Here is a 72,089-nt window from a genome sequence, read left to right as displayed (position 1 = left end):
TAGTAATAATCATATAACTTCTTGTGTACAGATTCGTTTCAAGTGATTTAATATGTTTTGGAAAGGTATTTCGTGGTGCTATAACTCTCATTCAGACTCCAAAATCCAGTTCCACTTGTATCAGCTTGAAAAGTGGTGATGAAGTGTAGAGGAGGTACTGCTCAAATTTGGTTTTGGAAATCCTACACGGACAGCTGTGAGTATTTTAGTCATATCTTTTTGTACAAAATTGATGTAGGGATGATTCGAAATTGTTTGCGACCCTAATACACGTGTCTATAACTTTTATGAAGGACGTAAATCCTGTTTCCCTCCATTACCCCTTCGAAACGAAGCGACAAGGTAAAACAGTAAGCTGTCCAGATTTCACATTTTGGATAGTTTTGGCGAGTTTGACAAGTTTAACGTAAGGTAAGATTTCTTCTTTTAATTTGAGCTTTATGTGTTCTGATGGAGCATGTTACACTCCCTATTGGTGGATGGAAATATGAAAATGGCTTAGAAATACTTGGCGTTCGGAATAAACTAATTTGTAGTCGTTATGGTTGAATTGTTGTCGAAACAAAGTGTTGTTCTTGTGAGTTGCTCTGCAGGGGTGTGACTTGTTGTTGCAGGGCCTAAATATGTCCTAATGTGGGTTAGGGTGCTGCTGGTAGAAGCCACATGACCCCTTGTTATGTATAATTAAAGGCGTCACAAAATAAAGGCTAGACGCCCTATTGAGATATCGTATTTTTGGAATAAGTTGTTTGGAGTGTATGTTGTATATTGTTGGTATGAATTGCTGCAGGTTGTTGTTGTTGGTTGGTTGTAGGTCTTAGGGACCTGATTGGAAATTTGGATAGGGCACATTATAGGGGAGGTGCTGCCCAATTTTCGTTAACGCCTTAACAAACTAAAGGACTAGTCGAGGAAACAACTAAGGCAATAGATTCCATTAACATTAAGGCGTAATCCAAGATGCTGGAAAGTTAAGAGTAGTTGATATTCGTATTACTTTCATATTGAATAGGTTCGGAAGACGACGAGACGAGCAGGATAAAGGGTAACTCCCAAAAGGTATGTAAAGCTTTCTTGTGGCATGTTTTGGTATAAGCACGTACAATTATCTTTCTTTCCTTTTGGTAAGTTTTAGCCTTAAGTGAAGTGTGTGTGGAATGTGGGGATAATTCCATTCCCAAAACTCCAAGTATGCCTCATAACCCATATCCACTGCTTAGTATTGGAATTTCTGCAAGAATTGAGTATTGCCTAGTAAGGCTTCTATGTATTAAACACTAGTATTTGGAAAGCTATCTCTCATTTCCTTTGATACGTGTTTGGTATGAAAGTGAGATTATGATGCCATAATGATTCACCGAGCCCCATGATGGGCCGGGTATGAAATATGTGTATGCAGATCCCATAAAGAAAAGTACAGACCATATATAGTTTATTCTCTTTCTTCTTTTGGCGTGTCTTAGTTGTAGGTTAAACATGATATGAGTTCCAGCGTAACTCCATTCTTAGCATCTCTTATTTACGTCTGAATATCGAACTTTTATAATAATCGAACTATTTCCCTGGAAACTTTTATATGTTAAAAAGGTAACAAATGTACAGGCTCCAAGTCTTACAGACTATATGTTAACAAATGTTTCTGGTTCCATAAGCGATTTGGCTTTACTTTAGTACATGTCTAGGAGCCCCGAGATTATAATTGAGACAGCCCATAATGGCATTTAGAGGACACTCGAGATGACTACACCGCTACTCGGGTTCTCAAATAAAAGCTTAACTTTCTTATTCTATCGAGTCTCTGATAATGATTTAAATTGCATATAGTTACTCACTACTCTACTCGTGTATATTGTAACACTTCTTTCCCTGAGTCCCGGGCCAGGATATGTTCTCGTGCACAGTTCACTGCATTATTCACTGAGTCCCTCAATAGAGGGCCAGGATACGTGTATAAATATATGATGATGTGTTGTAATAAGGTGGTGATGGCACTGGGGCCATGATGGTTTTACAGAGATGATTTTACAGAGATGATTCACCGGACCCCCGAAAGGGCCGGCTATATGATATGACTCGAACATGCATGTTTTTGTAATTCATAAAGTACAGGTACAAGTTTCTGAATTGATATCTTATCCCCTGATTCTCTATCTCAGATATGTTTCCAGTTGTTTTATATTATGTTTTACATACTCAGTACACATATCGTACTGACCCCCTTTCTCGGGGGGCTGCGTTCATGCCCGCAGGTACGGGTACAGATTTTGGGAGTCCGTCAGCTTAGGATTCCATGCAGCTCAGCTGGAAGAGGCTTCATTGTATCGGAGCCTAGTTTTTGATACTGTCCACGGATGTATAGAAATTGTTTTATCCATTCAGGGGTACGGCGGGGGCCCTGTCCCGCCATATGTTGTCATTTATATGTTTAGAGGTCTGCAGACATGTATATGTGGGTTGTGTATGTCAGTTTGATTAAGCTGGGTCTACATGATATATGATATATATTATTATGTTATGGCAGCCTTGTCGGCTTGCGTGCCCTGTCATGTTGTGATACAAACGAAAAGGGCTACAGTTTATGAAAATGTTATCGCCAGTGGGGCTCTGTTACATGATATTGTCTTATTTACGATTCAATGTGACCTCATCTAATAGATATATGTACGGGGGGTCCAGGTCGGACCCCAGTCGCGGCCTACGGGGTTGGGTCGTGACAGAAGTGGTATCAGAGCAGTTCGTCCTCGGAGTGTCTGCAGACCGTGTCTAATAGAGTCTTGATTATCGATGTGTTGCGCGCCACATCTATAAACAGGAAGCTATAGGACATTTAGGATGTTACCTTTCTTCTACATCTGAGATCGTGCTTTAGATCTGAGTCATAGGAAAAAAATTCCTTATACTAACCTTGGATCTTAACAGAAGGATGACACCAACAGAAGAGAGTAATTGATGACATAGAAAGTTACAAAGCACGCAGGTAAGTAAAGTGAAGGCACGGAAGATATCCGTTTGGTAAGGTAGTGAAGTATTATTTAAAATGTAAAGCTGAAACCTGAAGGGAAAGCAGTCAGGAAGTGCAATAGTTGCAGTTTGAAGTTGGACATATGAGGTAAGTCTAATATTTTTATATTATTGTTGACGTTGAAAGCACTGTGTGGCTGCGATAAAAAAATGACATTGAAAGCCCTGTGCGGCTGTGATATGACATGTAAATATATATGCTAGCCCTGTGAGGCATTGTTGGTATTTTCTGCATGCAGGTTTTGGGATAAGTAAGAAATGTAGAGGAAACTCTGCCGAAATTTTCCCAGAACAAGAAAAAGGAAGTAAAGCATAGATTTTTGAGATGCCCGAGAAATTGATACCAAATACCCCTACTGTGTTTAACTAAAACTGTAAGAGGTATCTTTCAGGTCGCCGACAAGGGGCACTTTTTTTTTTACTTGAAGAATTTTATTTCGGAGTAACAAAAGCTTAATTAAGTAGTAAAGTTCAGACTACGGTATCTCCAGCCGTATTTGTACTGTAGAAATATAAATAGAGGGCTCAGGGTGAAGGATAAGATGTCCCGCGAATGAGTTTCACTCTTTTTGAAAAAAAAAATCCAAGCCCTCAACTCCTAATTATAAATTAGATGAGTTGTTCATAACTCGAGGATAAACTCAGAAGGAGACCAGGTAGGTCAAGTATTAGAAGAAGTACTGTGATATTTAAGAGGTTCTGATTTCTTCCAACAATGGTTGGAAAATGATGTACGATAATAGTTTATAATTTGCCACCGACTAATTGGGGAAATAACTTCTAATAGAAGCACCTCAAAGAGATGTTAGGAACCAAATATATATACGAGTTAAAAGGGGGATATGTAAGTATGAACTGAACAGTGTGATATGAGTATACAGGGATAAAGTGGAACCACTAGTCAGACGCACATAGTATGCGTTGACTAAGTTAAAGGCCTGCGTTGAGAACGCAGTAAGAGCATGGGGCTTACGATACAAAGAAATGACGCGTATACACAACGTCGCCCCAAAAATAGTGGAATCCTTAAGGGACGAGGATGGAAAACTTAAGGAACAAATGACGTAACTTTTATTCGTCCCAAGAAACAAAGGATATAGGTTGGGACAAAACCACTACTTCAAGAAAACCTAGAATAGTTATCGTCAGAATACTAGCACTACCTAATAGGGATTGGAACAACTACAGGTGCTAAGTAATTCTTGGAAAAAGAAAAAGTAGAAGGTGGCCTTGGACGAGTTGTTCCCTAGGTCACATTGTTCAAGTATTGATTAGTAGATAAGACATTATGTTAGATATGGAAAGGTTCTATCGCTTCGTAATTTAATCAAGGCTCCGTACACGGATAGTCAGATTATAAACATGCAGATAAATAAAGACATGATGCGGTACCAAATAGATTGGTGAAAGGAATTGGACAAAAATTTAGACTGGACATAGAGACTTAGAACAAAGTACAAATAGAGGAAAGTGCGGGTACCCCCTAAAGGGGGGAAGTTAATGAGAAAATGGCAAAGGTAGGAGGAGGCAGTTGATATAGCAATAAATGTGAGATAGACGTCTAAACTTTGATAAGATATCTTGCTAAACCAAGTTGGAAAGCTCCGGAAGTTACCAATAATTGGATGGAAGCCGGAATGCTACATAAGGTAGCGTTAAGAAGTTTGTGACGAGACCCTGAACAACATAACACTAGAAGGTGGTTGCGGATAAAAACACAAAAAAAATGTAACCATGGAAGGATATCGGATAACTCAAGAGACACTACGAGGGATAATGACAACATGCTAGACCAAAAAGCCAAAATGTTGCCTATAGAGTTTGTCGCAAATGATGTTGTGATAAATGTATAACCAAGGACAAAGGAATAGAAAGCCTCCTGTGGTAGAAAATGAGAAGAACACAAAATGAATAAAGGATAGGGGAGCTCATATGTGAAATTCCATTAAAGATATGCCAGCTAATAATAGCCAAAACTCAAAATGGCTCCAAAGGTTACTATATAAAAGAACTTTAGCGCTACTCAGTAGCCCACCCTAATGAATGGGTGCGTACAGAAAGGGGGGGGATACAATAGGGGAAGTTAAACCAAACTAACCAAAAAGGGACATGGTCATAGCGGAACTAAAGGTCTATGCCGATACTGGTCGTAAGATAACAAAGGAAGGACAGGGAAAAACATAAAGACTCGCGAGACAACGCTGAGGTAAATTGGGAGCTAAGTTGAGTGCCCCACCCATTAGGGTAAGGATTACAATAAAACACAACACGAAGACTTCCCAGGAAGGTCACCCATCCCAATATTACTCTCGCCCCAGCACGCTTAACTTCAAAATTCTGATGGAACTTAATGCGTTAGTGCTGGTGGGATCCCGCGAGATGGAGGAATCTAAACTAGTGATGGAGAAACGATATGAGATTATGCACCCAGAGTATTATAAGATACGTTAAGGCAATTGTAACAAGGGTTTAAGCAAAATAAGAAGGATTAGCTAATTGCTAATTGACGACGCACTTGAATGCCACAGTTCTTCAACATAGAACCAGTTAACGACTGGAAAACCACAGAATAACTATATAGGCCAGTTAAAGTTCTAAAGAAAGTCGAGAAAAACTATACGAAGCTAAGGATTCCCAAATTATCAACGTCACCATGCACCTATTCTAAACTTTTCAAGAGTAGGGTGCTATGCGGGTTATTGCGAGAAGGCTAACGAATCAACCCCTTTGCTTCCAAGCAAGACCACCTATGCAACTGGAACTAGGTGAAGCTATATGACAAGGAAGTAGTAAGATTCTGTGAAGTTCCCCAACTAATATCTCAGATAGAGGAACTTCAAATATGGTGAACGTTTGGACCTCGGTCCAAGAAGAGGTCGAGAGCACAGACAAACCTTCATACCGCATTTACCTCGGGCTTCTGAATAGACTGAGCATACTATCAACTGCTAAAAAATATATTGCGAGCTTATGAGGTTGGCTTAAGTGTAGCTAGGACTATCGTCCATCAATTATTAGGTTTGCCTACGAGAAGGGCTACCATTACACTATCCAAATTACCCCCTACAAGATGTTGTAAGGAAGCGCCTATAGGTCCCCCTGATGGGAAAAAGATTAAGCTGGTAGGCCAAACAGGATTAAGCAAACTATTGACTAAAAGCCCAGAGTCGGCAGGAATGATATACAGATAATCGACATCGACATTCAAAGTTCAAATGGATGATTGGATGTTCATAACGGAGTCACCCAGAAAAGGGGACTTAACCCAAAATATGTTAGAAGGTATCAAGTTACTCATAAGGTGGGCAATGTGACTGGTAATTTAAGCTTACCACCTGATTTGGAAACCATACGCCCAGTCTATTAAATATAAATATTTCGCAACTGTACTGGCGATCCACCCATAGTATGTCTCATAAATGAAGTCCATGAGATGGAAGAGTTATCCTATGAGGAGAAACTTATTGCCATCTTGGATTGGCAAATTAGAAGGTTGCGAACTGAGGACGTGCCTTCCGTCAAGATACTGTGACAAAACCAAAACCAGAAAAGGGATGACCTGGGAAATTGAAGAGGATATAAAACACAAGTATTTGCACCTATTCCCAATATTTACAGGTAACCCCGATTCCTGAAACACGTATATGAAATATTGGTATGGAAGTACGTGTTAAGAAAATAGCAATGAATCTCCCTACGATTTGTATAAGGTGCTAAGAGAAGTTTTAGCTAACATTCGGGGACGAATGTTCTAAAGGGGGGAAGGATGTTACACCCCACCCTTTTTAAACTCGGAATGTCCCTTAAGTTACTTAGAAGTTAGCATGTGAGCCACTTAAGTTACGACACTATCAAACGGCTCTAAGGAAGGGAGAATGTGATACCCCATACTAGAGAAGGTTGGAGATGAAATCATAAGAGTCCGGAAGGAATTGGAGGCCAAGTAATGAGTCGTAGGACTCGATTTACCTATGTAAGCTACTAAGTTAAAAGTCATATGCACTTGAGCTACTTAAGCATATATCAAACTTACGTAGCACGGATTACATAGGTACATAAAATAAGACGAGATTACGAGCCCACGAGGAAGGGAAAAAAGACGATACGTGGTAGCCAATGAAGAAGCGACACGTGGCAGAACCTCAAGCAAGCAGGTGACCCACCTGCTTGGGGGGGGGTGGACCCCACTGCCACGTGGCAGCCCATAGTTGGCAGCATGATACGGTGGCCCAATAGGGGCTGGACACGTGTAACCTCTTGGGGGTTGACACGTGTCACACCCTAAAGCCACATATATATGTGGATATATATCATATACTTCAGTTATCCATCAAAACATCAGCCAACTTAGAGAGAAAAAAACGTGAGGGAGAGAAATAGAGAAGCAGCCATGGTTCTTGAAGTTTAAAGGTTTGTTTTCCAATTTTCTTCCGTGAATTAATTATATACGGTGTACCTTAAGTACTTGGATATGTATATATGTATTTTAAGACCTTCATGGAAGTAAAACTCCAGCTTTGCAATTGGAATTTGGAAGAGAAAATAAGAGAAAACGTTAATTAATAAACCCGTTTTTGGAAGGGACAGTGGTTAGTAATAATCATATAACTTCTTGTGTACAGATTCGTTTCAAGTGATTTAATATGTTTTGGAAAGGTATTTCGTGGTGCTATAACTCTCATTCAGACTCCAAAATCCAGTTCCACTTGTATCAGCTTGAAAAGTGGTGATGAAGTGTAGAGGAGGTACTGCTCAAATTTGGTTTTGGAAATCCTACACGGACAGCTGTGAGTATTTTAGTCATATCTTTTTGTACAAAATTGATGTAGGGATGATTCGAAATTGTTTGCGACCCTAATACACGTGTCTATAACTTTTATGAAGGACGTAAATCCTGTTTCCCTCCATTACCCCTTCGAAACGAAGCGACAAGGTAAAACAGTAAGCTGTCCAGATTTCACATTTTGGATAGTTTTGGCGAGTTTGACAAGTTTAACGTAAGGTAAGATTTCTTCTTTTAATTTGAGCTTTATGTGTTCTGATGGAGCATGTTACACTCCCTATTGGTGGATGGAAATATGAAAATGGCTTAGAAATACTTGGCGTTCGGAATAAACTAATTTGTAGTCGTTATGGTTGAATTGTTGTCGAAACAAAGTGTTGTTCTTGTGAGTTGCTCTGCAGGGGTGTGACTTGTTGTTGCAGGGCCTAAATATGTCCTAATGTGGGTTAGGGTGCTGCTGGTAGAAGCCACATGACCCCTTGTTATGTATAATTAAAGGCGTCACAAAATAAAGGCTAGACGCCCTATTGAGATATCGTATTTTTGGAATAAGTTGTTTGGAGTGTATGTTGTATATTGTTGGTATGAATTGCTGCAGGTTGTTGTTGTTGGTTGGTTGTAGGTCTTAGGGACCTGATTGGAAATTTGGATAGGGCACATTATAGGGGAGGTGCTGCCCAATTTTCGTTAACGCCTTAACAAACTAAAGGACTAGTCGAGGAAACAACTAAGGCAATAGATTCCATTAACATTAAGGCGTAATCCAAGATGCTGGAAAGTTAAGAGTAGTTGATATTCGTATTACTTTCATATTGAATAGGTTCGGAAGACGACGAGACGAGCAGGATAAAGGGTAACTCCCAAAAGGTATGTAAAGCTTTCTTGTGGCATGTTTTGGTATAAGCACGTACAATTATCTTTCTTTCCTTTTGGTAAGTTTTAGCCTTAAGTGAAGTGTGTGTGGAATGTGGGGATAATTCCATTCCCAAAACTCCAAGTATGCCTCATAACCCATATCCACTGCTTAGTATTGGAATTTCTGCAAGAATTGAGTATTGCCTAGTAAGGCTTCTATGTATTAAACACTAGTATTTGGAAAGCTATCTCTCATTTCCTTTGATACGTGTTTGGTATGAAAGTGAGATTATGATGCCATAATGATTCACCGAGCCCCATGATGGGCCGGGTATGAAATATGTGTATGCAGATCCCATAAAGAAAAGTACAGACCATATATAGTTTATTCTCTTTCTTCTTTTGGCGTGTCTTAGTTGTAGGTTAAACATGATATGAGTTCCAGCGTAACTCCATTCTTAGCATCTCTTATTTACGTCTGAATATCGAACTTTTATAATAATCGAACTATTTCCCTGGAAACTTTTATATGTTAAAAAGGTAACAAATGTACAGGCTCCAAGTCTTACAGACTATATGTTAACAAATGTTTCTGGTTCCATAAGCGATTTGGCTTTACTTTAGTACATGTCTAGGAGCCCCGAGATTATAATTGAGACAGCCCATAATGGCATTTAGAGGACACTCGAGATGACTACACCGCTACTCGGGTTCTCAAATAAAAGCTTAACTTTCTTATTCTATCGAGTCTCTGATAATGATTTAAATTGCATATAGTTACTCACTACTCTACTCGTGTATATTGTAACACTTCTTTCCCTGAGTCCCGGGCCAGGATATGTTCTCGTGCACAGTTCACTGCATTATTCACTGAGTCCCTCAATAGAGGGCCAGGATACGTGTATAAATATATGATGATGTGTTGTAATAAGGTGGTGATGGCACTGGGGCCATGATGGTTTTACAGAGATGATTTTACAGAGATGATTCACCGGACCCCCGAAAGGGCCGGCTATATGATATGACTCGAACATGCATGTTTTTGTAATTCATAAAGTACAGGTACAAGTTTCTGAATTGATATCTTATCCCCTGATTCTCTATCTCAGATATGTTTCCAGTTGTTTTATATTATGTTTTACATACTCAGTACACATATCGTACTGACCCCCTTTCTCGGGGGGGCTGCGTTCATGCCCGCAGGTACGGGTACAGATTTTGGGAGTCCGTCAGCTTAGGATTCCATGCAGCTCAGCTGGAAGAGGCTTCATTGTATCGGAGCCTAGTTTTTGATACTGTCCACGGATGTATAGAAATTGTTTTATCCATTCAGGGGTACGGCGGGGGCCCTGTCCCGCCATATGTTGTCATTTATATGTTTAGAGGTCTGCAGACATGTATATGTGGGTTGTGTATGTCAGTTTGATTAAGCTGGGTCTACATGATATATGATATATATTATTATGTTATGGCAGCCTTGTCGGCTTGCGTGCCCTGTCATGTTGTGATACAAACGAAAAGGGCTACAGTTTATGAAAATGTTATCGCCAGTGGGGCTCTGTTACATGATATTGTCTTATTTACGATTCAATGTGACCTCATCTAATAGATATATGTACGGGGGGTCCAGGTCGGACCCCAGTCGCGGCCTACGGGGTTGGGTCGTGACAGATCCCCAAAATGCTTTTCTATACCTGTGGGCATGAAATGCAGCCCCCCGAAGAGAGGAGGTCATCACGCAATACGTATTGAGTATATAAAGCGTAAGAACATTATAGATGAATCATGAAAACAGTCTCAATAACTGAATGCATTTGTGGCCAACATGTGATAATATCTGCATAACTCTATATAACTGAATTTGACTTTACGGCGTATGGCAGGCATAGATTCTAGTATAACTGTTAGAGCAATGGAATGCACAGCCTGATCCATACATAATATAATAGTGCCGAGGAACGTTTGGCCCAATCCATAAATATAACATATTAGTGCTGAGGAGCGTACGGCCCGATCCATATATAATATAATAGTGCTGAGGAACGTACGGCCTCGATCCATATATAATATAATAGTACCGAGGAACGTACGGGCCTGATCCATATATAATACAATACATATACATGCATGTAAAACTTGATAACATATCATACATCCCTCGAATATCATCATAAAGTATGTCAAAGAGCCTCAAGAATCATAGTCATATGTCACTATAGTATGAAACATCTTATAGAAGTCCGAATACTAATTATCATAGAGTCCCTAAGAATAGAAATGGGTATATATCGACTATTATCCAACGTATAAAAAACTGGAGGGGGAGGCTATATCACTTGAGAATTGTAATATGAAGAAGTTAATAAGAATCATGAAGCACACTCAAAGCTCATGAATGGAATTACCCCAAATTTCATATACATATCACTCCTTACTTATATCTAAGACATGCCAAAAGAAAGAAGGTATAGCTTTACATACCTATTACAGATCCACCGTATCCAAGCTTGCCTCGTTACCCCTTTAGCCTATTTAATATGAAAATAACACTATTATGAATAAACTTCAACATTCCATCTTATAAATCTAAAACCAATCACTTATAGGAATTATTTCGTCATTCACACTTTTTGATAAGTATATTGATTAGTTAAGAACTTAACGGAAATCGGGCAGCATTTCCCCTACATAACTTGCCAAATCCTAACTTTCAATTAACCTCTGATTAGCATAGCAACACCAACAACAACTACCACCATCCACATACAATAAAACTACTTCAATATCATTCAATACAAGTGCTAAACAGCCCACCCAAAATCACGAGATCAAAATATGATTTTTGATCTTTACTTCATAAAATCACAATCACACAGAAAGGAGTAAAACGTGGCTGCAAACAGCAGCACTTATACTCATCTATAACTATATTTCCAACTCTTCAACATACACAAATTACCTTCAAATACAATACCATAATAATGACAACACTAATCAAACTTTAATCCAACTAGAACAACTTCAATTCTATCCATTTACAACATCAACAATAACCATGTAATTTTATTACCTCCAACCCCACTTAATACAAAGTAATCTTTACATTACAACATCATTAACTCCAATTTAAAAAGAAGAAACCCTACCTTAGGACCTTGACTTCTCAACATGGCTGAAACTTGATGGCTTCAATCAACTCGATGTTGCTGCTCCTAGGATCACCCCACGTTGTTGTAGACCTTCTAAGTGTGGAATTACTTTGTAAAGATTAGGTTTGGATCACTAATTTGGGATGCAAGTTTAGCTAGCCATGGCTGAAGTTCTAAGTCTATCTATCTCTCTATTTTTCTCTAAGTTAGGAAGAAGACTAATGAGCTAAAAATGAGCTCTTAGTCATTAGTTTAGGCCTATATACACCACCCTTGAGAGTGACACATGTCCAGCCCCAAGGGTGATACGTGTCCAGCTCTTATACGTCCATTCCCTCCATGCTCCAACCAGTTGTTGCCACGTGTCTTGGTGGGGTCCACTTTAGTAGGTGCATCACCTACTCATTCTAAGTAGGTGCATCACCTACTCATTCTAAGTAGGTGCATCACCTACTTACTCTTTTTCGTAGGTTTGTAATCTAGTCTCATCTTAATAACTTGTGTGATCCCTGCTACTTAAGCTCGACATATACTCAAGTAGCTTAATTATGTAAAACATCTAAATCAGTAGCTTAAGCAAGTAGGTCGATTACCACGAATCATTATATGGCCTCCAACTCCTTTTAAATCCTTCCAAATCTATTTCCAACCATCACTACTCACATAGAACTAGTCTATGCAAAATATGGGGCATCACATCCTCCCCTCCTTCGGATCATTTGGGAATGCCATGGATAACATGGATCACATGGCAACTTTTAGAAAAACTAAACAAATGTTTCCATGTACAAAAGTGTGGGGTATAACACTACATACCTAGGACTCAACTTCACCTTTTTACTAAACCAAAATACACCCTTCATGGGTGAAACCTTTAATTAAACCCAATCATCCACACTAAACTCAAGATCCCTTCTCCTAGTATCAAAATAGGACTTTTGATGACTTTGTGATGTCTTCAACCTTTCTCTAATGACTCTCACCTTTTCCAATGCATCAATCACCAAATCAGGAGCCAACAAGGTCATCTTTCCCACTTCAAACAAACCAACCAAAGACCTACATCACCTCTCATACAAAGCCTCAAACGCCGCCATCTCAATACTTGAGTGGTAGTTATTATTGTAAGTGAACTCAATAAGCGGTAGACGGTCATCCCAAATTCTCTTGAACTCCAACACACAAGCCCTTAGCATATCCTCTAGTGTTTGAATTGTCTGTTTGGCTTTTCATCAATTCTAAGGTGGAATGCAGTACATAGCTTCACTTTGGTACCAAGACCCCTTTGAAATGATTTCCAAAAAAAGAAGTGAATTGGGTACCATGATCCAAAATAATTGACAAGGGAACACCATGCAACCTTACCAATTCCTGATTATACTATTTAGCATAATTCTCGGTGCTATACAATATCTTGACTGGTAGAAATTGAGCCTACTTCGTCATTCTATCAACAATCACCCTAATCGAATCATGATGCTTCCGAGTATGAGGCAAACCCACTACAAAGTTTATGTTCACATCTTCTCACTTCAAATATGGATTTCAATGTCTTTTGCTATGCCACTCGGCCTTTGGTGTTCGGCCTTAACTTTTTGGCAATTTGGGCATTCTTCCATGAACTCTGCTATGTCTTTTTTCATTCCACCCCACTAATACATCTCTTTTAAGACTTGTAGATTGAGTTGTGGAAGCTAACACAATCTATTTCCTTGAATAATTATCCTTCCTTTGACCTTTTGACTTTTTGACTTACGGGATCTTACAAGATGGCTTGAATTATTGAAGTACTATGACATGATTGTATTTTACCATCCAAGAAAGATAAATGTGGTTTCCAACGCTCTTAGTAGATTTTCCATGAGTATTTTTGCCCATGTTGAGGATAAAAAGAAGGAGTTGGTTCGAGATGTTCATTGATTAGCTCGTTTGGGTGTTTGCTTAGTTGATTATGAGGATGGTGGTTTTTTTGTCCAAAATGGTTCTAAATCATCTCTTATGGCGGATGTTAAGGCCAAGAAAGATAATGAATATACTATTGTTGAGTTGAAGAAAGCGATTGCTGAAAAGTCATTGAGGCTTTCTCTCAAGGGGGAGATAGTGTCTTGAGATATAAAGGCCGGTTGTGTGTTCCCAATATTGATGGATTCAGGGAAATGATATTGTCTGAATATCATAATTTGTGGTATTCTATTGTATCGTGATTTAAAGAAAGTGTATTGGTGGAATGGCATGAAGAGGGATATTGCGAAGTTTGTGGCTAAACACCCTAATTGTCAACAAGTAAAGGTTGAGCATCAAAACTTGGGAATTATCTCAAGATATTGAGACTCCTACTTGGAAGTGGGAAGCCTTGAATATGGACTTCATCACATGTTTGTCTCGTACTCTTAGGCAACATGATTCTATTTAGGTACTGACCGATGACTAAGTCAGCTTATTTTCTTCTAGTTAAGACTTCTTATATAGCTGAGGACTATGCTAGATTGTATATATGAGACTTGGTTAAGATTCATGGTGTTCCATTGTCTATCATTTTAGATCAAGGTACTCAGTTCACATCCCAATTTTGGAGATTTTTCCAAAAGGGTTTTGGTACTCAAGTAAATCTTAGTATAACTTTTCACCCTAAGATGGATGGTCAAGCCAAGCGTACCATTCAGACCTTAGAGGACATATTGAGAGCCTTTGTCATCGATTTTAAGGGAAATTAGGATAATCATTTGTCATTGATAGAGTTCGTGTATATAACAGTTACCATCCCAGCATTCAGATGGCTCTATTCTAGGCTTTATATGGTAGGAGGTGTAGATCTCCTATTGGTTGGTTTGAAGTTGGTGAAGTTGCCTTGATAGGACTCAAGTTGGTACATGAGGCTATGGATAAGGTTATACTGATTAAAGAAAGATTGAAGACTGTCTAGATTCGACCAAAGTCCTATTCGGATGTGAGGAGAAGGGAACTTGAATTTGAGGTTAATGATTGGGTCTACTTAAAAATTTCACCCATGAAAGGTGTGATGTGTTTTTGCGAGCAAGGAAATATTAGTCCCTGCTATATGGGTGCATATTAACTTTTGAGGTGGATTGGCAAGGTGGCATATGAGTTGGATTTTTCTTCTAATTTGGCATCGGAGCATCCGGTGTTCCATGTGTCCCTGTTGAGGAAGTTTGTTGTGATCCTAGCTCCATTGTGCCTTTGGACAGTATGGATGTGAAGGATAGTCTTTCATATGAGGAGGTTCCAATTGAAATATTAGACCAGCAACTTAGAAGGTTGAGGAACAAGGAAATAGCTTCAGTTAAGGTATTATGGAGGAACCAAGAGGTAGAAGGTGCTACATGGAAAGCCGAAGCTGGTATGATGTCACGATATCCTCATATTTTTCCTTCTATTCCTACTTGATGTATTTTTTCCTTTCATGATCCTCTCTGTTATCATGTGTTTTAGTCATTCTCATGGTTTCATATGCATCATGTTCATGAAATGGGTTTTAAAGTCATATTTTAGCTTGGGATTTAATATTCCATGTTTTATGCATTTTTGATATGTTTTGCATTTATGTTGGATTGTTATATCTCCTTCCTACTATATTCATGCTATCTTAATTCCCATTCAAGGACAAATTCTCCCAAGGAGGAGATATTGTAAGACTCCGAAAGATGGGAAGACGGAAAAAGGGGTTTAAAGAAAAGTTCCACAAGAAGTTACAGCTTTTTGGCACCAGATGAGTCCCGCAGAGCCCACTATGGGCCGTATTAGGGACCACAGGCTGTGGAGTGGCCTCTTGGTGGTGACAGGGAATAGGGGAAGGAGTCATAAAAGGATCACAGATGGGTCCACGACCCATAATCTGTACCACGGACTGTGGAAGGGTCTGTGTAAATTTTAACCTCCTGAACATAACAAGGTCATCCCCACGAAGCTTTCCATAACCCGTGGAGCTCTTCACGGGATGTGATGAGGCTCGTGGAGGGTGAACCCCTCAGGTTAAATGTCCCCTTCAGTTTCGTGAGACCCTTCATGGATCATGAAGGGCTACACGGTCCCTGAAGACCCTTCTTTGCAGGTTCCCAAATTCAATTAAATTAGGGGTGTTTTAGTCTTTTTCTTATGATTTTATTAATGAATGTGGATGTTTTTGGGAGGCTAATTCTATCCTATTAACTTTCTTAATATCTCTTAATCCTCTCATTCTCACCCTAACACAATTCTAAAATCTTCTCTTTAAAGTTCTCTCTCAAGAGTCTTCTTTTTCCTCAAGCAATTCAAAGAGAAAACAAAGGTCAAGTCTCCAAGCCACGAGAAAATTAGGTCTTCTGAGATCTAAGGTATGTGGGAACTCATCCATGGGCCCTTTCACCCATGGAGTCCCAAGGTTCTTCTCAAATTCTCTTATGAATTCTTCTTCTAAAAGCCCCAACTTTATGAATTTCCATTGGGTCTTTTTAATTCTGATTTATCATATGATTATTGATTAAATTATGCATAATTCGCATCATATTGCATGATTTCAAGTTGAATTTCAATGACCCATGTTATATGCTATTTCAAGTATATTTTTAAGGAACTATGATCATGAATTTCAAGTGATTTTAATGAAAGCTTTATGAATGATTACCAAGGTTTATGAATGACTCATGAAAGGTATGGATGATGTTTCAAGCAAGAAATTATACTGTGAAAGTTAATTCTCACACAATCATTTTAAAGAGGTGAAAGGACATTCTCATCAATTCATGGATTCTTATGAATCAATCAAGTTAATGAGTTATTCTTATGATTTTCTTATCAAGAGGATTGATATTTATTATTGTCTTTCCTAATGATATTAATGACTATAATTTATGACTTTTCCGTTGAGATAATTACTAAGCACTAAGAAGACTTTAAGGTGGAATTCGATCCAGTAGCCATAATAGCTACCCAAGTAAATCTTAGTAGCAATCTTTAGTCCCTAACTATGTTTCCCCTATAGGTTTTCCATCTTAGCTAGTGGATCCACAAATAGCTCAAGGTTAAGGAGATGTCCCATCACGGAGTCTACCTTGGCAAGTAGCCTCCCTCTTGTCGATGTGGGAGTACATCGAATTTCATTGTATAGCTCGCATAGTATTATATATCGGTTCAAATTCCTATCCCACACCAAGGTATAAAGCTTTTATGATGATGTTTTGATGCATTGGCCATATGATTATGATGTTTTAAGGTTTTCAAGATTTTACTCATGTTTTAAGATAATGGTCATGCATCTCATGTTTATATTGATTATGTGCTATATTCATTGTTCATGCATACTTCTCACACACTTAGTGCATTCCATTTACTAACGCATAGTTTTTCCTATACTGTATCAAAATGTAGGATTAGACGATCATTGCGCACCTTTTATCTTTTCATCATTCTTATGACTTTTCATCGTTTATATTGGGTGAGCTAGGAGTTTGTCTTATGCCCCCATCTATATTAATAGAGGCATGTTGGATGTCATGGAGTCTATGTTGTCTTTTCATTTCGAGTTTGAGACTTTCTCTCATTTATTGAGACCTTTCATGTTGAGACTTTTTTTCCACTTCTATGTCTTAGCTTTATTGCTTTACTTATCTTATTTATGCTCATGAATGATATTCTAAGAGACTTGGTTAGGGTCCCTAGGAATTCTAATCATCGTGTCACACTTAGGACCTAGCTTGGGTCGTGATATATGTGTGCCAGATATCCACAGCTTCTCAAGGCTTCAGATACTTTCTTTTGTTTTATGTTAGAGGAAAAACATAGTTTTTAGTAGTTCATAATGTAATGACCCTGAAGGTCATTTTTGAATTTTTTTGAAAAATTACCATTTATCCCTCTCGATAATTGTGTCAAGTCATTTTTGATTAGTGTACGAGGTTAGAATTGAAACCCAATCGAAAAATTTGAAAGTTTTGAAAGTTTTAGAGTTTTGGAGGCATTTGAGTCGAAATAGGTGACTTTAGTCGTCATTCGGAGCTCTGAACCTTGGAATGGATTTTTGTCAATTCTATCACCTGCGGAATGCAAAATTTGATCTAGGAGTGTTGTCTCTTTTAGTTTCAAAGCTTTTGTGGTGATTTGAGCCCTTGAGTTTTGATTTTAGTGGAATTTAAGGCTAAAGTTTGACTTTGATCAACATTCGGAGTTCGGACGCTTGAATGGGAATTCCGCCAATTCTGCTAGATTCAGAAGATAATTTTAGCTCTAGGTAGAGCTTTGATTTATTTTCCGGTGGTTTCGATGGCATTTTGGTCTTTTGATGGAAGGTTAGTAAGTAGTGTCCTTAACGAGTGTCGGTTTAAGGAGACCTCAGATCCGTAATTTGATAATTCTAGTGAGTCCAAAATATCAAATTTAGTGTGGTAACATATATGGTTTGTATGCACGGGGTTCCGAACGAACCCCGAAGGTGATTTGGAATGATTTTGATTTCAAGTTTGTTGTCTTTGCTGTCATCTGCTTGGTAGTTTTCTTCTTCGTGATCGCGTAACTCATTGTCTTTGTGCATCGCGATCGTGTAGTACCTGACATGATCGCGTAGGTTTGGGATCCTTGGCATCGCGATCGTGTGTCCTGTGTCGCGTTCGCGTAGGTCAAACTGGGCTGACCAATTTCCTTCTTTGCGATTGCACAGAACAAAAACACTTAGGCAGAAATTTAATTCTCCAATTACGTGATTTCTTCCCTTTCCTCCATTGTTGACTATGAGAACTTACCCCCAGGCGATTTCAAAGAGAAATTGCAAGACTAAAGTGTTGGGTAAGTATTCTTAATGTTGAATCTTCATTACCCATTGTTTATCGATCAATTTTTAACATAAAATCATTGATTTCAAATCCAAAATTTGGGGATTTTCTCATGAACTTGGGTTTTAGTAATTTGGACTTTTAAGTAAGATTCTAACTCATTGTTCGATGCAAATTTGCATGTGAGTCCTAAATCTTTGGGTAACATATTTTTCTATTAAAAAAATAGATTTACTCTTAGTCCTTGGGTTTGACTTTTTGGGGTCAATATGGATCAGATTTTCAAATATAATAATATGGGCATCATTTTTCATGTTTTCTCATAGTAATTTTTATATTTAAACAGATTGTGTGGATTCGAAGGTTCGAGGTAAAGAAAAAGTCCAAGTTTTAAATTGATTTTCTTCACTTTAAGGCAAGTGGACCTTTGTGATTCCTTTATAAAGTGTGTTAGGCTTCGCTGAATGTGTTTCATGATTGGGAGTAGTGGGGGATGATGAGGGTATTTAGGTAAAGTAACGAGTAATCACCCAAATTCTAGAGTCAAACATGTGGGATTCATTGTACTTGTTGAATTATTGATGTTTATGAAACACCTTAGGTGTTTACGATTGCCCTTTCTCTCATATAAAATGCTTACGAGCCTAAATTTGAGAGTTTTATCGTAGCACCATACGTGATTTGACAACATCATATTTTTAATCGAAATCTGGAAAAAAAATATTGCCTTCCTAAAATGTCTTAAATATTTATGAAAATATCTTAGTTACAATATATTAATATATGCATTTATTTTTATAAGATTTTTATCAAATAATAATATTTTAATAAAAATAGTAAATCTTGTTATGTCAAAAAATTATTATTATAAGTGGCAGATTTTATTTAAAATATTTTTTTATTAATTATGATATATTCAAAAAATTAAATATATTTTATCACGAATTTACATAAATCCCGAGTACACAAGTATCATGGACCCCATTCAATAATTAATTGATAAGGAGGTGTGGGGTGTTGACACCACCCAACCCACGTGGAGAAAGGAGAGAAGTACAGCAATATGGTGTGTCTACATTTAGTGATAGCCTCTCATTTCCATTTTGGTAAGTGTTTAATAATGATATATACTATACATATACATATTTGCGTTCCCAAAAGAACAGCAAGGTGCACCTAGCACCAGCACACTAATTGTTTTTGGATTATCTTACTCTTCTTAATAGATCCTTGTTGACATAAATATAATTGAATGTCATATTGTGACATTAATGGAAGAACAATTTTATACCTGAAAATAACATTAGGGGCAAATTTGATCCAATAAATGAAAAGATATTTTTTTGAACTATTTTTAATACAATAAAGACATTTTTGAATCAATATTGAAAGAAAGGATAAATCTGATTCAATAAATAAGAGAACATTTTTGAGTCATTTCTTATACGTTAAAAGAGCATTTATAACCTTTTTTGTATTTTATATCATGAATCGACAAGGGGGTATGGTTATTATTTTATAGAGAGCTAGTAAAAAGCATTTCTAGTGCCATAATGTTGAATCGTGAAAGAGCATGTATTTTTAATCCTTGCATTCATAAGAAACAAAATGTTATTTTAAATGGTCTTGTTTCCAAATAGAACATTTATTACAGCTGACACCTCTATGTACAATCTTCATATAAACATCTCCAAAGCTTTGATTCGTGATACTAAAAGTTACTGATCCAAGCTATTAAATTCTTATTTTGCATCACTCCAGTATTCAAGTCTTTGATTGAGCGGGTCGACGAAGTCCAGGTATCTGCAACAAAGTCACCATCATAATGCATTTTCACTAAAGTTGTAAGAATATGTATGCGCTTACATGTGACATTGCAAAAATATGTTTTATTCCAAAAGGAAACCAAGATATCAAAGAACATAAGTGATTCGATTTCGACCAGGGATAGTCTGGTGATAAAGACCCTCTAAAAAAAATTCAGGGTTTTGAGTCATCAGAGGATACATAGGGTCCGGAGTCTACCATAACCGAAAAAGATTAAATAAGAAAAAAAAACTTTTTGGATGTTATTAAAATATCATGATAGAACACTTCAAAGTAGTCCAATAGCAAGTTCCACAAACTAACCTCAATTCCATGTGGGCCTATTCGATTATGGGAAATGAAATTGAGAATCAAAGTGACAAATTCATCAGGCACATCTTCCTGCAGTGTTTAAAGGACAAGCAAATATTCAGAAGTGCAATTCCAAATTTAAACCAATTGGCATCTTAAGAAAACCAAAATGGACCTGTATAGCATGGCCTGTGTGTCTGACGACCACCATTTGGAACTTCCCTTGCATTTGACCTATTGTGAGGGTTCTGTGACAATAAAGAGAAACTGTTGACAAATTGGTCTCATGTTTTATCAAAACACAAGCTAGAGCGATGTAGTTCATGCTTCTAGCATATTTTATTTTTTTGATAACTGGTAACATAGTTCATGCTTCTAGCTTTAAACATCCCCAAATGTTATGAAATATGCTTTTACAATCTTTCACCGGAACAAAATAAAATCTTAACCTCTATCCAGATAGAGATTCTATTCCATAGCATCTCATTATGACACTGAGTTGCAAAGTACATTATATCTGGAAAAGGTATCTTGAAAGAGTCCTCTGAACAAAACAAGCATCATGGCGAACACAAATATAAACAAACTCATCTGTAACAAATCCAATGGTATATCAAAGCTCTACAATGAAGACTTTATTTTTGTGAGAGAGAAAGTAAGGTAGTTATAATGAAGGGTATTTCCACTAGGAAACTGTTGCCCAATAAAAATCATAGTGACTTCTATTTACTTGGAAACTAGGTAGTTTCCGCGTACATGTTCTGAAAGTTGATTGTTTACGTTAGATATAGTTTGAGAACCCTATATAAAAGGGTTATAGAGAGTTAAACATAAACACACTTATTTCTCTAATATCTTTGTATGTCTGTTTTAGTTAACATTAGAGGTAGCAAGGAGAGCTCTAAAGGATAATACACTTCTCTAATACCAAATGACATTACTATTGCTTTTACAAGACTCTATTCTTAGTTCATGGACATATAATGACAATTTCAGAAAAGGTAGTCCTTTATGTAATTGATAGATAAATGGCAGTCCTCTATTGCTTCCATTGATATGTCCGCTCTCTGCTGCTCGTTTTTTCATATACTAAACAATGACAAGTCTCCAGAGACTCTTAGCAGAATTTGGCAATTCTACTTCCTGTTTAGGATTATACACATTCCCAACCAATAGATAAGAGTTAACTAGGATAAAATTGGCAGTCATTTACAGATACTTTTGCGAGAGGGAATGGCCATGCAATTCCTCATTACAAGTGAAACTACAAGCATTATATTGTTTAGGAAAGCAATGCACATAAATGGTTCCAACATGACTCATTATTAAGTTGGACCAGAAAAAGGAATATAAGGAACCATCTGGTATACTTAAACCACATATCAGAAAGGAATATACAGAAACATCTTGCATACATAACCACATACTGGTGAAGCTTCACATGCATGCTAGCATGCATATGCAATATAGAATTCCACACAACGTTCGATACAGGTAAAAGTACACAACCTGTCAAGTCTGTCTGTCCCAGCTAAAAGCAATATCTTTGGCACAGGAGATGACAAAAACTTTTCTGAAAGGCCTTCATACCTGAGACAAGAGCATTATAATTTCAGGTTCACACTGGCATATGCTAGAAAATGGAAAACAAGACACTCAACTTCCTGTGCATCAGTGCTAGATGTCAGAACTCTTGAAGCATGATATAGACTGCAATTTCAAGAAGATATTTCTTGAGTCTAAAACCTAGTCAATGCCATTCTAAAAGGAAGGTAGCAGTTATATAAATCCAGAGGGAATTAAATAAAAACAAATTTATTTGAAGAGGAGTTTTAACTTGTGCAGCAGGTTCTGTATTCTGACGCTAGATAAGAGATTATCAGTCATTTCTTCTGCATTGCAATCATGTAATTACGTCGAGCGAACATACACTCGGAGTAGAACCACAAGCTTGGAGACCGACAATCATAAGAGCTTAACAATTAGTCCTTTTCATTTTGAGTACTTTTAGTGTTAATGATAAATCATAATAGTATCTTTTTCTTACCTTTTGGTTTGGTTCAATGGAAAGAGTTAAAAGAATCCTCACCTCTACCAATGTAGAAAATTAAATAATTAAGTTCTTGAAATCCTAAAAATAGTTTATACGAAAGCATTTTTGATAGCTCCATGGGCGAGGATGAAGCTATAGAAGCCCTAATAAGATTGTCGTCAAGGTCTCAAGCTAAGGAGTTGCAAGCCAAGGTTGTTGGGGTTCAATGGGAAATCAAGAAGATGTTTGTCATGGAAGAAGAGCCGCAAGAATTGTACCGATTAGTGGATTAAGTTCTACAAATATTTCATGGTTCAAATCCAAGCCCAAGAGAAGGAAGATTGGGGCAGTGTGCACATACTTGGTGGTGAAATTGGGGATTCCATACACGAAACATAAGGCCAATTACAAGGTCCAATAGTTATATGAATGTCGAGGGCTCAAGGTGAGTAAACAATGCATGATTTCCTTTTCTATTGGGAGGTATTTTGATGAAGTTGTTGTACCATTGCAAGTTTGTCATATTTTGTTGGGCTGACCCTGACAATATGATAGATATGGTTTCTATGATAGGAGGAGAAATAAGCACTCTCTTGAACATAAGGGGAAGAAGCCTGTACCCTTAATTTCTTTCCAAGCATATAAGGACCAACATCAATTGAACGAAACAATGGAGAAACATGGGGAGGGATTAAAAAAAAGTGAGAAAAAAGAGAGGAAAAAATTGTGTGAGGAGAGAGAGACGGCAGCGACGATGAGTAAAGAAAAGCTGGGAAAGAGTGATTAAGAAGAAAGAATTGGTGAGAGGAAAGACGCTAAGGGTAAAACAATAGTGAGCCTTGTCAAAGTCAATAAGTGTTTACTTGCAAAAAAAGAGGGGCTACCCATTGTCTTGCTTACTTATAGGTAAGTTATGATTAACACTAACGATGTAACTCATCCTATTCCTAGTGTTGTTCCAAAACTTTTGCAGAATTTTGGCGATGTTTTTCTGGAGGATGATATCCCTAAGGGGTTACCTCTCAAATTGACTTTGTGCGTGGATCTCAACTAACGAATAAGCCTACTTATAGAAGTAATGCCTATGAGACAAGGGAACTACAAAGGCAAGTAAAGAAGTTGCTTGAAAAAGGGATTTGTGAGATAAAGCATGAGCCCATGCTCAGCGCCCGTGCTCATGTTACCAAAAAAAAAGATGGGACTTAGAGGATGTTACCCAAATCAGGGGAAGAGCCAAGTGGAGAGAAAGGGCTCATCCAAAACCCTTTCGACAAAAAATTACACTATTTATAAGGTTAAAATTATTTTTTAGTGTATACATGGTAGATGTTGAACCCCATTGGCTTCTTTGTGTGTTTACCTTTTTGTAGTTTGAACCCCCTAGTGAAAATCCTGGCTCCGCCACTGGTGTGGTTTGTTGTGTCATCAACAAATTAACGGTAAAGTATCGACATTCTATTCCCCGTTTAGAAGACATGCTTGACCAACTGCATGACTCTCGAATATTATCTAAAATTGATTACTAAATTGGATATTACCAAATTCGAATGAAACTCGGAGATGAGTGGAAAACTGCTTTCAAAACTAAGTATAGTTTGTATAAGTGGTTATTGATGCCATTTGGTTTAAGTAATGCAACTAGTATTTTCTTGAGGTTAATGAACCATATCTTTAGGGATTTTGATGGAAAAATTGGTGTGGTCTATTTTGATGATATTCTAATTTTTTCTTACCTCAAAACATATGGAACACTAGAGGCTAGTTTTTTATGTGCTTAGGGAGCAATAATTGTAGGCAAATCTGTCGAAGTGCATGTTTTCTATTGATAAAGTAATCTTTCATGGTTTTGTTGTTAGCTCAAAGAATGTTGAAGATAAAATTGAAGCAATTAAAGAATGACCTACACCTAAAAGCGTGACAGAAGTTCAAAATTTTTATGGACTTGCTAGCTTCTATAGAAGATTTTGTGAGGGATTTTAGTACAATTGTTGCACCATTAACTGAAGTCATTAAAAAGGACAAGGTTTTTAATTGGGGAAAAGAACAAGAGCATGCATTTAATATCTCTACTGCACATTTTAGAGAGAAATTGAGTGGAGCTACATATATTATTCTACTTATGATCAAGAGTTATAAGCCTTATAGCCTGTTTGGCATTGCGTCTAAAAACTGCTAATTTATAGAGGAATTTTTTAAAATAGCTTTTCAAAAAAGTGCTTTTGAAAAAAAGCAATTTGTGTTTGGCTAATTCATTTGAAAAGTGCTTTTGATAAGCATGTTGTGTTTGACTAATCTTTTTTAAAAAGCGCTTTTGAGAGTCAAATTACGAAAAAGAACATGTATCAATGCACTTCTAATATTAAGATTATTTTATAAAAGGAAATTATTTTACATATCTATCATAAAAATTTTAATTAATTTTTTATTTTTATTAAATCAAAATACACATATTCAAATTTTCAATCAATATTATACATAGATAAATAAAAAACATAAATCAAATATTGATATAATATTAACATAATAATTTAAATATAATTAAAAATATCAAGAAAAATGAATTTAAAAATCATTCCACAAATTAAATCACTACATACGAAAATTCACCACAAAAATAAATAAATTAATATAAGAGATATATTGGTAAATATGTATATATGGCGAAGATAGTTTGGTTTTGAAAAAAATAATTTTCTACTTCTGCTTTTTTCAAGCAGCAGCAATTTTTAGCTACTTTCCAACAGCAGAAAAATTGCTTCTGCTTCCAATTAAAAGTAATTTTACTGATTAGCCGAACACCATAATTTTCCCTAAAAAGTTTTTTTGTCTCAACATAAGTGCTTTTGGCCTCCCAACAGTAATGCCAAACAGGCTCTTAGTAAGGGCTTTGGCTACTTGGCAACATTACTTGTGGCGGCGTGAGTTTGTAAAAAAGACTGACCATGAGTCATTGAGCAACTTGAAAAGCAAAGGTAAGTAGGCAACATGCCAAGTGGTTGGAGTTCATTGAAATGTTTCCTTATGTGATTTTATACAAGCAAAGTAAGGACAACGTGGTGGCTAATGTATTATCCCGAAGGTACGTTTTTGTCTCTGCTCTTACTTTTAAGCTAATAATGGGATGTGATCACATTCAGGATTTGTATGTTAATGATACAAATTTTGGAGTTGCTTATGTTGCATGAATGAAGGGGCCCTTTGAGAAGTTCATTTCTCATGATGGCTTCTATTTCAAGCAAAATATGTTGTGTGCCAATATGTTCATCGCGTGAAGTTTTTGTAAGAGAAGCACATTGTGGGGATCTTAAGAGACACTTTGGAGTGCCAAAGACCTTAGATATACTTGCTGAAGATTTCTTTTGGCCTGCAATGCACAAGGATGTCGAAAAATTTTGTGCACAATGTTTAGAATGTAAACATGCTAATCATAGGGTTTTATTAATGAGTTGTACAAACGCATTTACCTAATCTGATTTCACCTTGGATAGATATTTCTATGAATTTTGTCTGAGCTTGGCAGAAAATGAAGTATGACAAGGATAGTATCTTTGTTGTGTTGGATAGATTCTCTAAGATGACTCGTTTCATTCCATGCTTGAAAACTAATGATGCTTCTCATGTGGCTGATTTGTTTGTTAAAAGAGATTCTGAATTACATGGTATACCTAGAACTTTTGTAAGTGATAAAGATATTAAATTTTTTAGCCACTTTTGGCTTGTTCTTTGGGGAAGGTTAGGAACCATAGTGTTTTTTCCTACTTCTTGTCACCCACAGACTGAACTAAGATGGTAAATAGAACTTTAGGTAACATGTTGAGGGTTGTTTTAAAAAGGCCAATTAACTTCTTGGGAGGATCGCTTGCCTCTAGTGGAATTTGCATATAATAGAACTATTCATTCTTCTAATGGGTTTTCTCCTTTTGAAGTTAGAGTGTTTCAATCCCCTACTTCCTTTGATTTAGCGTCATTGCCTGCTAATGATGTTGCTAGCCTTGATGGAAAGAATAATGTTGGGGTAATGAGGAAGATACATGAGCTTACTAGACTGGCCATTAATAGGAGAAATAAGCAAGTTGTTTTGAGAAGACACAACAGGGCGAAAACATGTCATCTTTGAGTCTAGGGACTTAAACCTGTTTGGCCAAACTTCTGAAATCATCTTACTATGAAAACAGCTTTTCAAAAAAGTACTTTTAGTGAGAAATAGTTTGTGTTTGTCCAATATATATTAAAAACACTTTTGAACAGCAATTAGTATTTGACCGAGCTTTTTAAAAGTGTTTCTATGAGTATTTTTCTCAAAAGTGATTTTCAAAAAACCGCTTCAGGAAAAAACTACTTTTTTAGCTTCTGAAAAACAACTTTTGTTACTCCCCAAAAGCACCTATTTTCTCCCAAAAGTTTGGTCAAACAGCTCATTTTTTTGAAACAGGCACTTTTTGCCTGTTAAAAGCATAGTCAAACAAACTATTAGTTTATGTTCACATGAGGATAAAAAGGTTTCCTTCCAAAAGGAAGTATATATTGCATCCTAGAGGCAATAGACCCTTTAAAGTTCTCGAGCGAATTAGACACAATGCTTACAAGTTGGAACTGCCTGGTGAGTATCAAGTGCTACTTTCAATGGTGTTGATTTGTCCTTGTTTGATGTAGGGTCAAATTTGAGGACGAATTCTTTTCAAGAAGAGAGGGATGATAGCTCCATAAGCAAGGATAAAGTTATAAAAGCCCTAGGAAGACCGTCGTCAAGGTCCCAAACTAAGGAGTTGCAAACCAAGGTTGTTAGGCTTCAATGGGAATCAAGATGATGTTTGTTGCGGAAGAAGAGCCCACGAATTGTATAGAAGAATGGGCTAGTGCTACACATATTTCATGATCCAAGTCCGAGCCCAAGAGGAGGAAGATTGGGGCCCACATGCAGAGCCCTTATTTGCAAAGAAAATTAAAGACCAAAAGGCTGGAATTTCTCCCAAAAACAAGGGCTCATTCAAGCCCAAATTGAGTGCAAGTGCACTATTTTACATGTTTTCCTAGTTAGGTTTTAGTATTTATTATTTCCATAAAAGTAAAATTTGAATCTCATGCTATTTGGGATAAGTTTCCTCTTATATATAGGGGTGGATTTTGTTATTTTCATAGCAGCACTAAAATTATTTCACAGTTTCTTTTTACACCTTTGCATGTTGGCTACTTGGTATTTATCTTACAACCTTGTCAGAACAATTCTTCTTAGACGTAAGATTAATTCTTTAACTTGATATCGTTAATTCTTACTCGCAAATTAACGAAGGTAATTAGTCTTATACAAATTATTGTCTTTAATTTCTTCGAACTAAGAATCTAGATCACTTTGATATCTAAGTTCTTGAATTGATTCTACTAGTAACATTATCAGCTTTAATCCACTAATTTTGATTACTAAGTTCAATTAGGGTTTTTAGCACTTGATTTCGAAGTTTGGGGATTTTATTCTTAAATTTCGCCTATCTTTAGTTTCGTACTTTTACTTCCGCATTATTCTCTTGTTTTTCATTCAAGTAACCCGATTCTTATCAATTTTGCAGACAATTCAATGATTGAAGGCACACTTAAATAGTAACTTCAGTATTTTAATCTGTCTCAAGTACACAGATGTCAGGTGTAAAGATATAGCACCTGGGCCTAACTCAACTCCAAAAGCTAGCCCATGAGGGGAAGTTTGTCCAAGTCCATATAAGGAGACCAATTTCCAATCCCTCTAGCGATGTGGGACTTTTTAACACTCCCCTGCATGCCCAAACCTCATCTGGAGTGTGAGCACTTATAAATGGGGACCCAACATCGGTGAACGACAAATTGGGATAGGCCTGGTTCTGATACCATGTAAAGATATGGCACTTGGGCCTAACTCAACCCCAAAAGCTAGCTCATGAGGGGAGGTTTGTCCAAGTCTATATAAGGAGATCAATTTTCCATCCCTCTACCGATGTGGGATTTCTTAACATCAGGAAATGTAAAGGCATGTGTAACAAACTGGCAAGGAAAAACATAGGTTTCTAACACCAATGTGCATCCTATGGTCAGTTTGATCAGAAAGAAATCATTGAAGAAAAATCAGAAGCAATGTGTAGATTTAGATGTGTTTAACTGTTGAATATTTGGTGTAATAAGAAAATTATACATGATTTTATTAAAGTATTGGACTTCACAGACTCCTTACATATTTAAAGGAGCAGTTCCATCATAATCTGGAACCTCTCAGAGCCTTCTTTTCGTCTTGGTGCTGATTGGATTCACTTTTTTTATTTGATTCATACCTGCGTAAAGGCTTTTCCTGATTAAGGAAGAAGACTAGAAGGCAAAACTCTGAACTGAACACAAAGGCTAGATCCCATTTCTCGAGTGATAGTTACTTATTGGGGTTAGTCCGACTTCATTCTAGTTGGAATGTGTGCGAGTAAGAGGGTAATAGGCAAAACTATATGACTTCAGTTTTGACGATTGTACCCTACCTCCAGAAAATAAGGTGGAGTGTGCAAGGAAATATAATTCATACCTTACTGATCACAAAAGACCACAAGGCTGCGTACAACAGACCCTTGTGGTCGGGCCCTTCCCCGGACCCTGCGCATAGCGGGAGCTTAAGTGCACCGGGCTGCCCTTTTTTGACGTAGTAATTTTAAGGGACTGCTATCTTACTGAATGAATTGGTCTACCATAACCTTCAAGATCACAGGCAAGCGAGAAGAAAACTAAAAAGGATTTTGAAATTGCCAAAAAACCAAAAAACAGTGTTTCCCTATAAAATGGAGGCTAATTGCTAGAAACTCATGCAACACAGTCCCAAATGGTCTCCCAAGATTCACTGATTTCTGAAGCAGTATAATATGTCAGGATATATAAAGTATCTAGACTGGATAAGCAGAAAGAATAGCTCATACCACCCTCTCCAAAACTGTTCAGTTTCTTCAAGTCTTGCTCTATGCGTGTAACTGCAGTATAAGTGTTTGTCAATGGGTAATTAGAAGCGTCAAAAGCCAACACCAGAAACGAAAAAAATTATTACATCTAGAAAACATGCCTACTAATTACAAGTCTGAAAAAAGAAAACTTAAAGAACTCCCCCTTCCCATTACCATCCCTAAAATAAAAATAAAATATAATAAAAGGAAAGAAATGCCATAAATATACATGGTTACACACCATTTTTTTACGTCATCATATTTCAATGTGCTGGGGATTGATACACAAGCAGAGTCAATATTTCTCAAAGAGCCTGATTTGACACTCCATTCAATCTGTAGATGCATAAAATTTCCAAATAAAAACATGAGAGCTGCAACAGATATAAGGGGTAAGAGGAACTCCTGTAAAACTCAAATCCTAACCAAGTAGAAGCTACATATAGGAAAAAAATAAGTATAAACCAGGATGTTTTCTGGATATAACAGATAAACCATGCTATGTTAGAGGGGTAGGAAAAAGCTTTTGAGTTAAACTTCACAATGTAATGGTGTGAAAGTTATTTAAGACGACAAGGAAATGTCATATGGAAAATCATTCACCTGATTATGTGATATTGGTGGTCAGACACTCAAGACTGTATTTGGCAACAAAAAATAACAAAAATAAGTGACAAGATTGTTTACCCAATGACATGTACTTATTCTTTGATGAAGTAAATGATTTCATATATGGCATCAAGAAGATGCAAAATTACAAAAGACTGTATTTGTCAACAAAAAATAACAAAAGTGACTAGATTGTTTACCCAATGACATGTACTTATTCTTTGATGAAGTAAATGATTTCATATATGGCATCAAGAAGATGCAAAATTACAAAAGATATTACATCCAAAAATAAAACTGAGCTAGCTCCATAGCAAAAACAATGACATGTACTTACTCTGATGCAATTAATTAGGCATCTGATGACCTTATCTTAAATCCTTTATCATTATTTTTATTAAATTAGAAATAATTTGTTGTTTAACAAGCACAGGACACAAAGCGAACAGCCATAACTTAAATCTTTTATCATTAGTTTTATTAAATTAGAAATAATTTGTTGTTTAACAAGCCCAGGACACAAAGAGAACAGCAGTAACATAATATACATAATCGAAATATACACTATTGCAGAGTACTCCCTCTGATAGTAAATTTCATATTTTCGTGGAAAATAAGTTATTTTTGGGTTAGGCCGGGTAGATTAAATATAAACCCTACCCGAGAAAAAAGACTACTTGACTAAAAAACAAAATAATTAAACTTTGCTCAATATGATAAGAGGTGCGCAAGACTGCTGTCAGAAATGGAAGGAGTTTTAAGCATTGGGTACCGCTTTTTCAGGGGTCGAGAAATGCTGCATTCTGTTCGACAGTATCTTCTGCATATGAATCAATGATGCCATTGCTGTACCCTGATATATTAGGAAATCAGTACATAATGAAATAAAAAGCATATCCTAATAAGTTAGAAAGACTGACAACCTCAACAACGTCCACAACCACCAAGCCAGCCAAACTTGGAAGTGATTTCTTTGCAGCAACATGAACTGCAACTGCACCTCCCATACTGCAACATAAACAGAAAACTCTAAGCACCACATCTTATTTGTGGTACAGAAAACATTTAACCCAAGCATGCACGTGATTAAGATATAAAGCAGAAATAGTTAATTAATAGCAGGACAAAAATTTCTTTCGAGGGAAAACATATTAAGGTTTTTTCCATATTTCTTATGCTTTCAAACTATTTTCATTGTTGGCAACAAATATCTTGGAACAAATGACAAGAATTCAGACCAACCAAGAAATGGAGAAAAGTAAAACAACAAAAGATACATTTCAGGACTCTTCAGACTGGAAGATAAAACGGAAAAAGGCAAAGAAATGTGGCGAATCAATGAGTTTAAATTCCAAGTAATCATCAGTCTGATGGCTGCAACAGAGATCGATTTGGTTTACAGACAACTGCTACACTAATACAAGTCATTCTATTATAAAATTACTGACCTAACGTAAAAAAATTGTTCAGGGAAATTGCATCCAAGTAAAAAGCTTTGTGTCTCTTAGCTTGCAGCTACTTAGCAATGATATAACACAGCATCTTTTATTTAGCTTAAGACAACGGAGATGACTGCGAAGAAATCCTCCGAACATTTTGGCATGAACAGAAATGGCTACTTTAGATTTGTGTACCAAGGCCAGAATGCAATCCAAACCGCTGTATATAGAGTCTCCAAAGAATTGATCCTTTATTAGTCCTAAAACTGTATGATCCTGAAAACTATGTTTTTGATTAGCATATCAAACTAATACTTATTTGGGACTGATCTCCTTTGGGTTGTTCTGCTCCCAGCATTGCATACACCTTTGATGCTGTAAGTAAATATTTCTCTACTCATAAAGTTACTCCCAACGTAGTAATTAGTCAAATAAAGGCGTAAATAATCGAATATGAACTAACTTCATGAACAAAGTACAACCTGTGGCCAACAAGCACAATTGCAGGTGGAGCATCTCCATACATTGTCTTCAAAACAGAAAACACATCACTGCATAGCCTCTGCAACCAATAAGACCACCATAACATGGGAATTGGGGCAAAAAGAGTTTCTCAAAAGCATCAAATGCTAAAGCTCATAGTAGGAAGATACATCATTCCTAAGTACCTCAATAGACAAATCTACATCATTTTGTGTAGATGTCTTTCCATGTCCTCTTAGATCCATGGCCACTATCCTAGCTTTCTCCTTAATTTTGCCTGCTGCCAATGCAAATGAGAGCCTGAGAAAATAAAACTGCATAGATTTAACATACTGTTTTGAATTTCAAAATTGATGTTCAACTACTTCATAGCAAGAAACAGATAAGAGGGAGAGAGCAAGAAAAACCATGCACCAACAGTCTCTGTACCCTCCAACAGAAAGAAAATTTCCAAGCATCTTGAATTAACTAAAGAATTGAATAAATAAACTGACTAAATGGTATAAGAACATGGACACCAAGATTTTCTTAAGGTCGTTGACTGACCTATAAAAAAAGGGAGTCAATAAAGTAAGTTCTTGAACAGAAGGCTACTGGCAAAGCAAGATACCTAGCATTCAAGTAAAAATAAAAACATACAGTAGTTGCACTAAATTTAATTTTATTCTCAAATCCACCACCTAGGTTTTTACCCAGCTCCTTGTCTTCACTAATTTTCCTCATTTGTAAAATGAAAGCTTCCAAATATCCCAAAAAGTCGGCACGAATTCCTCTTCCACACAAGTTCTCTGGTAGAAGACACTTGAACTCCCAAGTCCATTGCCTTGACAGTTGACACAAAGCTACAAAAAGTTTCTTTATAGCACACCAAGCTGGTGACTATATAAAATATAAATTTGTGGCTCAACCACAATAACAGCTGTGGAGTTTGGGTTTCCCTTGTTCAACATCTCTTATATTCTCCCAAGAATAGCGGATTGAGCTTAGCTAGATCGATGATCCGGAAAATTGGCAGGGATAGGAACACAGCTTGGAGGACTACCTCACTATGTCTTTAAATTGGCAGGGATAGGAACAAAGCTTGGAGGAATACCTCACAATGTCTTTTTTTTTTGATAACCAAGAAATCCCCGAGGGCTAGCTGGCACGCAGTTCAAAACTTGATGGTTAATGAGCCTTCCCTCCACTCTTCTCCATTTAAATACCTGGCATTTGTCTATTCGGTGGCAGGGTTCGAACCAGTAACGTGCGCATAACCTACATATAACGGGTGCGCTTTTACCACTAGACCGAACCCTAGGGCAACTACCTCATGCCTTTTTATAAATAAAAAAATCTATTTAGAATGAGAGAAACAAGAAATTGCTCCATACTAGTTAGAATAACGTTAGGAGTAACAAAAGATACTTCTTTCTTCATTTATTGTTCTATGTAAGCAGTGGATTTTAGCTTGTACATCAAGATACAGCAGTTATACGAAGGACAAGGTTCCCCTTCAAATGGTATAGTCATATCATTCTCCACGCCTTAACCAGGTCATTCTGCAATCAAATTACTGTTTTCTACCAAAATGTGAGAACAAGGAAGTGCAAGCTTTCCTATTTGGCTTTTCCCAATTCCCCTTTTTCTTGATCTCTCTAGGATCTTCTGCAGTCGGTTGATTCTTAAACAGTTGGCATAAGCACAAAGAAGAAGAAGCAAGTTCAGCACAGTATGCATCAAGTCAAACTAAACTACTATTATTATTGTAAATAAAAGGAGTTGCTATACATCTCTTTTGCATCTTGTTTTTCAGGTTAGGCCATAAAATTGATCTTCTCCTCTTCCCTCCAAGTCACTTGCTTCTACTCAGGCAAAGCTCCTTTTTTTGGGACTTTGATGTATTATTGGTCTGTTAGTGCAAAATGATTACCCTATAGATACAAGAGACATAAGAACAAACATGCAGAGTGGAGATTAACTTGGATTTGGTTTGGCTATGATTATTAATACGAAGGTTGAAATTCAATTTTTTCATTCTTTAAGGAGAAAAGGTTGATAAGTAGGGTTCAAATGTAAGTTGCTCCCGTATAACGTTTTGTTTGTAGACCAAAGTGTCATAAGGATTAAATGTTCAAAAAAAAAAGTCATCAAGATTAAATGCCTTTGTTATGATCCAAATTCATCGGGAACAAAACCTAAAATGAAATGTGGTTATACACTTTGTAACAACTACAACAGAAACATAAGAAAAAACAATAATTCAGATTAGATCTTAGAAAGTTGCACCAAAAGAAACACCTACCCAGAATAACCACCACCATGCAGGCAAAAAATAACAGGCCCTTCTGTCCCTGCCATATAAACATGAAATACCTGAAATGACAAAGCAAATAAAAGATGATCTTGCTACTTGACTACAAAAAGAAGAGCATAAAGAATTGTTTTTTTTTTGGGAGGGGGGGGGGGGGGGGAGACAAAGTGCAGAGAGAGAAAATATTAAGAAAGTTCAACAGAAGTTAGCACAAACATCATCTGAATCTGGGATCTGAATGTCATCCTCTTGATCGAAATAATCTGACCAGTCTGAAGGTGCATATTTCTGTGAAGAAGTCCTGCAGAGATAATTAAGACAAACTTTTCAACCAAATATTACTTTAATTATAACTAATCAAAAACAATAAATCTCTACACTTCTACGATTCTTATGTTGAATTGCAAATAGAGACACCTTTATCTGACCTAAAGCACTAAAAGAGCCCCCCATACTCCCCAACCCCCAACTAATATGCTAGCATCAAGTAAATGTTTTTTTTAAATAAGTAATGTGGATTTCATAAGCTGCACTTGGGAAGCACATATATATTGACAGCAAAAGGTATTGAGTTTCCTCCGAACAATTTAGGGAATCTATGAATGTTAACAATGGAAGCCTACAGATAACCAATTTTCACCAATTGGAGGTGAAGGGGAGAAAGATTATTAACTATGCTAAGCTTCAGATACCATATCTGAGAAGGAGAACTAGGGGTTACAAAAGGATTGATTGGGATCTTTATGTTCAAATCCCTTTGGAAATGAACATGGGGATCATAACTAACAATTTGCTTAATGTTGCAGGAATAGGTGAAAAACAAAATCAGAAACAAACGAAAGTAATGCTGAATTCGAAAATCACAGGTTGGAAGACACAGAAGGAACCATCAAACATAAAATCTACTAGCAATATACTAGTCCGATGGAAGGAAATTTTGATGGCAAAATCAAATAATTTCAAGGAAGTATACAGGCCAGGAACATTCAGCAAATCTGAAGGCAACAATGACGAATCAAAAATACTAATGTACGAAAAGCCTCTAGAGGAGAAAACAAATCATCAAAGCATGATAGATCCAGAAATAAGAGAGCTCGTACCACTAGATTCAACAGATACAAAAAGCGAATTTGTAAAGACGAAAGAAAGAGGATTACCTACTAAGACGCTGCAGGAACATGGCTGTATCTTCAAGGAGAAGCAACAATATCGGTTGATGTCCACGGTGAAGCAGGAGCAAAGGTCAAATTTGAGAGCTAGCAATGAAATCGAAGATTTCTCTACACTTAAGAATAAGGTCTGCATCCTTTTTGAACTACTGTACTTTCCCTTTCATTTTTGTATTTGTACTTGGATAATACAAGGAGCCCGTGCTATGTTATTTGTTTCTCTTAATTTATTATTTATTATGTGATAATTTGGAGATTCAATTAATTTTTTAATATAATTTTGGATATTTTAATTTGTTAATTATTGTGTTTTATTATATTTTTATGTAATTATCGAATAATATATATTATTCAATTTATTTTAATTTATGTGGCACTGACAGAATTTCCAGAGCCAATTAAATTTTTTAATTCTTTCAAATTTGAGGTTGTTAATTATTGTGATTTATAGTTCTTTTTATCTCATATTTAAATAATATATGTTATTCTGTATGTTTAGTTTATGTGGTATGGATACAATTTTAAGAGTTAATCAATTTTTTATGTCCTTTAAATATTTTAAACTGTAATTATTATGATTTATAGTACGTTTTACGTAATTTTTAAATAATATATGTTATTTTCTTTGTCTCAATTTATTTGACACTGATAAAATTTTGATATTATTAATTTTTATATGTATTTTAAATTTTTATGTTATTAATTATTGTGATTTATAGTGTTATTTGCGAGCCAAATTGAATTTAAATGCAGATGACCTTTTTAAATTAGTTGGAAATAATAAAGTAATTTAAAGCCCGTTTGAATTGGCTTATAAGATAAGTTGTTTTCAGTTTTTTTAAGTGTTTGGATAAAAACTTAAAGTCATTTTGTGCTTAAAATAAGCCCAAAAATATAATTAGGGCTATTTGGCTTAGCTTATCTAAAGCAAGTTATAAGCCAAAAAAAATAAGGTTATACCAACTTTTTTTTGACTTATAAACTGTAAGCAACTTATAAATTATTTTAAATAAACTAAGTCAAACAGACTCTTAAATCCAAACGTTTTTCCGTCAATTCCCCTGAACGGCAGCAACAATAACTCTTTTAGCTAACTCATTAAATTACTTCTTTTATGTGAAATTACAAATATAGCCTCTAAGGACTTTTTTGTCAATTCTCACTAACTAGAAGCTCTTCACATTCTCTCTTATTAATAAACTAGATTTTAAGTGTCAAAAACACATTTAAATTATCCCACTTTCTTGAGTTTCATATCTAAATTATTAAAAGTGTGAGTTCCATACCTAAACTATCACTTATTAGTTTGAGAAACACACATCAGTGGTATGTATAATACACTCTCTCTATATTTTGAAAAACCTTGTCACATTACATTCCACATGGATAAATATTCTACCTGACAAAAATTAAATAAACTATTAATATTAGTAAAGTCAAAGATTAAAGTATTTTTATCCCAAAACAAAGAATTTTTTTTTTAAAATAAAATTTAAAATATTTTTCTCACTCACTTCACTACCTCCCCCCCGGACAATCCCCCGTCCTTCTATTTTTTTACATTTCTTTTATAAAATATTTTTAAAAATTTCATAGTTCACCTCCTCCCTCACTCTTTCCTAAAAAATGTTATTAATTTTTATTTTTTTAAAAAAATAAATTATACCACTCCATCTAAACTTTCGCTCTTAATCACTGCCCTTTGTGTGAGTTCGTCTATCGGAACCTTCGTTTTCATTACTATTTTGACTTTCACCCCTACAAATGGCCCTCTGGGCGAATCTGAAGCGCATGGATACAAGTTATGCCTTGGAATGAAAGACAACTCCGAATTTTATTTTATTTTTACACTTTTCTCATTTTGTGTTAGATATGTGCATATATTCTTGGGAAAAAAAATTCTACATGCGTACCGAATATAACAACAATAAAAATCTTACAACAAGTAAAAAATAATTTTCTAAAATCATATATATATATTTAACACAAAACGAGAAAATTTTTTGGAAGCGAAGGATTTGGTGGGGCAGGATATTGACACCCAATTTTAATTCTCCACAATGCAAATTAGCTATCAAGCTTCTTCAAATTTTGAACAATTTACAATAATTAATTTTTAGAAAAAAATTGTGGCACGATTAAATGTTCACATTGGCAGCAATCTGTTTCACCTAGTTTTCATTATCTGATGACGATATATTGTCTTTGTTTGACATTTTTCTGGTTCAAAACTCGATGTATTGTTTAGTATAAATCTGGAAGCCATAATGTTACTGTCCAGATCTCTTTTTGCTGTTCAAAATATTGGTAGTCATCCATCTTGTTAGAATTGTAGAGTTTCTATTATTTAAATGTCTCATGTTGATTGAAATTTGGCCAGCATGTTGTTTTTCTTTTTATTTGGTCTAGAAAGCCTACTGCTGCCCTGACTTATTTAAATAAATTAAGAGTTAGTTTTAAATCGTATCTTATTTTGTCTATGAGGATTGAATAGAGCTTACTAGCATTGTTCAAATTCTAGCAGTAATTTTCCCAGATTTCCTCTTTGTTGAAGTACTGACTATTAGAAAAATCTTATTTTCTCCTAGTTGCATTTCATATCTAGTTTATATATTGCTAGTGATAATCATAGGAATCCTTTACTATTTAACTTTTCTCATAAAAATAGAATGGGATATGAATGCATTAATGTGTTTGGTTCTGATAGTTGATTGCATTTTGCTCACTGTAATGACTGTTAAATCATTAATTCACTTGTGATATTAATGCTTCTTAATTCTACCCGATTTCCTTTCTTACACTTTACTATGCTAAGTTAGTAACTTGTTCTAGTATTAACTTATGCCTTTTTCCTTGGAAAAATTACTTAATTGAATGTGTTTTAAAAAATATTTATTTTTTTAAAACATGCTTTTATTTTATTACCATTTTTAACAATTACTAACAATACTTTAATTAAATAAGATATTATATACACTTTTTTATTTGTGAAAAAGGAAAAGGGTGTCATTATCTCTCTCTTTCTCTTAGGGTTTTTTCTTCATTTTTTTGGTTGTCTCTCTTTCTCGTATCTTAGGGCTTCTTCATTCTTTCATTATTTCTTCATCTTTTTGTTTGTTTCAGAAAGAATTCGTAGGTTTTAGGCGCACAATTGTAATGGAAGGTCAAAAATCTCCTAGAAGAAGCCCACGAATTCGAATTGTTGATTCAACCGGTGGTGTTGAAGTGAATAGCGGTCCTACTTTTAGTTTGGGAATTTCTGCGAATCAATCTCTAGAAGAAGTTGGTGGTGAGGTTAATCAAAATTTTCAAGCAATGCATGTAAAGAAAAAGGGCGGTGGAAGTAAGAAAAAAAACCACTGAGTTGAGTTCTAAATCTAAATCGAAAAGAAAACGAGTTGATATTGCATCGACATCTAAGAAAGTTGTTGACAGTGATGATGATTTTGAGGATTTACCTCCTCAATTTCAGTCAAAGAAAGTGAGACCTACAGTTGCTCAGGAGAAGAATCCAAAAACTCAAAATCGATTGTGCAAAAATACGATTCTGCCGGAGAGTCTATATCCGATATGTCATTCTACCAATACATTATTTAACTGATAGCATTTTCAATTTGTTTGTGTGTATTTTCTTAGTTTGTTGTTGTTTCGAACTTGTGTGCTAGACGTTGAAGAAAAAAATTGTGTATTTGATACTTTTATTATAGTCTAAATTTATTTGCTCAAGTTTATTATATTAGTGATTGTTGGGAGTTTTGCCAGAAATTGTTAGATCATTTGTGTTGCAATTTATTTATTTTTTAAAATAAATAAATATAAAAGAATTAAACTTTGAACTAAAATGTGTATTACACATACATTAAAGTTGAATTAGAAGAGAAAATGAAATCTATAGTTAATTGAAAAAAGTTTTTTCACTTATCTGTACACCACAAAAATGAATTAAACTTTGAACTAAAATGTGTATTACACACACATTAAAGTTGAATTAGAAGAGAATTAGAGACGAATGAAATCTATAGCTAATGACAAAAAGTCTTCAGTGATCTGTACACCACAAAAATGAATTAAACTTTGAACTAAAATGTGTATTACACACACATTAAAGTTGAATTAGAAGAGAATTAGAGATGAATGAAACTTGTAGCTAATGAAAAAAAGTCTTCAGTGATCTGTACACTACAAAAATGATTAAACTTTGAACTAAAATGTGTATTACACACACATTAAAGTTGAATTAAAAGAGAATTAGGATGTTTCACCAAAGGTCTGTCTTGTTTTGTTTCCAAAGATAGTGTTGAAATTTAGTTTGATTGTATAACCATCCTTATGATATTTCTAAAGAACATGCTTGAGGAATGTATTCAGTTTTTGCTCTGAGGCGTAGTTGACGAATTGATTGAAATGTAGCTCTACTCGGTCTGTATTCAGTTAAAATTATGCATGTTTACAAGTTGCAAGCCTGTACTCTACAAATAAGCCACATATATCTATTAGTCCTGCTGAACATTGTCACTAGTTTTGCTTCTGTTCTTTTTGGTGCAAATCACAGGCAACACATCTAGTATTTGATTACTTCTATGAGGGAATGAATTCATTCTTCTCAAATATATCATTTTTGCTTTATTTAAGCCGAGGGTCTATCAGTTATAATCTCTTGATCTTCAAAAGGTAGGGGTAAGACTGTGTACACACCACCCTTGTCGGATTACATTGGGTATATATTATTGGTTTAATATTTACTAGGATTTTCTATAATTATGAGCTGATATTTGATAAATCACTTCTATTGTATACAGAATTGTAGTTTTTGCTTATAAAAGGAAATAAAGAGGAACAAAATGGTCCTTACTTTTGTTTGTTTATTCTTTCTTGGCATGCATATTATTTTCTAAAGGTATAAACTTATTTTTACTATTTTGTTAATGAATTAAACTTTAAACTATATGTATTACACACATATTAAAGTTGAATTAGAAGATAATTAGAGACGAATGAAACCTGTAGCTAATGAAAAAAGTCTTTAGTGATCTGTACATCACATAAATGAATTAAACTTTGAACTAAAATGTGTATTACACACACATTAAAGTTGAATTAGAAGAGAATTAGAGACAACGATCTGTAAAGAACAAAAGTGAATTTTTTTGTGTATTTGATACTTTCATTATAGTCTATTTTATTTTAATTTGTGTATTATACTTTATGCTCTTTTAAATATAAAGAGCATATGAGCAGCAAATAAGCTAAAATTGCCAGTTTTTCAAGTACACAGGGTAGTTCAAAGTATACCTCAAAAGTCCAGTGCCGCAGAAATCTTCCTGAAAATGAAGGGGCACCCTCCCACCTACGTACATCAAGAAGAATTTATGCAGATAACTTATATCCCCTTTTGGTGACTGCAACAAATAAAAAGATACAAACCAAGTTTGTCCAATTAGCTACTCATTAATTAAAAAAAAGATTTTGGCAAATGGGTATTCTTGCCTACACAGATTGTTGGTATAACAAAAACTTTGAGGGGATATCATTGGTTGTAAATGAAGAACTGAGATCATCATGACCCTCTTCTTCATTTTCTTCTTCTAATACTTTGGTCTCCTATGTTTTGTGTTCTTTCTCTGCATATTTCTAATTGAGGTTAGTATGTTGCTATTGATTTTAAATATTGTTGCTGATTTTAATTGAGCTTACTATATTGTTGCTGGTTTTAAGTCCTATTGGAGGGTTCATGTTAAGACATCATTATCTATAGTGATAGATTGATATTATTTATATGAAGGATCGTAAATTTTGGAGACATCCAGATGTTTTGTATTATTCAAGTAGGTGGTCGTCATATACTAATCATGACTTGATTGAGAAAATAAAACTTTCTTTATCTGAAAAACAGTTTGAGTTGTTTAGGAATACTTGTTTTGATTACTTTCTTGACCTTCCAAAAGTGATCACACAACTCCAACTTATTCATTGCCTTATGAACAAGGAGTTAAAACACACATCAGATGATGTATTTGCTGTTGAATTAAATGAGAAAAGACTATTTTTCGGACTTAGGGAATTTGGGTTAATTATCGGCTTAAAGTGTGTTAGTGATGGTTGCTCTGTTAATATTCCAGATTCTCCTTGTCGGTTGTTGAGCAATTATTTCCCTGAACAAATCAGTGTTCAAAAGAATCATCTACGCGAGTTGTTTTTATCAAAAAAATTTATAAATGATGATTCCGCCGTTTCACTAGTTGTTTTGTTTTTTATTAATGATTTTTTGTTCTCATATTAGAACAATGAATAGCAAATTAGTAATAGAGATTTCTACCTTGTGGAAATTGGACAATTCAATTCTTACCCGGGGGTTTAGATGTCTACAAGAAATTGCTTGATAATGTGAGGCACAAGCTTAATTCAATCAATCAGTACTATATATTAGATGGATTGCCTCTTGCCCTTTAAATTTGGATTTTTGAGTGTTGTTCTAGAGTCGATGAAGATTTAGCTCTTCGAATTTTTGATTCTATTCCAAGAATTTTGAGGTGAAAAACAGTTGTTAAAAGTCCTTGGCAAAAGCATATTTAAAATGGCATCTTCATGCCTACAAAACACAAGGTATCTATACAAAGTTAATACAATATATGACACACACACATATATATTAGTTCAACTTAAGTTAATACTTCTATTTGTTTCTGTATTTTAATTTCAGTTTGAGAATATAATGGCAAGTGAAGATGAGGTATCTAAATTCAGATTTCCTAAACCTCGTGATTACCATTCTGAAATCTTGAAATTGGAGCCAAAGGAATCAAAGCATAGTCTAGATATGTTGACCAGAGAGGTTATAGAGTTGAGAAAAGAACTTGTAAATGTATAAGCTAACTTGGCTTTAGGCTTTATCTTTTTCAAAACTGTTATTCTAATATTTGTGTTATATTTGATTATATACTAGGCGAATGAAAATCACGAAGCTCTTGAAGAGAAGATAGACTTACAATCTATTCAAATGTAAGAATTTGTGCTGAATTCCAACAAACAATTATTGAAGGATATTTCTTTGTTATTTGCTAAGAGAGATATCAACAGTTCTTTTACTCAAAAAACCAGGAAATCATCTAACAAAAAGGCTGGCGAGATATTTTTGGGTGAATTAGACTTCAATGGAGGTTCTTTTATATTTTTAATACATCTATAATATCTTGTTTTGCTTGCTGACAGGGAGTTAACTAGTAGTTTATTTACTGTTTAGATTTTTTACTTATCTAAGTTGTAGTTTAAGCTTGAATTTTTTATTCACATATTTTTCTTGTAATATATTTTAATTACACACAGCATTTTCTCCTTGTGTTGATGCATCAATACATGTGTCAAGAGGGCATGACACTCAAGTTGTAGAATCAACTCAGCATGAAAAATCTCAAGTGTTTAAAGCTTTCATTAAATTTGCTACTGTTGGGAATTCTGAAAGCAAAATTGGTAATGAAGGGTTTAATACAAATATAATACATATTTCATATACTTTCATTCAACTTTTTTTAAATTATTCATGTTATGTACAGATGAAGATGTTGCAGGAATTGCTATTGAACAAGTTTTATCTGAGGTTGTTGCTGATATAAATGGTATTAGTTTTATTTTAAAAGTTCAAATAAACTTCTTTGATCTATAATTTCTCTACCTACTCCTCCCTTAATGCATTACCAAAAGATTTATTTTGTATATAGGAGAAGAGGTTGCTGATCTTAATTCAGTTGAGGCGCAACCTAATAGTAGTGCAGCTAACAAATGTAAACTAGATTGTGGTGCGTCTACTGATGCCGATGCGGCAAAGGGTTGTCAAAAAACTCCTCAAATGCTTAATGACTTCATGTTGTGTGCTGAAGATATTTTCCAGATCCGTAAGATAGAAGCATCATATCTAAGAAAGAAAGCCACTGTTGAGGAAAACAAAAAGAAAAAGGCAGCCATTGTTGAGGAAAATAAAAAGAAAAAGAAAGCCACTGTGGATGAAAATAAAAAGAAAGCGACATCGAAGAAGCGTGCAAGAATTTTTTTTCAGGAAAGTCAATTAAATCTCCTTATAAACAACATTTTGAATTTGGAGGGACTTTATGTGTAACACGTCAAATATTTGAGATAAAACACCCCTTTTCACTTGTAATCAGATATTGAATCTGATTTGATAGATTCATTCACTTCGTGGCTTTATACGGGTACAAAAAAGAGGTAATTTATTTATGTTTGTTGTTTTATATGTCAAAAATTTTCTTTAGTTTAAATGAGTTAACTGACTGAAAATTTCATTTTTTTATACTTTAAAGAGGGAAAGAACCCAGATGTTGTTGATGTCCTCAAGCCAGCATTTGAAATAGGTGTTTGCAATGTACAAGCAAAAGAATGGTTTTTCAAATTGGCACATTCTGGTCAAGCATGGAATGATGAGGTTAGTTATGTAAACTCCAGTTGAACACCATCATTTTTCTAAATCAACTTCTTCTCCTATTTTTCTGGACAAACTTTAATGAGCTCACTGAATTAACACTTTTGCAGCATCTTGACGTTATTTTTTATTATATTAGAAAGAAGAGGAAGTATGAAACCAACAATAATGTTCGATTTATAACTACTGATTGTCTATTCAAGACAAAGATTGCTCAATCTTATTTTCAACTTTATGAACCTCATGAAAATAAGAAGAAATTTAGAATCAAAGCTTCTGATGCTATTGTTGAGTATATATACGGACACCGTTTGTTGGAAAGCACCCATGAGACAAAGTTGATTATGTTCTCTTTCCAGTAAACATTAAAGAGGATTATCATTGGATTTTTGTTGTGTTTGATATTGTTGAAAGGTCTTTGAAGGTGTATGATTCATTTCCGGCTAGAGGGGGGTGAATTTTCTAACTCAAAACGCTGTTGGCATGATTTCATCGGTTTTACCACACTACTTGAGTGTGGTCAAGTTCTATGATAAGCATCCTGAATTGAAGGCATCACCTAAATACAATGGAAAAAATGAGTTTGAGCTCATTGAATCTAAGTTCATAACTAAAGGAATTCCTAGACACCAAGAAGATTCATTGTAAGTTTAATTGTTTATCAAATAAATATTATCTTTTATATTGGTGTTATTAAACTCAATAGTATTTTTATAATGATTTTATATTTTAAATTTTGTAGAGACTGTGGAGTTTTTGTGGCTGCATTTACGAAGTTAGTGAGCAATGGCCAGGATATTGTAAATCAACAACTAAGTACAGACAGTCTCCGAAAGAGGTTTGGGGCTCTACTATGAGAATATGCAGTGAAGAAGTAAAATAGTAACTTTCAAAATGAAGACGAAAGACCACATAAATAAAGAAATGTAGTTATATTAGGTAAAATGTCTATGAAAACTACATTGTCTAAAAACAGTTTATAGTTGATGTATTAGTTAGGTTTTGAAGATTGTTTTGTGCTATATTTTTTAAGATAATTTTTGTTAATGTAAAATACACTTTTAATATAATTTTTTATTCATGTAAAATATATCTTTTTTTATAATGTAATACATAGCTACGTTAATGCTAAATTATTTCAGTAGTGTTATCAAACTGAAACCTGCATTATAAATTAATGTTGTATTGAGAACGCCTTCAGTGTTATATAGACCACAAAAATGAAACTTGAAATAAAAATGAATTAAACTTGAATAAAAATGAATTACATACATATTAAAGTTGAATTAGAAGAGAATTCGACACCAATGAAAAGTGTAGCTAATGAAAAAGCAATTAGTCTTGAACTAAAATTATTATATACATATTAAACTTGAATTAGAATAGAATTAGACACAGATGAAAAATGTAGTTATTGAAAAAGCCTTCAGTAATCCATAGAACACAAAAATGAATTAGACTTGAACTAAAAATGAATTACATACACACTTAAATTGAATTAGAAGAGAATTAGACACGAATAAAAAATGTAGCTATTGAAAAAGCCTCTAGTAATCCATAGAACACAAAAACGAATTAGACTTGAACTAAAAATGAATTACATAGACACTAAAATTGAATTAGAAGAGAATTAGACACGAATAAAAATTATAGCCAATGAAAAAACCTTCAGTGATCTATAAACCACAAAAAATGAATTAAACTTGAACTAAAAAATGAATTCTTGTAGCAAACTAACAACCTAAAACAAACAGAGTTTACTCTTTATTTCAAATGTCATTCTTTATTCTTAATCCAAAGGCCTAACATTCTTGTAAGTCTTCCTGTTGTGACCTTGTTGTCCACAATTACTGCATGTTATTTTTGATTTTTTGAATTCATCTTCTCTCAATTGCGTGTGTCTTTTATATTTTGACCTCCCAAGAGGTCTCTTTCCAAGTGGTGGAAGTACAACCTCTTCAAGAACATGTGTTGGTATATTCCAGGTGCTTTCATCTGGGAGGGGATTTAAGTGAAACTGGTATGTCAATAATAAATTCCCTCTTGTGTAGTAATCAGAGTAATATTTTTCATAAGCAGTGTGTTTTGTTGTTAAAACAGCCAAAGCATGTGGACATGGCAACTCATCCTACTGAAATCTCCCATATGTGCATGTACGTTGTTGAAGACATACCGTGAATCGTGTAATACCATCAAATACTGTATACACATATTCATCTGTCTCCCTAACCTATGAAAAATAAGAAGAAATATAAGCAAGAGAGATGTTACATGTGAATCAGAAGAAAAAATATTAGCAAAAAGAAATTTACAAATATCATACTCTTAATTTCTCCAATGCAGTTTTGTTACGTTGTAGAATTTTTTCATACTTTTTCCCAAGGTAAAATCCTGAAAATATTGCCTTTGACCTGTTATTGTTATTCCATTTTTGAACAAGTTGTCTCATGAATTCTAGGAGGTGCAAGACTGTAAGAACTTTGGCATATCTTGTTCTTGAATTGACTGATTCTGCAATGTTTTATGTCATCATCCAAGTCCTATTTACCTGAGCATGAACACGTGACCATTTGTTGTATCCAATGTTCAGCAAGTAGTCTTTAATCCTCTTATCTATCTTCTCAACAATTGTCATATGTTGATTAAACTCTACCGTGGTGTATGTTTTTGCCATAGAGTAGAACAATTCCGTTACCTTTTGCTGACTCTTTCTGAAGTTTTTCATTATGTTTTTCAACAAGTACCATATACACGCGAAATGAGGTATTTCATCATAGACAGTTGAAGTTGCCTTAATAATGCTTGCATGCCTATCTGAAACGATACACATCTCTGATCTTTGACCAAATGCCTCTCTGAATTGTTCAAAAAACCACCTCCAAGATGCATCATTCTCTGAATCAACAATGGCATAAGTAAGCGGCAGTATACTCCCTACATCAGGTATAATGTTTAATACATTATTAATACATTTTTGTATATAAGAACCAGGGTTAGTTGCTTCTAGTATGTGAAAGTAACTTGGCAACTTTGCATATGATTGAGATGGATCACCTCAGACTAATTCAAGAGCTTTTTCTTTAGCTCTCCAAGCTTACATATATGTGAGCCGCACACTATATTCTTGTAACATCTCATTTTGTATATCTCTTGGTGCGTAGTTGGCATCTGGATCAATACATTTGGCAATAATAATACTCCCAACAACTGTCTGTGTTGCTTGTCTTTCCGATAATAAATTATGTAGCAACAAACACGTGTGTTCACTTTCAAAATCTCTAACAATGAATATTTGAGATTTATTCACGCTTGAAGCGCATAAATTCCAACTACAGATTTCTTCGAGGCATTGTATTGAATAGCTATTGAAAAAAATTATTAATAGACAATCAATAGTATAAACTAACTTGAATTTGAGTCTTACCATGTTGAGCTTGATCTCAATGTCTTGAATTCGAAGTGTTTAAGAATGAAATATCTTTTTAGTGCACTGGTAAGGACATATTTATTTTTGTAAACTTGATCTTTCTCAAAGAAAGATTGATTGGGGTTAATAATGATGCCTGGTTGTATTTCTTCTTGTTCATCAACTTCCTCACATGATCCAAAGCCAATTAACTGTCGCGCATCACCGATACCACTAAATGCATTAGAAAAGTATGAATTGTGTGTAATCCATATGTCTTCTGAAGTGTCTGAACATAATAGTGAAATTAAAGTGGAATCACTCTCCAAGTTGACCGATTCAATTGTTGTGACACATAAAGGGTATTTTGACATATGTCTATGTTCCTTTTTGGTTTCAATATACACTTTTACTCCCATATCATTATGAATTCGAATTGGAGGAGACCTTTCATCAATCTTATATCTGATTTCAACTTTACTTGTTGATGTGTCTATTGAAAATTGAGCAGCAATCACAGAAACGAGGCTAGCAAATGTTGAATCGGTATTTATCAACACACCATCTGCCAAGTAATTAATATACTTGTTGCTAGAATCTCATCGGTCATTGAAGTAAAGCAGCACATCCAGATTAGCCATGTTTTTGTCCTGCATATTTTTTTGTTGAATTAGAAGAGAATTAGAGAATTAGACACGAATGAAATATGTAGCTAATAAAACTAGCCTTCGGTGATTTTATAGGCCATAAAAATAATTAAACTTGAACAATAAATGTATTACACACACATTAAATTTGAATTAGAAGAGAATTAGATACGAATAAAACCTGTACTAATGAAACTAGCCTTCAGTGATCTGTAGGCTACATAAATAAATTAAACTTGAACAACAAAGGTATTACACACATTAAACTTGAATTAGACACGAATGAAATATGTAGCTAACAAAACCAACCTTTAGTGATCTGTAGGCCACAAAAAAAAATTAAACTTAAATAACAAACATATTACATACACATTAAACTTGAATTAGAAGAGAATTAGACATGAATGAAAGTTGTATCTAATGAAACCAACCTTCAGTGATCTGTAGACCACAAAAAATGAATTAAACTTGAACAAAAACTATATTACACACACATTAAACAAGTAAACAAGTAATTGTGATAAACGTAGAAACAAAAATAAACTTTCATATTGAATCACAACTGAATACAAATTGTGTATCGCTAATGAATTAGGTATGCAATCTAATTCAAACCTTCAAACAATTAAACATTCAACCATTCAAACCTTTAAGTAATCACAAATCTCTACTCAAAAATTACAATTTTTTAACTGATTCAAATCTGCATTCACCTAAATTTTGCCATTCTTCTGCAATAACCACCGAATACACATCACTTAAATCCAAAATTGGAGTACAAATGTTGTAGAAAGTTGTGGTTGAGAAGCTATGCAGCTAAGTATTGCCCTAGTTTTGGAGAAAACTATGGGTCAGAAGATTGGTGTAGCAAATTTGGAGAGAAACAGGGGAAGAAAAAATAGCGGGTGGGAGTTTTAGAAGAATAAAGACCGTACTTAATTTAATTCAAACAATTTGCTATATATGATTAAAAAAATTATGTTGGTCTATGTGGTAAATATTTTTTGAATATTGTACATTTAGGTGATTTACCCTTTTTCCTTTTACGTGTGAGCCACTTGTTTGGCGCTATAATGGACCTCTCCCCCTTGCATTTTGAGGTTGGGCCACGAAGGCCCAAATCCTTTCTTTATCGAGTCAACCTTAGCAAATTAGATCGGTGTGGAGTGAAAGGGAAGCTAAGTTGTAAGGGAATATCCATGGCCCAAGGCCAAAAATTCGGAGATACTTGATTTTTAAATGGGTCAAAGACCCCAAGTTCGGCAATCGGGTTATTCTAAACCCGTCTCTAGTTCATTTCTTCATGTTTTCATTGTATTAGTTCTTTAGTTATTTATTTGATTGTAATTTAGTTTTATTTCCATTTATTATGTTTAGCTTGTTTATTATTGGATTTAAATTTGTTAAATTCTATTAGTTATAATTTAAATGAATTTTCCATTAAGTTGTCATTTTCGAATTCAAAGTCTCTTTACTTAATTGTCGAATGGTGTCTTGAATAGATTTCGAATTTTATTCGATACATTTTCAATTTTCTCTAAAATGAATTCAAGTCTTATTCCTTAAAGTCAATTCAAGTGTTTCTTTACTTATCCTATGTTTTCGATTAAAATAGGCAAATAATTTGTCGGATAACCCTATGTTAGTGGACACTTTAAATGTTAATACCTTCTTAAAGTGGAAATGAGAACCTCATAACTGTTCTTTGGATTTTGAAAGATTTTTTCTGTTTTAAGTCTTTTGAAATTAATTTAAAGATTAAGTGGTGACTCCGTATTATTTTTAAAAGCTGAAAGAAGTATTGAGAATTTGATTATTTTCGAATATTTTCAAATATGTTCTCTTTACCTTTTACCTTTTTCAACAAAACATGGGGTAGAATTAAAAATATTAAAATAATATCTAAATTTTTATTTGAAGGGAAGGGAGGGGGCGCTAGGGGGAAGATGAAGTAAGATTTTTTTTTTAAAAAAACTTTTATAAAAGAAATTTTAAAAATAAAAATAAAACTAAAAAATTGGAGGGGGAGGGGGGTTATGGTGAGAGAAAGTGGTGGAGTGGGAGAAGAAAAAATATTGTATATTTTATTTTATAATTTTTTGGGGGGAGGGGATAATAAGACTTTAATCTGTAATTTTAACTAATTTTAATAATTTATTTAATTTTTATTTTTATCTATGTGGAGTTTGATGTCACAAATATTTTTACATGAAAGAGTGAATGTGATCACACACAATGATGAGAGTGTAATAAAAGAGAGAGTTGTGTTTCTCAAACTAATAAGTGATAGTTTAGGTATGAAATTCACACTCTCAATAATTTAGATATGAAACTCAAAAAAGAGGATAGTTTAGGTGTATTTTTTACACTTATTTCAATTAATAATCTAGATTTTAAGAAAATAAATTAATTTATTCTTTAACTCTTTTAACTCGAATAAAGAAAGTTGAATAAAATGATGTTTTAGAAAATACAGATAAAATTTAAAAGGATGATAACTTCAACAAATAAAAAAACAATATAGTTTGATGCACAATATGGCCCACATTTACACTAATTGGTAGATGTGGGATCTTAGCATGTGTCATAGCTTTTACAGCCAACTAAAAGTCCTCAATTTTGGGGTGTATTTACTAGGAAAGGCATAAATTCTCCCCTAAAGTTGTACCAAAAAATCAGTTACATACTTAAACTATCATGACGACCTATTACACACCTAAGCTATCTAAAAGTGAGACTATTATCCCCCTACAACTGGCGTGGCAAAAAAAAAGGAGCAGTGCGTCAGTCAGATACAGGTCAGTTAAAAAAAAATTAAAAAACAAAATCACTCCACCCCCCACACCTTTTCTTCTTCACACCCACCTACCATCTTCTTATTTATACTCACCTACCCTCTTCTTCTTCACACCCACCTCTATTTACTCCCATTTAAAATCTTGATTTTTTTCTTTCAAAACCCAGTAAAGTAAAAAAAAAATAAAAAGCAAAATAACCCACCCCCGCGTCTTTTCTTCTTCATACCCACCTTCCCTCTTTTTCTTTACACCCACCTCTATTTACTTCCCATTTTGAATCTTGATTTTTTTCTTTCAAAACCCATTAAGAAGAAGAAGAATTCTTCTCCCCATTTTGGTGGAGAAGACGATTGGGGTTTGGGGGGGGGGAGGATTCAGATGGGTGGTTAATAATTAATTAGGAGTTAATTAGTATAAAATATAGTTAATAAAAGAAAAGTTAATTAATAAAGAAAAGAAAAAAAATATAAAAAAATGGATGGGTAGTTAATAATTAATTAGGATTTAATTAGTATAAAATATAGTTAATAAAACAAAAGTTAATTAATAAAGAAAAGAAAAGAAATATAAAAAATCGGATGGATGGTTAATAATTAATTAGGAGCTAATTAGTATAAATATTTAATAAAAGAAAAATTAATTAATAAAGAAAAGAAAAAAAAATATAAAAAATTGGATGGATAGTTAATAATTAATTATGAGTTAATTAATATAAAATATAGTTAATAAAAAAAGTTAATTAATAAAGAAAAGAAAAGAAAAAAATATAAAAAATTATAATTTCTGACATGGTGATGATATGGCAGCGACGTGGTGCCATGTGGCAGCGAGTGTAATACACCACATACTATGAGAGTGGTGTTATGCATTCATGTGTGTAATAGTTTCACTTTTAGGTAGTTTAGGTGTGTAATAGGTCGCCATGATAGTTTAAGTGTGTAATTGATTTTTTGGTACAACTTCAGGATGAAATTTATGAATTTTATTTATTTACTAAATATTTCAGAATAAATCACATACTCCCTCCGTCTTATTTTATGTGACATCTTTTGACTTGACACAATATTTAAGAAAAAGAGGAAGACTTTTAAAATAAGTGGTTCAAAACAATTCTTAGATATTTGTGTGGTTGAGAATCATTTCATTAAGGATAAAAGAAAAAATTTAAAGTTAATATATTTTCAATTATAATAAGGTGACATTTTTTTGGGACGAACTAAAAAGGAAAGGTGTCACATGAAATAGGATAGAAGGAGTAATAAATTGAAATACAAGGGTAAAGTGAAGCTGCAAAAAATAGGCTCATTTTAATCCAAATTATACATACGCAAATATGAGGGTTGTTCTGTCATTTTATGTTGACAGGAAGCTCCTCACATTCCCTCTTATTAATAGGAAGAAAATGTAGACTTTTATTCAATTAATAAAATAGCCCGGTGGGGCCTTGTTTTGGAAAATATATATTCAAGTCATTAGCAATAAAAATATATTTTATTTTATCTTTCAATGAATAAATTAGGACTTATATCTTCTTTTCTTGTTAATTTTATTTTGAATCGTTGAGGCTCAAGTTCGTTTCTTAAGAGTAATTTGAAGAAAATTAGTGGGATAGAAAAATAACTGAAAAAATGGGTTAAAGATTTAATTTCACGAAGGTATGAGTTCCATTAATATAAACTTAAGTTATTTGTATAAAAAAAGACAGAGATCAAATATGATATGTTTTTGAATACTTAAATGACTAAAATCAGTAAGTGTATAATTAAGGAACTAAAATCAGTAAGTGTATAGTTAAGGAACAAACCTGATATAGTTAAAGGACTAAATTTGTTAAGTATATAGTTAAAGGACCATTTTAGACCTACTCTAATAGATAATGGACTATTTATGATATTTTATCCAAAATATTCTAACTCAGATCAGATCATAAAGGCCCATAAAAAACTTAAGTTCTGATGAAGTTTGACATTTACGGACACAATCTACGGCCCATAAAAATAACCACAAACTGTAGAGGGTGATGAAGCTCAACTATGTCTCATATTTCAAAACATAGACGGTCGTTTGTAAAATAATACCCTTCTTATTAGGTCGGGGTCGAACCTCAATGACTGATAGATGAGACTCCTCTTCAATTGATTCAACGTTTCAAACAAGTTAGCAATTATAGTTCTCAACAAACAATAATATATAAAATTGGGGGATTCCTCTAACAACTATGATTTATCACTATCAAGTCTTTAAAACAAGGATTTAACAACAATTTTGTAAACTAAGATTGGAAAGGACTAGGGATGTGTGCATAGCGATTGCGGTTTCAATGTGAATAGGCTAAGATTAACCTCAACAAAAGAGATTGGTACATGGATAGCGTTTGATCTAGGTTACGCTTTGATATTCTCCCGAACTATCAAGTGTATGTCCCTTGGTTTATTCCAAACACCAAGACCCTTTCAAACAAAGCAGGAAACATTGCTTGAGTAGATGGACTATCATTAATTGAGAAATTACTCGAATTATCCCATATCCATAGAGTAATTTCAACAAGTCCTCACTATTGAGTCATACCCAACTCTATTTTGCTTTTCTAAGCCAAAATGAGTTAGAGAGCTCAACCAATGTTTGCAACCACTAATTCTTAGGTTAAAACTTCAAGACAACAATCGATCGAGGTCATACAATTAATTTTATGAAAGATTAATCAAAATTCATTAAAATTTTACACCCCCATCAAGCACACACACCCCTAGCTATGGATTTAGCTACTCATAAATAAGGAATAAAGACAATACCCATAAAGCAAATCTTCATTCTAAGATAAAATGATGAAGAAAATCTGAATCCAAGCCTTGAAGTATACAATATTAAAGGTTTCTTTATCACTAAGCTAAGAGCTTTATAAGTATGAAGATGAAGGTTCTATTTCTCACTCTAAAAACTTCTCTTTACTCTTTTTTCTCTACAATTGGATAATTGGATAATGAGAATAATGTCACTAATAGTATATAATTGCACAAATTTCTATTTTGGTCCTTCAAATTTTTCAAAGGAAGCACTAATTTTCATAAATGCATTTTTAGTCCATCAGCTTCGGCGTCGAGACTTACGCCGGATCGGCAGATCGCCGATTCGCAATTGTGAACGTTAGTCGCTACATCACTTCAACCTTCAGTGCTTTCGGGAGCTTTTGCTCTGGGATCGGTGAACCACTGATCATCTATTGTACAATGCTGGTTGTAATTTAGGTGCTGATACAACTTGTTCTAATTCGGCGGGCGTTTAACCGGCGAGACGTTGGTTAGCTTCTATGAGGCGCCAGTCCCTTTATCGATGTGCTTCAGTGGCTTTTAGCTCCAAATCCTTTGAACTTACTGTTTTCAAGGAATATTGTTGCATTCTAACGCACACGCAAGTGTACACAGTCGTGCAAGTAATAAAGTGGCTCTTTTTAGGAGCCGAGTGTCAAACTCACATGGACTTGTCGATTAGCTATTTACTAAATTATATTAATTCTAATTATTTATTCAAGTAGTGTTTTTAAATATGAATTAAAAATAACTAGACTAAAAGTAAAGATAAAATAACAAGTGAACAATTAACCAACAAAAGAACGGATTTTTACACAATCAATGAATGAATCGATCTAGGATTATGGTTTAGCTAATAATCATGTTTAGTATCAATTTCATCAACTTATTTGATTATCTAGTTGTTGATTCACGGGGTTGATAATATGGTCATGGTCTCTCGGCCTCTATGTCATGACCCAACCCCGTAGACCGTGACTAGTGCCCGAGTTGGGCACTCATGTACATATCTGTTAGACATTGTCAAACTGAAACCAAACACAATATGGTGTCTTTGTGAAAACAGGACATCATCTAAAGTGTTACATACATGTATCAGGGTAACTTGTCTCTTGAGGAATCATAATCAATTAAAACCTCATAATACATGAGCCGACAAGGCTGTCACTACATACAACATCCCAAAATACAAGTCATATATGCATAACAGAATAAATATACATACAACCCACACATATGTCTACAGAACTCTAAGAGTATCAACAGTATCATATGGCGGGACAAGGACCCGCCGTACCCCTAAATTAAACATATATATATATATATACATCAAAAGAGGTCTATACCAAAAGTCTAGGCTCCGAGACAAAGGAGCACTCCAAGATAGCTAAATAGGAATCCTAGGCTGGCAGATCATCGAAGCTAGTACTTGTACCTGTGGGCATGAAACGCAGTCCCCCCGAGGAAGGAGGTCAGTACAAGATAAGTGCTGAGTATATAAAGCATGAGATACCATAATAAAGATCATAACTGAAGTAGAGAGTCCAGGAAACAAGTATGATAATCAAGAACTCACTGTACCTGTGCCTTACGAAACCAATCATGCATATCATTATCATATACCGTACCCAGCCCATTATGGGACTCGGTGTCATAATCGTATCACCATATTATTGTATCATTATATACATATACCATACCCGACTCTCTAGTAAAGGACTCGGTGAATAAAATCTTGCGCACGTATACCCTACCCGGCCCATCGTGAGACTCGATGCCATAACCATATCATTGCATCATCATATCATCATATAACGTACTCGGCCCCCTAGTGAGGGACTCGATGGATAATGTAGTAAAATGTGCGTGATAACATACCTGGTCCTCTAGTGAGGGACTCAGTGAAAGATGTAATGACAGTAAGCATGAGTAGAGTAGTGAGTAACCATATGCATTTAGATCATCATTTGAAACTCAATAGATAAGTAGACTAATCAATACTTGAGTATCAGGGCAATAGTCATGTTCAGTATTCTTTGAATATCATTATGAACCATATTAGGTAAAGCTTGAGGGATCATAGTCACATATCAATATAATGCGAGACAACTTATGGAAGTTAAGGACATTAATCATTATAGTGTCCTTAATATTAGGGACTTCAACATACCAACTACTGTCCAACGTATAGAAGACTCAAGGGCAGTAGCTCAACTACTTTAAAAGTTTTAACGTCAAGAAGTGAATAAGAATCATGAATCATACTCGGAACCGATGAATGGAATTACCCCAAACCTCATATCATATATCACTTATATCTAAGACATGCCAAAAGAAAAAAGGGATAGCTTTACATACCTGTTATAGATCAATTGTAACCAAGCTTGCTTCGTTACCCCTTTAGCCTATTTAATACGAAAGTAACACCATTATTAATAAACTATGGATTTCCAGCTTGTAAATTTACAACCAATCACTTATAGAAATAATTTCTTCATTCACACTTCTCGATTAATATTTTGATTAGTTAAGGACTTAACGGAAATCGGACAACATTTCTTTTATATTACTCGCCTAACCCGAACTTCCAATTAATCTCCGATTAGAACAGCAACACCAACAACAATGATAACAACAGTGACCACCATCCACATACAATAAAACTACTATAATATTAGTTTAATACATGTTCTAAATAACCCACCAAAACTAGAAACATCAAAATACGATTTTCGATCTTTACTTCGCAAAATTACGAACATACGGAAAAGAGCATAACGTTGCTGCAAACAAAAGCACCTATACTTATCTATAACTATATTTCCAGCCCTTCAACATAAACAAATTACCTTCAAATACAATACCATAATAATGACAATACTAATCAAACTTTAATCTAATTAGAACAACTCCAATTCTGTCCGTTTACAACGCCAACAATAACCATGTAATTTTGTTACTTCTAATTCCACTTAATATAATTTAATCCTTCCATTACGACATCATTAACTCCAATTTTAAAAGAATAGACCCTACCTTAGCAACTTGGCTCCTCAACTTGGCTGAACTTGTGGATTCACGTTGGACCTTCTTGCTACCCCAATGATTAGTTCACGTTGTTAATCACCTCGAATTGAGTAAAAAATACCTTAGAAAATTAATTTACGGATCAAGATTTGAGAGCTCACTTTGCTTCAGCCATGGCTTGGGCTCTCCTTCTTTCTCTCTAGGTTCCTTAAGTTTAAAGATGAGAAAATTGGAGCTCTTAGTCATCAAATGACTTATATATATATATATATATATATACAGCCCTAAGAGTGACACATGTCCATCCTTGACATGTGTCCCATGGTTATCCATGGCAGCACCTAAGAGTGTCTTGGTGGGGCCCATTTAGTGATTTAATTAACTTAATTAATCTCAATTAATCCCTAATCCCCACTTAATAATCTAGACCAAATAAAATTTATAACCAATTCGTGTATTAATTCAAATCGGGAATAAACATCTCTATCTCGTATCCCGAAATAACCTTGTCCATTACTTTAAGAAAGTAGGTGCATCACCTACTTATCCCTTTTAGTAGGTTAGCAATTAGTCTTACCTTAAAAACCTGCGTGATCCTTGCTACTTAAGCTCGACGTGTAGTCAAGTAGCTTAATTATGTAAGACATCCAAACCAGTAGCTTAAGCAAGTAGGTCGATTACTGTGATAAATTATTTGGCCTCAAACCCCCTTTCAAATCTTTCCAAATCTATTTCAAACCATCACTACCCACATAGAACTAGTCTATGCAAGATATGGGGCGTTACATCCTCCCCTCCTTAAGATCATTTGATAACGTCATGGATAACATAGATCACATGGCAGCTTTAGAGAAGCTTAAAAAGTTCTGATGTATAAAAACTACAAGATATAACACTCTAATTGCCTACCATAATTGAAATCCTAACTACATCGTTGAGCGAGGATAGATTTAACCAATTATGGAGCATTAAGATTATATTTCGTATTTGAACCAAACACGATTCTAGGTATATCTCTATCCTAGATACAAATCAATCCAAATTTTTGACAAAGAAGGATCATGCTCTTTATATTCCATGTTTTATCCCTCTATTCCTCTCTCGAGTTGAAAAGTAGATAATATATTTATTTCAATGGGGGTGAAGCATCAAAATACTAAGCACAAAAATATTAAAACAACTATTATGATAACTAAATATTTTGAATCACAATTTACTAAACAATTATTTAATTAATTACCATAATTTTAGAATGAAAAGTTTATCTCGACATAGTCATGAAGCAATTATAACAATCATTCAAAGAAAAGATATAAAAATAAATAACAAGGAGAAGAAAAGATGAATCAAACTTCTCCGGCCTGCACAATGGCTCCTAGCTCATCCTAGGTCAAAAGTTATGTAGAAAAATGATTTTATGAAATATTTATAAGTGTATGAAAAAAATTTCAAATAAAATAACTGAGTCCAAAATAAATTTGGGAAACCAAAACCCCAAAGAATTGGGTTCCGCTTGAAGTACTTGTTTGCGCCGACTTCAACTTCAATGTTGTCTCTTTAGACACTGCCACGTGGCAGTTGTAGGTAGTGGATTATCAATATGCTTTCTTATTTCCATAAACAATTGAATTTATATAAATATTAATATAATATTTAATTTAATCTATGAAGTTATTTTCTTGATTTTCTTCTATAATCTTTTATTTTTAATTTATTTTGGCTGTAAATTTCTTCATCTTTATACCAATTTAATCCTACAAATAAAATATACTATTTAGCATAATTCATAAAATTTATACTAAAAAGCAAATAAAAATACTACATATGAGGCAATTAATGACTAAAAATATATATTTTTGGCCTCACATCAAATACTTGCATATAAGAGAACTAAAACCCCTTCAGTTAGCATTAAAACATGGCAATAATTCAAGAATTTAAGTCTAATGAGTCGGTAAAATACCAACTTATCAAATCACCAAACTTCAACTATTGCTTTTCCTCAAAGCAAAACACTCACTAAGCATAAGAGTCAAGCTAAGCTGCACCCAAGATAAGATTTGCACAATCACATACTTGACTCAAAATAAATAAACAAAAATAAAAGACTCAAAATAAAATGACTATAAAGCATGCACCACTCACTATAGTTTTCACCGCTATTCGTTAGGCGAAGGTTAAACAAAACTCTTTTAAAGCATCATTTTGGGACAATCTTTACTTCAATCACAAGTTCAAAGCATCTCAAGTCAATGACATCAACCTTCTTGACTTGCCTAAAGATTCACGCGAGCTTATCACATTCATGTAACTCAATTGAAATGAAGCTGTCACTATTCATATAAAGGAAGTCATGTCACTCACACAAAAGAAAATCCCACTCACAATTATGAATATTATTTCAATGGATTGTAAATTATGCAAGAAAATACTTACTCTCACAAATGAATTTAAGAATATACATATTTAGCCATAGGTTTGCCCTGTATGTAGATCGCCACTAATGTAGATTATCAAGGCTCAAAATCTACAAGGACTTGCGGGATTAACTTGGACTTTTGCAAAGGTTGGGTATTATTTGGTCAAGTGACTAAGATACCTTCTGAATGCCTTCATTCCTTTTTTTGAGCATTCACTCACTTTTTTGGCTTTGCCATTCACCTTATTTCTCCTTTTGCCCGATGATTACTAACTTCAACTTCCTTTTTTTCTTTCCACTTAAGGTATGTTTATAATTGTTGGACTCTATAAGGTTTTCCATCTAACTTTTTTTCTTTGTGTTACAGAATCACGCCTCCAAGAAGAACTCCACTAAGAAGGAACATGGACCAAGATAAAGGGCATTAAGCACCTCAAGATCTAGTCGATCCTTTGGCCAAGCAAGTCTCTCATGCCAAATTTAGGGTCACGTTTCAAGTTCTTGCCTAATCTATGGTGTCACAAACTAATCATGAGGTGGTATATCATGTGAACTCAAATGTGCGTATGGCAACAACTAGAGTTCATGACTTTACAAAAATGAATTCCTCAAAATTTCATAGTTCAAAGGTGGACAAGGATCCATAAGAGTTCATAGAGGGTATCCAAAATATTATTGATATAATGGGTATGACTCTGATGGAGAAGGAAAATTTGGCTTCTTATCAATTGAAGGGAGTTGCTTAAGTTTGGTTCAACCAATGGAAGAACGAGAGAGCTAGAGATGCGAGTCCCTTAAGTTGGGAGGAGTTCAAAGATGCTTTTCTTAATGGTTCTTTCCCCTTGAATTAAGGGAGGCCAAGGTGTAATAGTTTATTAATTTGAAACAAAGGAACACGAGTGTGAGAAAATAAGCCTTGAAGTTTACGCAATTATCCAAGTATGCTCCGGCATTGGTATTCGACTCTAGAGCTCGTATAAGCAAGTTTGTTTCAGGTGTTTCAAATATGGTTGTCAAAGAATGTAGAACCACAATGTTGATCAAAGAAATGAACATTTCAAGGTTAATGACTCATCCCGAGGAAATTGAGGAGGAAAAGCTTAAGGAGAGGGCTAGGGAGTACAAGAGGTCAAGGATCGATAGTAATGACTTTTCATATTCGAGGTCCAAAAATGGTAGTCATCCACAGTTTCCAAAATTCAATAAGGATAGGGTGTTTATCCCTAAGTTCGAAGGAGGAGCTCAGACTGGTGAGACTATCCCTGCATGTAGGAAGTGTGGGAAGAACCATCGAGGAGATTTCTTAGTAGGTTCTAAGGTTCTGATGCTTGTTATGATTGTGTCAAGATAGGACACAAGGTGAGAGATTGCCCTTTGGGTGCTAGTAGAGATGAAGGTGGTCAACTTCAAACTACTTCTTCGGGCTGACCAACTCAATAGGGTACTTCATTTGATTCTGTTGGTGGTGAGTATCAGACCAAATTCTATGCTCTTTAGACACAACAAGATATAAGGATTCTCAGGATGTGGTCACTAGTATGTTGCGAGTCTTTTAGTTAGATGTTTAGTCCTTATTAGATCCTAGAGAAATTATTTCTTTTGTTAATCCTTATCTTTTTATGAAATTCGATGTCAGTTCCGAGATCTTGTTAGAGCTTTTTTCAGTCTATACTTTCATTGGTGATTCAATTTTAGCCAATCAGGTTTATAGAAATTGCATAGTCTCAGGTTTTCATAAAGTTACCTTAGCCGATCTTGTAGAGCTATATATGACTGACTTTGATGTTATTCTTGGTATGGAGTGGCTTCATGCATGTTATGATTCTATCGATTGTAGAACCTAAATGGTTAAATTTCAATTTCCTAATCAGAATTTCTCGACTCATAATCTAGAGTTAGTGGCAGTCGTATTTGCTTTGAAGATTTAGAGACACTATCTCCATGGTGTCCATGTAGATGTGCTTATCAATCATAAGAGGTTTCAATATGTGTTTAGAAAAAAAGGACTTGAACCTTCGATAAAAGAGATTACTTGAGATATTGAAAGATTATGATATGAGTATCCTTTACCATCCGGGTAAGGCCAATATGGTGGCTGACATACTTAGTAGATTGTCCATGAATAGTGTTGCCAATGTTGAGGATGATCAAAAGGAGTTGGTTTGTGATGTGCATAGACTAGCTCATTTGGGTGTATACTTGGTTGATTTCGAGGATGGTGGGGTGATTGTGCAAAATGGCTTCAAATCATCAGTTGTGTCGAATGTAAAGGCAAAGCAAGATAGTGATCCGACTTTGTTGAATGGAAGAAATGGTTTTAGAAAAAGCCATTGAGGCTTTCTCCCAAGGAGGAGATGGTGTGCTTCATTATTAAGGTCATTTATGTATTCCTGATGTTGATGGCTTAATGGAAATAATATTATCGAAAGCTTATATTTCTCAGTATTCTATTCACCAAAGATCCACCAAGATGTTTCGTGATTTGAGGGAAGTTTACTGGTGGAATAACATGAAGAAGGACATTGCGGAGTTTGTGGCTAAGTTTCTGAATTATCAACAAGTGAAGGTTGAGCACCAAAAATTGAGAGGTTTAGCTCAAGACATTAAGATTCCTACTTGTAAGTCAGAGGACTTGAATATGGATTTATTATGGGATTACCTCATACACATAGGTAATATAATTCTATTTGGGTTGTTGTGAACCGAATGACTAAGTCAGCATATTTCCTTCCCATTAAAACTTCTTCCTTCAGCCGAGGATTATGTTAGGCTTTAAATTCAAGAGTTGGTTAAGTTTCATGATGTTCATTTTCTATCATTTAGGACCGAGGTACTCAGTTTACTTCTTAGTTCTAGAGATCGTTTCAAAAAGGTCTTGGTACTCAAGTTAAGCTTAGTACAGTTTTTCACGCGTAGTATAATTTTTCACTCTCAAATCAATAGTCGAGCTAAAAGGACTATTCAAACTTTGGAGGATATGTTGAGAGTGTGTGTGATTTACTTCAAAGGGAATTGGGATGAACATCTGTTGTTGATTGAGTTTGCCTATAACAATAGCTATCATTCGAGTATTTAAATGGCTTCATTTGAGGCTCTCTATGGTAGGAGGTGTAGATCTCCTATTGAGTGGTTCTAGGTTAGTGAGGTTGCTTTGATAGTGCTTGAGTTGGTGTATGAATCTATGGAGAAAGTTAGACTCATAAGAGAGAGGTTGAAGACGACCCAAAGTCGACAAAAGTCCTATGCCAACGTGAGGAGAAGAGAGATTGAATTTGAGGTTGATGATTGGGTCTACTTGAAAATATCATCTATGAAGGGTGTGATTCATTTTGGTAAGAAATGGAAGCTTAGTCCCCGTTATGTAGGCCCATATATGATTTTGAGGTGTTTCGGTAAGGTGGATTATGAGTTGGATTTGCCTACGGAGTTGGCTTCGGTGCATGCGGTGTCCTATGTCCATTTGTTGAAAAAGTGTATTGGTGATCCTACTTCTGTTGTGCCATTAGAGAGTGTTGGTGTAAAAGAGAGTCTATCTTATAAAGAGGTTCTGGTTGAGATGGTAGATCGTCAAGTACAAAAGTTAAGGAATAAGGAAGTTGCATCTTTAAAAGTTCTTTGGAGGAATCAACTAGTTGAGGGTGCTACTTGGGAGGACGAAGCCGATAATGATATCTCATTATCCTTATCTATTTCTCTCTGCTTCAATTTCAACTTGAGGTATTAAGTTTTCTCATGTTCACTCTTTTGAATTCATGCATTTCAGTTATTCTCATGTTTACATATGCATGCATGTTCATTAAATCTGTTTTAAATCATGTTTTAGCTTGGAGTTGAATACTCCATGGTTTTATGCATTTCTATGTGTTTTGCCTTCATGTTGGATTATTAGATCTCTTTTCCTAATCTATTCATGATAGCTTGAGTCATATTCGAGGACGAATGTTCGCAAGGGGGAGATATTATAAGACCTCGAAAGTTGGAAAGCCAAGAGAAAAGGGAAAAGTTGTAGAAATGTTACTGGTGCAGGCTTCTACGACTAACCTATGGGCGGTAGGAAGACCTATAATCCATATTAGGTAGTTGTAGGTAGCCTAGGCACTTGAGGAAAATTTTCTAAGTGTTTTGTTTAAGTTAGAAGTGGCATGTACGGACCATACAAGGTCCTACACTCCATAGATGGGGGTGGTAGAAAGGGGCTTGAGGTTTGGGAAATTTGTAAATATCTGATCATTTCCTACAGACCAACAGGACGATCCGTAGAAGCTTGGACGGGTCTTAGAAAGGCTTGTAGGTGGAGAATCAGAGTCTCAAGAAACTAGTACAACAGGACGAAGGGGTCCTACGGACAGTAGAAGGAGCTATGGGTCGTAGGTGTCCCCATAAAAGAGATTTAGAGAGTTGGGTTTTGCACTTCAATAGGACGAATGGTTGTGACAACTTGTCTAAGGATCTACGGACCGTAGGTCACCTCCTGCAGTTTTAAGTGAATGGTATTTTGGACCTTTTCAATTTTTTAATCCTAAACTACGTCATTTTGGTCCTACATCCTTACCTATAACTACCCAAATCCTTCAAATCCCCCTCAAACTCTCCCACACAAAATCTTTTCTCTAAAATCTTCTCTCAAGAGATCAAGCTAGGGTTTCAAGGTCAAGTTCAAGTCTCCATTGCTAGAGCTTGCTTTTAGGGCTTTAATATCAAGGTATGTGGGAATTCATTAATGGATCCCTTTCATCCATTGGGTCCCAAAAGATCTAAATCTTTCAAATTCTATTTCACGTAATTCAATTAGGGTTTTAATCAAATCTTATGGGTCCTTTTTATTTTGATTCAATTGATGTTATTATACTTTATAATGCATGAATTTACTAAGATACATGATTTTCAATTGATTTCATATGGACCTATGCATTATGTTTATGATTTTCACTTATGAACTATGAATTATGATCATAAAATTGATGAAGTTTTTATGTATATTTTATGAAAATGATGAAGTATATTTAGAGGATGCTTTTGAGTAAGTATCAATGATTTGTGAAAGGTTTTCTCAGAATATGAAACAAATCATGATTTAGATGCTTAGAAAGGTAAGTGTCTATATGAACTATATTATGAATCATGATTTGAAAGGAGCTACTCTTACATAATTTTATGATATGGATGGGTAGATAATTATTGTGTTTTCTAATGATTATGTTTTGATAATTGACTTTATTTATTCCTTTGTAATTTGACTTAGCACCAAAAGGACTTTGAGGTGGAGGCTTGGTAAGGGAGTCTCTAGTAACAACCTCTAGTTCCATAACTATGTGCCCACATAGGTTATCCTAAGTGACTTACCTAGTGGATCCTAAGTGACTTACGTAGTGGATCCACAATAGCATTCATGATATGATACAAAGTCTACCTTGTCAAGTAACCTCTCATTTTTTGGTGTAGGAGTTACACCAGATTCCATGTTATAACTCACATGGTCTTAATGATGGTTAAGGTTAACATCCTACAAAATAAACAATGTTTTCCTTAAAGTGTTCACTATGTCTTTCAAATAATTCATTGACCTTATTCATGATTTACGATGTGATTTTAAGATTTTAAAGGATTTTTGATCATGCATTTCATGTTTATGACCAATATGATATCATATTTATGTTTTGCATGTTTCACAAATACTAAGTACATTCCGTGTACTAATGCATATGCCTACATTATTTTATAATATAGGGTTCGACGCTCCCTCTCACGCACATTGCTAGTACATATTTCCTTTTGACGTTGCTTACTATGTTGAGTTCTCATGCTTCGAGGGCACAACCATTATGAGTTCTTTATGTCTTCCTTTCATGACTTTTAGCTTCAGATGTTTTAGGTGAGCTAGGACTTGTCCTATGCCCTCTTCTATGATAGTAGAGGCTTGTCAGACTAATATGATGATTTTCTCATGTTATTTGGATGTTATGTTGAGATTCTTCTTTATTTGAGATTTTTATGTTGAGACTTATCTTCCACATTTGAGTTTATTTTTTTTTATTTCATTATCTTACGTCATGTTTATTCTAAGAGGCTTGTTTAGGATCCTTCCAGGTTCTATTCGTCGTGTCATGTCTAGAGTCTACCTTGTGTCCTAACAAACATGGTATCATAACATCAAGTTTAGATGTTCTAGGGTGTATGACAAAGCTGCATCGAGTAGAGTTTTTTCGTGGGTGTGAAGCGCGCCATATTTATGAACGAGAGGCTATAAGACATTTTAAGAAATTTTACTTCTTTCATCACTCTTAAGTCATGCTATAGAGTTGGACTCTATAAGGTTTTCCTTCTAATGCTTGTTCTTTGCATCACAAAATCATGACTCCAAGAAGAGCTCCACTAAGAAGGAATATGGACCAAGATGAGGGGCATCAAGCACCTCAAGCTCCAGTCGATCCTTTGACCGAGCAAGTCTCTCATGCCAAATTTAGGTTAAAAATTCAAGACAACAATATATCCATGTCATACAATCAATTTTAGGAAAGATTAATCAAAACCCATTCAGGGTTTTACACCCCCATCAAGCACACACACCTCTAGTTATGGATTTAGCTACTCATAAAATAGGGAATAAAGATAATACCCATAAAGGAAAGCTTCATTCCAAACTAAAATGATGAAGAAAATCTGAATCCAAACCTTGGAGTATACAATATTGAAGGTTTCTTTCTTGCTAAGCTATGAGTTCTTGAGTATGTAGATGAAGGTTCTATTTCTCACTCTAGAACTTATCTCTACACTCTTCTTCTACCTCATTGGATAAAGTTTCCTAATGACAATAATGAGAATATTGTACGTAATTACACAAATCCTTATTCCGCGTAAGGCATTTCAATCCAACAATTTGACAAGCTATTTTCAAAATAAATTGAATCACATGAGTTTTGATTAATTACAACGAGGACACCCCCTATATGTAAATCATGAAGCCAAGTCAAAATTGTATAAACCATGACAAAAGATTGTCTTTTAATTCACTTTTCCCAAGAAAAATTAATTGAAATTTTTTACTTTTTCCAATAACAATAATTTTTGGTGGTCCCTTATGTAAGAGGTGTGATGAAAGACTCAATTGAATACTAAAACTTGGTATTTTTCATAAGAAAGTGGTCTCAAATCTATCATCGGAATATACTGACCCGGTGTGACACAAAAAAAGACTCAAGAAGAAAATAAAAAAAAACTAAAAATCAAAATTTGCTCCTTCGAAAAGAAACACGATATAAAGAAAATCCTTAAAGTTTATTAGACTCACTACTATTTATCGAGATGATTTTGTATCATGTGCAATAAATCATTATGAGAACAAGGCCTATAGAAATTCACTAAGCGCAAATCAAGCACAACCAATCATACAAAGTCTACAAAGGAAACAATTATACATGCACTCAAACAAAAGCAATTAATATAAATCCCACCATGGGCTAAAAACACAATTTGCCCCCAAAACATAATATGCTCTTAAGGGCTTAAAAAATAATATAAAAAGATACATCAAGGACCTTCAAATATCCGGGTGCTCAACAAGGGCTCAAAACATGATTAAAAATTTAAACCCCCAAACTTAGAATTGGAACTATCCCCAATAATCAAAACTCTCTCAAACCCTAGTAATCATTATCTCAAAGAAGGGCATTTTAGTCACAAAAACGAAATGGGGTGGGACCCACCTCCGGACCTCGAAAAATTTCGTTCGAAAGATGGAATCGTAGATTCCGTCGATACGAACACAACGAAAGTTATCTCACTCTCAGATTCCATCTATAGCTCCTCAAATTTGCAAAAGACTGAAGTGATCACTGTTCATTGTTCGAGTGAGGAGCTGCTGCAAGCTGAAAAAATCATATCCTTGAGAAATCGGGGATTGCTAAAGATTATAAACAATATTGGAGATGATTCTTCATCCCATATGCCAAGCACAGTACAAAATTCACAAAAAAATTTAGTCCCAATTGAGAAAAATGCAGAGGCGCATCAGCTCAGCATCGCCGCCAATGCGCCACCACTGCGCCTTCAATTTCCAGCCACCTCCGGCGATATTCTAGCCCTCGCACCACCTGGACTTTGTTCGCAAGGACAAGGCGCCCCGATAGGAACAAAAACCTCTGGCGAAATCAACTCCGGCGAACAAATTGTAGTCGACGCCGGAGCTACGGCAAGCCAAAACGCACAAGATGAATGCCAAAATGTTCCTCAAGCTGTTTTCAATCTCCTCAGTCATGAGCGCCATCTCGAATCACTGCCACACTCTTCGAATTTATCCTTGAGCTCTGACAACAATGGAGTCGCCGGAGCTCCGGCCAGCCAATTCATCCAAGACCAATACCAAAAGGTGAGTAACAGTGTGGAGAAGGTTTCTAACTATAACACATGTCTCAAATCTATACAAACAAGTTCAAATTCAAAAAGTCGTCAAGACGACTTTGGTGGTGCCGGAGCTCCGGCGAACCAATTGGCAAGAGACCAATACCAAAAGACTCATCAAGGTGTTATGAAGCTTCCAAGCTATATAGAGTGCCTCGAATCACCATCAACAAGCTCAAATTCAAAAAGTCGTCAAGACTTGCATCTCCCTGAAGAACACTGTAACAGTGTTGTTCGAGCTGAAGCTGTGGCTGTTGTATTGGATCATGTTCAAAATGACCAACAAGGAAATAGAATGCTAATATTGGAAGGCATTGAAGAAAATGGTCATGCCCCAAAAGAAATTTCGAAGGGGAACTTCACTGATAAGCAATGGAACAGTGCTCTTGCTGTGGCTCATCCAGGTAAGTCTTCTAACTATTTCAACCAATATCTAATAAAAAGTGCTGATCATATTAACAATGTTGTTCAAATGCATAGTGACACTGTCGAACCTCATGAACTTAGCTTACTTGATAATAATGTACAAAAAGGAAATTTAGCTAATGTTGCTATTGTTAAGCCTACTAATTTGCATCTAGCTCTGACCAAGAATAATGAGGAAATTCAGAATGCTACTCACAATGGTGATGCTGATCTTGTTGTTAAGCACAAGGAGCAGGAGAACATAATACTTGGTAATGTTGAAAAAAACAAACAACCTGACCAGTTGAACAGGGGGCTCAATGTGAAAACTCAACCTGTCCATAGACCTTATGTTCCTAATAGCAATCCTATGAAAGTGTCAAATAATTTTGATGCTATTAAATCTACTAACAAACCTGCTGCTCTGAATACTGGAAGCAACCTAGGTTCCAGAAACTCAAACCAACTTAGAGCTCCAAGTTTTAATATTCCAACTCCTAATAATCATGTGGTGCTTCCCAATACTAATTTACCTGCCAAACAAACCAAGCACCCCAATACTAATACTCCAACCCCTCCTAATCCTGTCATCCACCAAACTCTGGCTACTAAGTTGAGAGCCCAAGAAGCTATGAAAACAGACACTATTGATATTACACCTCCCAAAATTACCACAAAGCAAGGCTATCCAGCTGTAGTATTTACAGAAGAAGATTTCCTGGTGAAATTGGCTAGTGATTGTAAGTATACTCTAATAGGAAAATTCACAAATACTATGCCTAAGATGGAAACCATTAGAAAGGAATTCATCTTGCAAACAGAACTCAGAGGAGGAGTGAAACTTACCCATTTTAACTCTAGGCATCTGTACATAGACTTGGACAATGAGTATGATCACTCTACTGTTTGGTCCAAAGGAAGAATGTACATAAATGGCCAACTTATGAGACTCCAACTGTATAAATGGAAGCTCCAACTTGGGAAACAAGCCTTCAAACTTTGCATGGCTAAAGGAAAGGATATATATGCAAACTTCAGAAAGTTTCAGCTCAAACGGATAAGTGGAGACGTTAGTCGAGCGACATGGAAAATGCTCACAGGCTCCAAAATTCTCTTTGAGACCCATTCTTCTCTATTAACCTGTACAGGTCTTTGCTTGTTCCTGGTTATTTGTTGTGTATTTGCAGGTTGTTGGAGATATACACCAACATGCTTTAACAACAAATACATAAAGGACAACACCTGCAGCAACTCAATACCTACAGCAGCTTAACACCTGCAACACCTGCAGCAGCTCAACACCTGCTTGCTTTGTTGCTTATCTTTGGTTGACAGTTTTTGTTTAGAATCTCTTTGGCAATGCTATGAGGGCTGCAGTAACCTGGGGCTTCTATGGAGAAGCACACTCAGCTTGCCAACCACACTCTCTATTATCAACACACCCCAGCAACAACTCCACCAACCTGCAGCACACAAGGAACAAATACAAGCTATCTACAACAACCTTTAGTTGTGTGGCTTGTTGGTTTTGTTTGTCTGTGCAGGTACTCCAAGAAGCTGAACCTGATCACAACAAAGGACCTCCCTTCTTGTATAATTGACACCAACATGCAGCCAAAGCACAAAGGAAGCACCAAGGAGATGCACAGTTGCTTGTTTCTGTACTCTTCTGGTTTTGTATGTCTATGTCCACATACCAGGAACTCTCCAGCACCCTCCCACAATTTTCACTACCTGCAGCAACACCAAATTTTTTGGAGCCCCTTGCAGCAACAATTCCAACAACTTGCAGCACACAAGAAACATGGTTACAGCAGCTTCCAGATTTCTTTGGTTGTGTGGTTTGTTGTTTTTGTTTGTCTGTGCAGGTACTCCAAGAAGCTTAACCACCTCAAAACAAAGACCAACAAGCAGCCTAACTACAATGGCAGCAACAAGGAGTTGCACAAAAACATGCATCAGCCTTTTCTCTTCCCACAATTGCTTGCCCCTTTGTTAATTGCTAATGCAGGTTCACTGATGCACACCTGCTACAACTTCAAAGTTGAGAATTCTTGGCTTCACAAGGATACTGCAGCCATCATCATCACCCACCATCTGTACCTACCATATGCAGCACAGCAGCAGCAGTATACAGCATATGCAGCACACAATAGTTTGCTTGTGTGTTTTTCTGGTGTTGTTTGCCTGTGCAGGTACCAAAAGAGGGATCTACTACTGAACCTAATTCTCCACAACTCCAAGGCTGTTGGATACTATAGATCCATATATTTCCTCTCCTTTCAGCCCCCATAGCTGATAATCATGATACTGATGCAATGGCACATTTCACCTGGATTTTCTTGGTACGACAAGACTAAAAAGATCAAAGATGAAAAGAATTTTCCCATCCCATGCGAGATAGAAGTTTCGTATACTTGTTCTTCTTCAATGTAGCTATGTCTGGTACGTAGCATAGTTGAATAGGACTAGTGTAGGTTACTTTCCTGTTTTCTCATGGAAGGGGAGAGTCTCCCTCATTTATGCTTTCATAGTTGAATTGTACCGGGAGGAGTCCTCTCACAGGTTTACTGCTTTCTAGTTATAGTTAGTCTCTTTTTTGTATCGGGGATGAGTTAGCCGACCTTAATAGGTTAGCCGACTTATGAACCACCATAGGATCGGAGGTAAGGTTTATGTCCCCCTCCTTGTATTTTTATTTTGATTATTTATGTTAAGGCTTGGGGGTGTTGCTTAACCCCTGACTGTGCACGAGAGGTGGGAGCCTCGTGTAGGGTCTGTTCCCATAAAAAAAAAAAAAAAAAAAACTATCCCCAATGCTTTTACGTTCGTTCGGGGGGGAAGTAACCAAAAATTACTTACATCTCTCTAGGTGTGTAAGAACTTTCTCCACCTCACAGTAATGGCACTTCATTTGATGTCTCCTTGTCGCTTTGCTCTGGCTCGACATTACCACCCATCCTCTTTAGGAGTTTGTCCACTGCATCAGGCTCGCTTTTCATAGGTGCTTTTCCGGCTACCCATATTTGTGAGACTGCTCCTCCAAGTACCCCTACTCTCAAGATCATTCTGTCCACCGATTCTAAAAATCCTTGCATGGAGTCTTTTGTTTCCCTCTCCATTATCTCTGGTAGTTCTTCAGCCAAAAGGTTCTGCTGATCCCTATTGTGATAGGTGGCATCCACTAGCTTTTGATAGGCACTTGAGCTTAGTCCTTGTTTCTCCTCTCCACCCGAAGTATGTTCCAACTCCCTAGTGGTTCGGTCGATTTGCATTCTTCTTCTCTTTAAAAGTGGGGCATCAGCATCCCTTTTCTTGTCCACATCTATTACTCCTCCAATTTGTACTGACTCGTCTAAGGGAAAATACTGTATGCCGGCTTGGTCACACAGTTAGCTAATCAACACCGTGTATGGTATAAAGCAGTTGTATTGATGAGCCTTTCTGCGAATTTGTACAACAACAATTTCCCCATAATTGATGTGAATGCCTGTCATTATACAAGCAAAAAGAATAATAACCTCTTGGGGAATGCGCTGGTCATTTTTAGATGACATCAGATGAGCCGAAATAAAGTTGAGCCACACTTTAGCTTCAAATGATAGGTCTCGACGAGATATATTTTATCCTCTTACATCTAACAACTGGATGGAAACTCGTCATTCTCGAAAGTAAGCTTCTGGGTATACACCTCAGCAACTCCTATTTTTTCATTCCAATATACTGAATTAATGGCCTCTGGAGTGACATCAACTTCCACCCCATGCAATATGACAAAAGACAGGCATGAAAAATGTCATGCCCTAAGTCCGCACTTTAAGCATGATCGGCACTCAAAAACCATTACTGGTTCCAAAGTGAATCTTTGACCTGACTAACTCACTAAGAGGAAGACTTTAACTCATAAAAGATTAATCAAAATTGGCACAATAGATGTAAGTAAACTCAGAATTCTTAGTTTAAGACTCAATAATCAATATATGTGATATTTTTCAATGTTTTCAAAATATAACTCAAATAAATAAAATTAATAAACTCAACTGTCTGACTAGTCTATGAAACTTCTAAGTATTGACTCTAAATGGTCACCAGGACAAGC

At 35.2% G+C, this 72,089-nt stretch overlaps 1 protein-coding gene, 2 long non-coding RNA genes and 1 pseudogene across 3 annotated transcripts; 2 read left to right on the top strand and 2 right to left on the bottom strand.

Moving 5' to 3' along the window:
- The first annotated feature begins 372 nt into the window (after positions 1-372).
- LOC129904508 (uncharacterized) lies at positions 373-2,345 on the top strand. Its single transcript, XR_008770438.1, has 3 exons — positions 373-411; positions 1,013-1,059; positions 2,250-2,345. It is a non-coding gene; the product is annotated as an uncharacterized LOC129904508 (long non-coding RNA).
- Positions 2,346-7,984: 5,639 nt separating this feature from the next.
- LOC129904420 (uncharacterized) lies at positions 7,985-9,958 on the top strand. The gene is made up of 3 exons (XR_008770425.1): positions 7,985-8,023; positions 8,625-8,671; positions 9,863-9,958. It is a non-coding gene; the product is annotated as an uncharacterized LOC129904420 (long non-coding RNA).
- Positions 9,959-20,145: 10,187 nt separating this feature from the next.
- LOC129902419 (uncharacterized) lies at positions 20,146-35,812 on the bottom strand. Its single transcript, XM_055977654.1, has 13 exons — positions 35,642-35,812; positions 34,701-34,785; positions 34,476-34,546; positions 32,377-32,491; positions 32,191-32,270; positions 31,193-31,277; positions 31,042-31,122; positions 29,902-29,996; positions 29,640-29,690; positions 22,197-22,277; positions 20,863-20,935; positions 20,700-20,777; positions 20,146-20,372 (listed from the first exon to the last, which is right to left on the bottom strand). The coding sequence occupies exons 1-13, from the start codon at positions 35,662-35,664 to the stop codon at positions 20,334-20,336; spliced, it is 957 nt and encodes a 318-aa protein (XP_055833629.1). The 5' UTR covers positions 35,665-35,812; the 3' UTR covers positions 20,146-20,333.
- A 10,589-nt stretch (positions 35,813-46,401) lies between these two features.
- LOC129903360 (uncharacterized) lies at positions 46,402-46,914 on the bottom strand (annotated as a pseudogene).
- Positions 46,915-72,089: the final 25,175 nt, after the last annotated feature.

Source organism: Solanum dulcamara, chromosome 9 (assembly GCF_947179165.1).
Source record: "Solanum dulcamara chromosome 9, daSolDulc1.2, whole genome shotgun sequence".
Taxonomy (NCBI): Eukaryota; Viridiplantae; Streptophyta; class Magnoliopsida; order Solanales; family Solanaceae; genus Solanum; species Solanum dulcamara.
Note: the sequence above shows the minus strand (reverse complement) of the source record. Positions and strands in the feature narration are given on the sequence as shown.

Bases quoted from the DNA above. Each gene is read 5' to 3' on its own strand.
- LOC129902419 (XM_055977654.1), bottom strand. From the start codon at position 35,664: ATGTTCCTGCAGCGTCTTAGTAG. The intron at 31,278-32,190 runs GTTGTACTTTGT...TTTATGTTGCAG, and splicing joins ATTGTGCTTGTTGGCCACAG to TATGGGAGGTGCAGTTGCAG. The intron at 20,778-20,862 runs GTCCATTTTGGT...TAAACACTGCAG, and splicing joins ACACAGGCCATGCTATACAG to GAAGATGTGCCTGATGAATT.